At 41.1% G+C, this 72089-nt stretch overlaps 1 protein-coding gene across 2 annotated transcripts; it reads left to right on the forward strand.

The window, feature by feature from the left end:
* Nucleotides 1–10629: 10629 nt before the first annotated feature.
* LOC141564713 (uncharacterized) lies at nucleotides 10630–32168 on the forward strand. Of its 2 annotated transcripts, none has more exons than XM_074307563.1 (4): nucleotides 10630–11544; nucleotides 19691–19817; nucleotides 20649–20735; nucleotides 28118–32168. In XM_074307563.1, exons 1-4 carry the CDS (start codon nucleotides 11497–11499, stop codon nucleotides 29521–29523), a joined length of 1668 nt encoding a protein of 555 aa, XP_074163664.1. In that variant the 5' UTR covers nucleotides 10630–11496; the 3' UTR covers nucleotides 29524–32168. The 2 variants fall into 2 exon arrangements, with proteins under 2 accessions (XP_074163664.1, XP_074163665.1); XM_074307564.1 differs by having other exon boundaries at nucleotides 10633–11806; nucleotides 20652–20735.
* Nucleotides 32169–72089: the final 39921 nt, after the last annotated feature.

The following is a 72089-nucleotide window of genomic DNA, read 5'->3' on the forward strand; positions in this document are numbered from 1 at the left end:
GTCATTATATAAAGGTATTTGAAGGAGTTCGGAAGAGAGCTTGTAGCTGGGAATTTTGGAAAGCACCGCTGTGGAAAAAGGGGTCAAAAAAGGAACCCAGAATAGTTTGTTTTTTGAAATATATTTCTTCGAGGAACAGTAAAATCGAGCTTGATTCAAATGATCCATATTTCAAAAAAACAAACAAACTTCCCCCAGACACCAATTGCCCTACCTTGTTTGGAGATTTTTTCGAATTATTCAAATGGGATTCAGGCGCTGGAAAGTACCATTGTGAAAACCGTTTATTCATTCATTCATTCATTCATTCATTTATTTAATTTTTTCTGAGGCTGGGGTTAAGTGACTTGTACTATTGTGAAAACGTTTATTCATTCATTCATTCATTTCTTTCTTTATTTTTTCTGAGGCTGGGGTTAAGTGACTTGTACTATTGTGAAAACCGTTTATTCATTCATTCATTCATTTATTTCTTTATTTTTTCTGAGGCTGGGGATAAGTGACTTGCCCAGGGTCACACAGCTAGGAAGTGTTAAGTGTCTGAGAACAGATTTGAACTCGGGTCCTCCCGAATTCAAGGCTGGTACTCTATCCACTGCGCCACCTAGCTGCCCCGTGAAAACCGTTTTTACACATAATTAGATAAATCTATTTTCTTATCCCTTTAAAGGAATATATATATATTTTTTTCACTGAAAGAAAAAAGGAACATATGTATCGGTGTATTGAAATGCACTGAGAAATGGGGAAGCTGTGGATGGAAGGCAGGAACCGGTTCCCGGGGCCAGTGGGATGGAGAGCGCCAGAGAGGAGGAGGTGTGAAGCTGCTGGGGAACCTTGGGCCAATCAGCGCCGGGAATCTTCCCAGCCTACACAGCTCTTTTTCTCTATAAAATGGCTGGGCCGGGGCAGCGAGGAGCACTTCCCAGCAGAGGAGAAGCCCTGGTTTCTTCCCGCCCTCCTTTGTTCCCCTCACTCTCTCTCACTCCCTGGCGGGCTTTGCCCCGTGGCTCCCTGGTTTCTGCCCTCACTCTCACTTCTCCACTCCCTCGAGGGGCCTCAGTTTCTCTTCCCGCTGGAAGTCAAAGGACTTCACTGCGCCTTCCCTTCCCAGACCCCTGAAATTAGGGGGTCCAAGACATCGAGACCATCTCGCCCTCGTCGGGTCCACACCCGCAGCCGATCGTCCGCAAACATGCTCCTCTGGCTGGCGGAAGATCTCTCGGAGAAGCTCGACGGCTTGCTGGAAAACTTGCCTCGCCTGTGTAAGCAGCTGGCCCAGCTCAGAAGGGAGTTTGATTTCTTGGTACCCCGGGTCCTCAGCAGCGTGCCGCTGTGGGATGGCCTGCAGGAAATCGGCCACAGCCCCTGGGTCCTGCAGACTTTGATCGATCTCTGGATCCCCTTTATGGACCTGGACTTAGACCGGCTTCTTTCCCCCCTGATCAGCCTCCAAGGCTGCCTGACGCGCCCAGATGACGAGAAAGATTCCGTCTGGGCTCTCTGGGCAATGACTCAGGCTCAGCGCTGGCTGAACCAGACCAACGTTAGCCTGCTACTCAGCAGGTTCCGAGAAGTACAAGAGATGCTGCTCTGCATCCCTAACGACCCCGAAGAATGGCAGGTAATCCCGGGTGACAGCTCGACCTCCAAGCTGCCCGGCAAACTTACGGTCAGACACGTCCTAGCGCATCTCTCCAGCGTCGTCGACGTCATGCTGTCCTTGACCGAGCCCGACTTGCTTCAATCTTTGTGCGGCCTGGAAGAGATTTGGACCGTCCTCCAAAACCATCAGTGTTGGACCTTTATGGAGAATGAACTGTGCTAGGCCTGACCACGCCCCCACCTGCCCACGTCTCACTTGCCCCCTGCCCCCTGCAGCTGCCCGTCTTCCTGCCCTGCACCCTTCACTCACGGCCCAGCAGGAAGACAGAGACTCGGCCTTTCCCCGAAGCCACTCGCTCTCCCCTCCTGGAGCATCTTCAGGGGATCCTGGCACCAACAACAGCCTGGCAAAAGGCCGTGTCCTGGGGTTTGCTTTCCCAGGATCCACTCACTGACATAAGCGCATCACCCCCAGACACCCCCATCCCGTCTTCGGACTCCAGAAGGATTCCCACAATCGCTTCGTTGTTGTTTTGTTTAGGAAGAACTTCTCTCCAGCAGTTCAAAGCCGGAATATGGAGGGAGGGGAGGCAGAGAATTTGGAATTCAAAGTTTTAAAGAATGTTAAAATTTGGTTTTACTTGTAACTGACTGAAAATAAAATACGAAGTAATTTTTAAAAATGAAAATAAAGTATATACGTGTATGTGATTAGCTTCCAAATGTATCTCTCATAGAACTTCTGCATTTGAACACATTTTGGTAATAAGTTAGCCTGTGAAGGAAATCCAAAATGCGGGCAGACAAGAATAGAGGGATTGGGCATTCTGTGTAGTGGGTCATAGTCAACTCCCACAGTTCTTTGGCTGGGTGTAGCTGCTTCAGTTCATTACTAGCAGGCTATTTTTTTTTTTTTTTAATAAAGCTAAGAACATAGCATACCGTGAAAGAATTCTTTATTCAGCAAGAACTACTAGGGGCAATTGGATAGCACTTGAATGAGAAATTGTTTTGAGGTAGTTAATTACAGTATATATCATGAAACTTTTCAAATTTTAAGCAATCTAAATATAAAGTCTTAGTATAAAATTGTTAGAGAATGAATGATACAATATAACTTTCACAACTATAATAATCAACTGTAGCAGTATTTTTTATAAGAGACAAAATTGTTATAGGATTTTTTTTTTTAAAGCTTTGACACAAAATCATTGCAGCTAGAAAAAGAAAAGATGTGGATTGGGTTAAATCTTGGCATAAAAAATTCATTGATAAAATTAAGAATCTATAATCAGCAAGAGAGCTGTGCAAGTTAGTGTGAATCAAAAACATTCCCCAACAAGGCAATATCAAATGTTACAAACTTCTCAAAATAACAAAGGCAAACACTGGAAAACACTTGAAAAATGTTCAAAAATGACAAAACTTAAAATCTACTATCAAATTGATAAAGATGACAAAATTGGAAGAATTCCCCATTGAAATTCCCACATGTAAGAAAACAGGCTCGGGGAAATCACTGCTGGCGGAACTGTGAATTGTTTAATTACTCTGGAAAAATAATTGGAATTTTTTGTTATTAATTTTATCTAGAATTGCTCACTCTTGGGTTTACATCCCATAAAATCCAAGAAAGGACCCATATGTTAAATATATATATATACATATGCATTGTATAATCAGCAAAGTGTTCAAACATTAAGGAATGTTTTAATAAGTTGTGACCTCTACAACTTGGCTTTTTTTTTTTTTTAACTACACCTGTAATTCCATCAGAGAAATCCCACATAGAATCATGAAGAGTCAGATATGATAACAACAGTTCAGAACAACAAAAGCAGAGAAACTTCCCTAGATGATCAGCATCTTCTTTGTAATTTATAATCACCACTCAGAAGTGAAATGATGTGGCCAGGTTCATGTGCTGAAATGGAATCTGACACCTTTTCCTTGTCAGTTCATGGTACCTACACAAAATTTGATCACATATTAGGGCATAAAAACCTCACAATCAAATACAGAAAGGCAGAAATAGTAAATGCTTCTTTTTTAGACCACAATGCAATAAAAATTATATTCAATAAAAGGCCAGGGAAAGATAGACTACATCAATTGGAAATTAAACCATCTAATTCTAAAGAATGATTGGGTCAAACAACAAATCACAGAAACAATCCATAATTTCATTGAAGAGAATGACAATAATGAGACAATATACCAAAATCTATGGGATGCAACCAAAGCAGTTTTTAGGGGAAATTTTATATCTCTAAACAGCTACACGAATAAAATAGAGAAAAAGGAAATCAATGAATTAAGCATTGCAACTAAAAAAAAACTAAAAAAATAACAAATCAAACCCACCCCAGTTAAATACAAAATTAGAAATTCTGAAAATCAAAGGAGAGATTAATAAAATAGAAACTAAAAAAACTATTGAACTAACATATAAAGCTAATAGTTGGCTTTATGAAAAAAAAAAACAATAAAATAGATAAACCTTTGATCAATTTGATTAGAAAAAGGAAAGAAAAATAACCCAAATCACTAGCATCAAAAATGAAAAGGTTAAACTTACCACCAATGAAAAAGAAATTAAAGCAATAATTAGGAGCTATTTTGCCCAACTGTATGGCAGCAAGTCTGACAATCTAACTGAAATGGGTGAATATTTACAAAAATATAAACTGCCCAGTTTAACAGAAGAGGAATTAAATTCCTAAAATAGTCCCATTTTAGAAAAAGAAATTGAACAAATCATTAATGAACTTGAAATCCCAGAAAAATCCAGAGTTAAATGGATTCAAAGTGAAATCTACCAAACTTTTAAAGAACAATTCATTCCAATACTATGCAAACTATTTGGAGAAATGGGTAAAGAAGGAGTACTGCCAAATTCCTTTTATGACCCAGATATGGCACTGAGACTTAAACCAGACAAAGCCAAAACAGAGAAAGAAAATTACAGACCAGTCTCCCTAATGAATACTGATGGAAAAAATTTAAGTAAAGTATGAACAAAGAGATTACAGCAATTTGTCAGCAGTTCAATACACTATGACCAAGTGGGATATGACCCAAGTGGGAATGCAGAGTTGGTTCAATATCAGAAAAACTATTATCATAATTGACCATATCAATAACAAAACCAACAGAAATCATATGATAATCTCAATAGATGCAGAAAAAGTTTTTGATAAAATACAGCCCCCATTCCTATTAAAAACACTAGAGAGCATAATGATAAAGGAACTTTCCTTAAAATAATAAGCAGTATGCATCTAAAACCTAGAGCAAGCATTATTTATAATGGAGAGAAGTGAATACATTCCCAATAAGATCAGGAATGAAACAAGGATATCCATTATTATCACTATTATTCAATATTATACTAGAAATGCTGGCTTTTGTCTAGGGGAGGGAAGGGGAAAAGGGAGGGAAAGAAGTTAGAACACAGTATTTTATAGGGTGAATGTTGAAAATTGTCCATGTATGTGTTTTGAAAATAAAAAGCTTCAATTTAAAAAAGAAAAAAAAAAAACATCAAAAGGAAGGACGGAAGGAAGAAAGTAATGTTGGTTTTTGCAATAAGAAAAGAAAAAGAAATTAAAAGAATGAAATGGCATCTGAAGCCTGGCCTTTTTGCCTATGAAGTTAGCTTTCCACTATGCCATGCAACCTCTCCATGGAAAACACATTCATGCATTTTGTAGATCTGTGCAAATTGGTTCAGGAAACTCAATGTAAAAATTCCCTCCACCGAATTGAGATGGACAGCTCATATGTAAGACAGATTATTTATAATATTATTTTCTTTAAATTCTTTAATGGGAAGTTAAGTTGAATATTTGATCTTAAGGTCTCCTGACTTTCAGTACATTGGACCATGCTGTCTAGTCTCAGTTCGAAAGTAAGGAATAAACTGGAGTTAAAATCTTCCCCAAATTTATTGTATTCATAAGTTTTCTCTGCAATGTGCATTCTCTCATAGAAGTAAGCTATGTGATCTGGATAAAAGTCTTCCCACATTCATAATGTTTTTCTCTAGTGTGAATTTTTATTGAAAGTTGAGGATAACAAAGAAAACTAATGCAAACAAGATTAGAAGGGAAGTAACAAACTGGGAAAATATTTTTACAGTTAAAAGTTCTGATAAAGGCCTCGTTTCCAAAATATACAGAGAAGTGACTCTAATTTATTTATAAGAAATAAAGCCATTCTCCAATTGAGAAATTGTCAAAGGATACGAACAATTTTCAGATGATGAAATTGAAACTATTTCCACTCATATGAAAGAGTGTTCCAACTCACTATTGATCAGAGAAATGCAAATTAAGACAACTCTGAGATATCACTATAAACTTGCCAGATTGGCTAAGATGACAGGAACAAATAATGATGAATGTTGGAGGGGATGCAGGGAAACCTGGGACACTGATGCATTGTTGGTGGAGTTGTGCAAAAATCCAACCATTCTGGAAAGCAATCTGGAATTATGCCCAAAAAGTTATCGAACTGTGCATACCCTTTGATCCAGCAGTGCTACTACTGGGCTTATATCCCAAGGAAATACTAAAGAAGGGAAAGGGACCTGTATGTGCCAAAATGTTTGTGGCAGCCCTTTTTGTAATGGCTAGAAACTGGAAAATGAATGGATATCCATCAATTGGAGAATGGTTGGGTAAATTTTGGTATATGAATGTTATGGAATATTATTGTTCTGTAAGAAATGACCAGCAGGATGAATACAGAGAGGCTTGGAGAGACATGAACTGATGCTGAATGAAATGAGCAGAACCAGGAGATCATTATACACTTCCAGAATGATACTGTATGAGGATGTATTCTGATGGAAGTGGATTTCTTCAACAAAGAGAAGATTTAATTCAGTTCCAATTGACGGACAGAATCAGCTACACCCAGAGGAGGAACACTGGGATATGAGTGCGAGCTATTAGCATTTTTGTTTTTCTTCCCTGGTTATTTTTACCTTCTGAATCCAATTCTTCCCGTGCGACAAGAAATTCGGTTCTGCCCATACATATTGTATATCCTAGATACAATATGTATGGGACTGCCTTCCATCTATGGGAGGAGGTGGAGGGAAGGAGGGAAAATTTAGAATAGAAGTGAGTGCAAGGGATAATGTTGTAAAAAATTACCCAGGCATATGTACTGTCAAAAAAAAATTATAATTATAAAATTAATTTTTAAAAATGTAAAAAAAAAAAAAGAAAGAAAGAAAGAAAAGAAAGTTGAGGATATTTTAACATGTATGGGATTGCCTGCCATCTAGGGGAGGGGGTGGAGGGAAAGAGGGGAAAAGTTGGAATTGAAGTTTTTACAAGGGTCAGTGTTGAAATATTACCCATGCATATGTTTTGCCAATAAAAAGCTATAATAATAATAATTCTTTTTTAAAAGTAAGTTGAGGGAGGATTCTGGGAACAAGATGGAGCAGGTCGGGAAATTTCAAGCTCTCCAGATTTCCCCACAAATGGAGCAAAATTGCACCTCAAGGCAAATATAGATTGGAGAGAAATCAAGAAGCCTTGGGGCTTTATAGTACTACCCATAAAGATGCAAAGAAATCCCCCAAGTCTGGGATTAACCCAAGTGAAATGCAAAGAGCCCTGGGCTAGAAATGCAGAAACACCAAGTGGGGAGCCTGGGGCCAGCTGGGTTTGGCTGGAGTCTCCTAGGGGCCCACAGAAACTTTCCCCTCCGGAACAGAGTGAGGAGTCTGGGTGACTGAGGCAGACCGAGGGAACCTGGGCTGATTAGGAACGCCAGGCTCAGCCCTGCTGCAGAGACTTGGGCCCTGGGCTAGAGGGATCTAACACACCGGGAGTGCAGAGGCAGACATTAGGGATGCTGCTTTCTGTCTGTACTTGCTGGAGGGGGAGTCCTTGATTTGGAATTCCTAGTCACAGTGGAGAGCTGAAGGGATGCCAGAGGCACCATCCCTCCACCCCAGGATTAGAGGTGCAGATGCTAATATTTCTCATAAAAAAAAAAAAAAAAAAAAAAAAAAAAAAAGAACTGGTAAAGAAGAAAGAACCCAACTTAGAAACTTAGGAGAACAGGGAAGACTGGAGTTCACCCCAGAGGACACTGAAGTAAAAAAGTTTTCTTCTATCCCAAAGAGTAATGTTAAATGGCTCTTTGCCCAGAGAGAATTTATAGAACTCTGAATTCAAAAATCAAATAAGAGACATTGAGGAAAAACTAAAAAGTAAATAAAATAAAATAAAATCAAAACCACCCAAGAAAAGCAAGAGTATGAAAAAAAAAAAAAAAAGTTAACCAAATAGAAAAGGAGATACAGAATCTCAAAGATGAAAATAACTCTTTGAAAATCCGAATGGGAATGCAGCTAGATGACCCAGTGAATAAATAGAGTGCTGGCCCTAAAGTCATGAGGACCTGAGTTCAAATTTGACCTCAGATACTTAATACTTGCTAGCTCTGTAACCCTGGCAAATCTCTTAATTCGAATTACCTCAGGAAAAAAAAAAATTGAATTGGGCAAAGGGAATCCAGTGGAAGCTATGAGAGACCCAAGAAATAACAAAAAAGTTGTAAAGAATGAAAAAAATAAAACAGCATGTGAAACATTTTATGAGAGAAACAACAGATCTGGAAAACAGATCAAGAAGAGAAAATACAAGAATAATTGGACTAACTAAAACCTGTGACTAAAAAAAGAACCTTGCTACAATAATACAAGAAATAATAATAATAATAATAATAAATTGTCCTGGAGTGATAGAACATGAAAGGGAAGTACAAATACAAAAAAACCCTACCAATCACCCTCTCAAAGGGATTGTTTTATGGAAAACATAGAAGAATACTCATTTTTGTTCCTCTTTTTGAGGGGTAATTGGAGTTATGTGACTTACCCAGAGTCACACCTAGGAAGTGTTAAGTATCTGAGGTCACATTTGAACTCAGGTTCTGCTGCTCTATCTCTTGCACCATCTAGCTGCCCCATACATAATAAAATTATTGCCAAATATCAATTGATTCATTGAAAAGCTTCTGGAAATAAAAAATTAACAGACCTGGGATAAGAAGGAAAACAGTCAAATGGTAAATAATTTTTGCATAAAATTTATTTGATAAGGGTTGGTATGCAAGATATATACTGAATGCAGGAAAATTTTTATCCAAATTATACAGCTTACATTTAAAAAAAAAAAAAAAAGCTTTCAATGATGTTTTCTGTTTTGTACATCATCACATAGATTCCCACATTATCCCCATCACTCACACTCCCAGAGAGAATTTCCATATAACAAAAAGTATTTTATTTTCTTTTTGCATTTTACTTATTTCAAATAGTATTTTAAAAAATTAATTTTATAATTATAACTTTTTGACAGTACATATGCATGAGTAATTTTTTTTTTGCAATATTATCCCTTATATTCATTTTTCCAAATTTTCTACTCCCTCCCCTAGATGGCAGGTAATCCCATACATTTTACATGTGTTACAGTATAACCTAGATACAATACATGTGTGTAAATACCATTTTCTTGTTGCATGGTAAGTATTAGATTCCGAAGGTGTAAGTAACCTGGGCAGATAGACAGTAGTGCTAACAGTTTACGTTCACTTCCCAGTGTTCCTTCTCTGGGTGTAGTTATTTCTGTCCATCATTGATCAGCTGGAAGTGAGTTGGATCTTCTCTATGTTGAAGATTTCCACTTCCATCAGAATTCGTCCTCATACAATATTGTTGTTGAAGTGTATAATGCTCATTTCACTCAGCATCAGTTCATGGAAGTCTCTCCAAGTCTCTCTGTATTCCTCCTGCTGGTCATTTCTTACAGCGCAATAATATTCCATAACCTTCATATACCACAATTTACCCAACCATTCTCCAATGGATGGACATCCGTTCATTTTCCAGTTTCTACTCACTACAAAAAGAGCTGCCACAAACATCAAATAGTATTTTTTAAAGGAAAAAAAAAAAAAAGGAAAAGGAAAAATCAGCAAATCAATCACTACTGGAAAAGTTCAAAAACATGGGCAGTTGACTCCGACCTTTGAGAAGGAGGGAGTTGGAGAGATGTCCTGCCTCTTTCCGTGCTAAGTGCTTTCCAATTCTCCTTTGATCCTCACCACAGCCTGAGACCTCGGTGCTCTTATCTTCCTCCTTTGACAGCTTTTACTCTGGGACAGACAGAAGATTTGTCCGGGGTCTGAGGTTAGATTAGGACTCAGATCTTCCCGATTAGCCCCCAGTGCCCTATTCAACGTCACTTAGATACCTCGTTGTCATACAGCGCTGCTGTATTTTGATGTATATGGGACTTTGTTATCAGTGGCTTCCACGAGATTTAAGCTTAGAAATGAAGTCTCTGGATCCAAGGGTATGAACATTTTGGTCACTTTATCTGCATTATTCCTAATTGATTTCCAAAATAACTATGCCAACCCCCGCTCTACAAGCAATGTATTAGCGTCCCCAGCTTCTCCCAAGCCTCCAACGCTGACTGTTGTAATTTCTTGTCATCTCTGGGTATGTTTGATGTTTTTATGGAAGACGTTTTCATGTGGTCCTAAATAACCACAAATAGTGGTCACAATTTCTCTTTGGAGAGCTGTTGATCCCTTGTTCATTTGTCCATTGGTGACTGTTATACACACACACACATACATGGGCTTCTAAATGCTTCCTATTTCCTCTTTGGAAAACTGTTCGTTCCTGGCGTCCCTTGAGCCTTTCTCCTTTGGGGAACGACTATGAGAATACATCCGTGTGTGGACAGTGTCTACATCTCCCACAGCGCAACTTTTCCACAGAACTGTGTGTGACAAGAGGAGGGTTTGCCCCGGGAGTTCAAGGATGCTCCGCTGTCCATCTTTCTGAAGGTGATTATCAAGTGACAGCGGTGGGGGAGGGGCCCTCTCCTTCAGTTACTGAGGCGGGATTCTGGCCGAGTCCTCCTTCTCGGGCGGTACTTCGCGTGAAAGAAGATCGTGCGTCTGGGGCCGGTGGCTCAGAAAGGGCCGAGGAGCGATGCCCGAAGCAGAGCAGAGCTCGGTCCGGAACCTTCGGGTATCTAAGGAAGCTCCGTCTAAAGGGCTTGTGGGAAATTCCGGCAGAGCTCGGTTGCGGGCGCTCGGATAACAGACGGTGCTCTGGGGCTTCCCCCTCCCGGGGGAGGGAGCAGGACCCCGTGTTCTCGGCCACGTTGTGGACCTCTGGGTTACAGCAAATGGAGACGTTTTGAATAAAGAAGGAAAAGGAGGAGAAGAAAGAGAAAGCAAAGGTTTTTATTCATGGGCTCATTGGTCACTCAAAGCCTCACGGCCAATGGGGCTGGTTGGGAGGGGCCCTTTCCCCATCGCGGGTCCTCCCTTCCCCACGGCGCGCCCCGGAGCCTCTTCCTCTGGGAAGGAGCGAGCAAAGTTGGGAGAAAACAAGCTCAGAGAGGCAGCCAGCCTCCGGACTACGATTCCCACAATTCCTTGCGGCCGAGGTCGTTGCCTCTTCTTCGCATCCCGAGACGATCTCGGAAGTGAACTTTCGCCGCCGCCTCCTCCTGGCTGTCCAGCTCCTCCCCACGAATCTCCTTCTACTTCTCAAGACCACGTGGTGCCGCTCTCCAGCCAATCAACAGCGTCCCTCGGCGTCCCCTCCTCCCCGCACCCATCCGGCGGAGATCGCAACCCGCTGGGAGCCGGGAGTTCTCCGGCCCAGGCTGGCCATGCCCCGACTCTGGTGCCAGGCCCTTCGGCTTCCTCCAGGAGCGCCCTGAGCCTCCGCTCCGGCCCGGCCCGGCTCGGGATGTCCCGTCCCACCTCCGGGCCGGGCCGCCCGCGGGCTTCTTCTGTCCGCAGGCCTGCGCGCTAGGAGAGCCGGCGGGAGGGATGGAGCCGGGGAGGATCCCGGCGTGCGCGGCGGCGCGGGCCCCACAGGTGAGCGGCCTGGGAGGAGAGGGAGAAACGGGAGAGCGGGAGGGAGTGGCCTGCGGTGTAGACGCTCCTCTCCCTCCCCCCGCCCCTGGCTGCAGTGACCCTGGGCCGCACTCCCCTGCGGTCTCTGCCAACCTGGCACCGCCTCCCGAGGGGCGCCTGGGACCCTGGCACTGCACCCGGTCCTGACTTCCGGCCCTTTGCCCTCCCCCGCTGCCCAGCAGTGGACCCGCCCCTCCCTCCTGCGGAGCCCGGGACTCTGGAGGTAGGAGTGGAGCGGGAGCTTCGGGGGCGATGCAGGCGGAGAACTTTGCCAGCTTGTACCCGGGGCACCGGGGATGATGCAGGCGGAGAACTTTGCCAGCTTGTACCGGGGGCACCGGGGAGGATGCAGGCGGAGAACTTTGCCAGCTTGTACCCGGGGCACCGGGGAGGATGCAGGCGGAGAACTTTGCCAACCTTGTACCCGGGGGCATCGGGGAGGATGCAGGCGGAGAACTTTGCCAGCTTGTACCCGGGGGCATTGGGGAGGATGCAGGCGGAGAACTTTGCCACCATTGTAGGGGGCATCGGGGAGGATGCAGGCGGAGAACTTTGCCAGCTTGTACCCGGGGCACCGGGGAGGATGCAGGCGGAGAACTTTGCCAACCTTGTACCCGGGGGCACCGGGGGTGATGCAGGCGGAGAACTTTGCCAGCTTGTACCCGGGGCACCGGGGAGGATGCAGGCAGAGAACTTTGCCAGCTTGTACCGGGGGCACCGGGGAGGATGCAGGCGGAGAACTTTGCCAGCTTGTACCCGGGGCACCGGGGAGGATGCAGGCGGAGAACTTTGCCAGCTTGTACCCGGGGCACCGGGGAGGATGCAGGCGGAGAACTTTGCCAACCTTGTACCCGGGGGCATCGGGGAGGATGCAGGCGGAGAACTTTGCCAGCTTGTACCCGGGGCACCGGGGAGGATGCAGGCGGAGAACTTTGCCAGCTTGTACCGGGGGCACCGGGGAGGATGCAGGTGGAGAACTTTGCCAGCTTGTACCGGGGGCACCGGGGGTGATGCAGGCGGAGAACTTTGCCAGCTTGTACCGGGGGCACCGGGGGTGATGCAGGCGGAGAACTTTGCCAGCTTGTACCCGGGGCACCGGGGAGGATGCAGGCGGAGAACTTTGCCAACCTTGTACCCGGGGGCATCGGGGAGGATGCAGGCGGAGAACTTTGCCAGCTTGTACCGGGGGCACCGGGGAGGATGCAGGCGGAGAACTTTGCCAGCTTGTACCCGGGGCACCGGGGAGGATGCAGGCGGAGAACTTTGCCAACCTTGTACCCGGGGGCACCGGGGAGGATGCAGGCGGAGAACTTTGCCAGCTTGTACCCGGGGCACCGGGGAGGATGCAGGCGGAGAACTTTGCCAGCTTGTACCCGGGGCACCGGGGAGGATGCAGGCGGAGAACTTTGCCAACCTTGTACCCGGGGGCATCGGGGAGGATGCAGGCGGAGAACTTTGCCAGCTTGTACCCGGGGGCATTGGGGAGGATGCAGGCGGAGAACTTTGCCACCATTGTAGGGGGCATCGGGGAGGATGCAGGCGGAGAACTTTGCCAGCTTGTACCCGGGGCATCGGGGAGGATGCAGGCGGAGAACTTTGCCAGCTTGTACCCGGGGGCATCGGGGAGGATGCAGGCGGAGAACTTTGCCAGCTTGTACCCGGGGCACCGGGGAGGATGCAGGCGGAGAACTTTGCCAACCTTGTACCCGGGGGCACCGGGGGTGATGCAGGCGGAGAACTTTGCCAGCTTGTACCCGGGGCACCGGGGAGGATGCAGGCAGAGAACTTTGCCAGCTTGTACCCGGGGGCACCGGGGGTGATGCAGGTGGAGAACTTTGCCAACCTTGTACCCGGGGGCATCGGGGAGGATGCAGGCGGAGAACTTTGCCAGCTTGTACCGGGGGCACCGGGGGTGATGCAGGTGGAGAACTTTGCCAACCTTGTACCCGGGGGCATCGGGGAGGATGCAGGCGGAGAACTTTGCCAGCTTGTACCCGGGGCACCGGGGAGGATGCAGGCGGAGAACTTTGCCAACCTTGTACCCGGGGGCATCGGGGAGGATGCAGGCGGAGAACTTTGCCAGCTTGTACCCGGGGCACCGGGGAGGATGCAGGCGGAGAACTTTGCCAATCTTGTACCCGGGGGCACCGGGGAGGATGCAGGCGGAGAACTTTGCCAACCTTGTACCCGGGGGCACCGGGGGTGATGCAGGCGGAGAACTTTGCCAGCTTGTACCCGGGGCACCGGGGAGGATGCAGGCAGAGAACTTTGCCAGCTTGTACCCGGGGGCACCGGGGGTGATGCAGGTGGAGAACTTTGCCAGCTTGTACCCGGGGCACCGGGGGTGATGCAGGCGGAGAACTTTGCCAGCTTGTACCGGGGGCACCGGGGATGATGCAGGCGGAGAACTTTGCCAGCTTGTACCCGGGGCACCGGGGGTGATGCAGGCGGAGAACTTTGCCAACCTTGTACCCGGGGGCATTGGGGAGGATGCAGGCGGAGAACTTTGCCACCATTGTAGGGGGCACCGGGGGTGATGCAGGCGGAGAACTTTGCCAGCTTGTACCGGGGGCACCGGGGGTGATGCAGGCGGAGAACTTTGCCAGCTTGTACCCGGGGCACCGGGGGTGATGCAGGCGGAGAACTTTGCCAGCTTGTACCGGGGGCACCGGGGAGGATGCAGGCGGAGAACTTTGCCAGCTTGTACCGGGGGCACCGGGGGTGATGCAGGCGGAGAACTTTGCCAGCTTGTACCGGGGGCACCGGGGGTGATGCAGGCGGAGAACTTTGCCAGCTTGTACCCGGGGGCACCGGTGAGGATGCAGGCGGAGAACTTTGCCAGCTTGTACCCGGGGGCACCGGGGGTGATGCAGGTGGAGAACTTTGCCAGCTTGTACCCGGGGCACCGGGGATGATGCAGGCGGAGAACTTTGCCAGCATGTACCCGGGGCACCGGGGGTGATGCAGGCGGAGAACTTTGCCAGCTTGTACCCGGGGGCACCGGGGAGGATGCAGGCGGAGAACTTTGCCAACCTTGTACCCGGGGGCACCGGGGGTGATGCAGGCGGAGAACTTTGCCAGCTTGTACCCGGGGCACCGGGGAGGATGCAGGCAGAGAACTTTGCCAGCTTGTACCCGGGGGCACCGGGGGTGATGCAGGTGGAGAACTTTGCCAGCTTGTACCCGGGGCACCGGGGGTGATGCAGGCGGAGAACTTTGCCAGCTTGTACCGGGGGCACCGGGGATGATGCAGGCGGAGAACTTTGCCAGCTTGTACCCGGGGCACCGGGGGTGATGCAGGCGGAGAACTTTGCCAACCTTGTACCCGGGGGCATTGGGGAGGATGCAGGCGGAGAACTTTGCCACCATTGTAGGGGGCACCGGGGGTGATGCAGGCGGAGAACTTTGCCAGCTTGTACCGGGGGCACCGGGGGTGATGCAGGCGGAGAACTTTGCCAGCTTGTACCCGGGGCACCGGGGGTGATGCAGGCGGAGAACTTTGCCAGCTTGTACCGGGGGCACCGGGGAGGATGCAGGCGGAGAACTTTGCCAGCTTGTACCGGGGGCACCGGGGGTGATGCAGGCGGAGAACTTTGCCAGCTTGTACCGGGGGCACCGGGGGTGATGCAGGCGGAGAACTTTGCCAGCTTGTACCCGGGGGCACCGGTGAGGATGCAGGCGGAGAACTTTGCCAGCTTGTACCCGGGGGCACCGGGGGTGATGCAGGTGGAGAACTTTGCCAGCTTGTACCCGGGGCACCGGGGATGATGCAGGCGGAGAACTTTGCCAGCATGTACCCGGGGCACCGGGGGTGATGCAGGCGGAGAACTTTGCCAGCTTGTACCCGGGGGCACCGGGGAGGATGCAGGTGGAGAACTTTGCCAACCTTGTACCCGGGGGCATCGGGGAGGATGCAGGCGGAGAACTTTGCCAGCTTGTACCGGGGGCACCGGGGGTGATGCAGGCGGAGAACTTTGCCAGCTTGTACCGGGGGCACCGGGGAGGATGCAGGCGGAGAACTTTGCCAGCTTGTACCGGGGGCAGCGGGGAGGATGCAGGCGGAGAACTTTGCCAGCTTGTACCCGGGGCACCGGGGAGGATGCAGGCGGAGAACTTTGCCAGCTTGTACCAGGGGCACCGGGGATGATGCAGGCGGAGAACTTTGCCAGCTTGTACCCGGGGGCACCGGGGGTGATGCAGGCGGAGAACTTTGCCAGCTTGTACCGGGGGCACCGGGGAGGATGCAGGCGGAGAACTTTGCCAGCTTGTACCGGGGGCACCGGGGATGATGCAGGCGGAGAACTTTGCCAACCTTGTACCCGGGGGCATTGGGGAGGATGCAGGCGGAGAACTTTGCCACCATTGTAGGGGGCACCGGGGGTGATGCAGGCGGAGAACTTTGCCAATCTTGTAGGGGGCACCGGGGGTGATGCAGGCGGAGAACTTTGCCAGCTTGTACCGGGGGCACCGGGGAGGATGCAGGCGGAGAACTTTGCCAGCTTGTACCGGGGGCACCGGGGGTGATGCAGGCGGAGAACTTTGCCAGCTTGTACCGGGGGCACCGGGGGTGATGCAGGCGGAGAACTTTGCCAGCTTGTACCCGGGGGCACCGGTGAGGATGCAGGCGGAGAACTTTGCCAGCTTGTACCCGGGGGCACCGGGGGTGATGCAGGTGGAGAACTTTGCCAGCTTGTACCCGGGGCACCGGGGATGATGCAGGCGGAGAACTTTGCCAGCATGTACCCGGGGCACCGGGGGTGATGCAGGCGGAGAACTTTGCCAGCTTGTACCCGGGGGCACCGGGGAGGATGCAGGTGGAGAACTTTGCCAACCTTGTACCCGGGGGCATCGGGGAGGATGCAGGCGGAGAACTTTGCCAGCTTGTACCGGGGGCACCGGGGGTGATGCAGGCGGAGAACTTTGCCAGCTTGTACCGGGGGCACCGGGGAGGATGCAGGCGGAGAACTTTGCCAGCTTGTACCGGGGGCAGCGGGGAGGATGCAGGCGGAGAACTTTGCCAGCTTGTACCCGGGGCACCGGGGAGGATGCAGGCGGAGAACTTTGCCAGCTTGTACCAGGGGCACCGGGGATGATGCAGGCGGAGAACTTTGCCAGCTTGTACCCGGGGGCACCGGGGGTGATGCAGGCGGAGAACTTTGCCAGCTTGTACCGGGGGCACCGGGGAGGATGCAGGCGGAGAACTTTGCCAGCTTGTACCGGGGGCACCGGGGATGATGCAGGCGGAGAACTTTGCCAACCTTGTACCCGGGGGCATTGGGGAGGATGCAGGCGGAGAACTTTGCCACCATTGTAGGGGGCACCGGGGGTGATGCAGGCGGAGAACTTTGCCAATCTTGTAGGGGGCACCGGGGGTGATGCAGGCGGAGAACTTTGCCAGCTTGTACCGGGGGCACCGGGGGTGATGCAGGCGGAGAACTTTGCCAGCTTTGTACCAGCGCAGCATAGATGCCATTTATTAGGATTGAGTCCCATGTCCGGAGCCACAGACTTCCCTGCTTCTCCACCTCCCTTGCCTTTCCCTTCTGCCTTAAAGAACGGCACTAAGTTTTTGGGTGTGCACAAAATATTGCTTTCGTGCAGGAAGCCAAAGGCCGCTGATTTGCTCTGAAAGATCTTGCTGCTCTTGATGGAAGCCTTCTTCCCTTCCTCAGTTCAAGTGTCCATTTACCAGCATTCCTGTGCTGATTGTTCAGTCCTAAGTTAGGTGATAAGAAGGAGATGAGTAAGAGAAAGGTCTTTACTTGGAGGTTTAATGATTATTGTCCCGACACAACCTAGACTCCAGTTAGTATCAAGCACTTGTTTTGGTTTAAAAGAGACAAAATGAGGTAGAAGAGCATTAAATAATAATTCATGGGAAGAAAAAATTTTAGACTCGAAGATTTAGAGTCTAAAATCCAACTCCTTTTTATTTTTTGGAAGAAACAATTGCATCTTCATTTTCACTCCTTTTGAATGAAAATTTAGTATTTCTTCCTATTATATGAGTTCAAAGAAGAAGAAGGAAAAAAGTATTCTCAGAAGGGGTCCATAAACTTCACCAGGGTGCCAGAAGAGTCCATGATACAAAACAGACTAAGCGGCTCTTGCTTTAGAGGAAATGCTTACCCTTGGAAACATAAATCCCATAATGTCTCTCAGTTCTTTTTTTTTTAATTTTTATTTTTTTTTAATAGTTTTTATTTACCAGATAGATGCATGGGTAATTTTACAACAGTGACAGTTGCCAAACCTTTTGTTCTAATTTTTCCTCTATTTCCCCTCCCTCCTCCAGATGGCAGGTTGACCCATACATGTTCAATATGTTAAAGTTAAATACAATATATGTATACATGTCCAAATAGTCATTTTGCTGTACAAAAAGAGTCGGACTTTGAAATAGTGTACAATTAGCCAGGGAAGGAAATCCAAAATGCAGGAGGACAAAAGTAGAGGGATTGGGAATTCTATGGAGTGGTTCATAGTCATCTCCCAGAGTTCTTTCGCTGGGTGTAGCTGGTTCTGTCTCTTAGTCCTTAAGTGCCTATTACAATAAGGAAGGAGGCCATCTAGTCCAACACATATCCTTTCATTTTATTTTTTATTTCTTAACTTTTTTTCAATGCACAAAAATTTCCCAGTTCTCTCATGCCCCACCCCATTGAAAAAACAAAACCTTTGCTACAAGTATATATAGTCAAGCAAAACAAATTGCTGATTGTCCGTGCCCACATTGTCTACTCTGAGGCCGTGATCTCTCAGTCAGGAGCTCAGCAGCACATTTTATCATTGGTCATTGCATTGATCAGAATTCCCACGGCTTTCAAAAGTCTTTGTTTTTAAAGTGCTGCTGTTAATATAAAAATTGCTTTAGTTCCGCTCGTCACGCGTCAATTCATGGCTTCCCATTTTCTCTAAAACTACCCCTTCATCGCTTATGTCACTTACAGTACAATTGTATTCCGTCACATTCCCATGCCATAACTTGTTCAGGCTTTCCCTCAGTTTCCAATTTTCTACCACCATAAAAAGAGCAACAATCAATGTTTTGATCCCTTCCCCCTTTTTGTAATTTCTTTGGGGGTTTGGACCTAGTAGTGGTATCATGAGTTAAAGGGTATGCCCAGTTCCATAGCTTTGGGACATAGCTCCAAATTGAATAATTGGACCAATTTACAGTTTCACCAACATTCCCTTAATATGTCTGTTTTCCCGCAGCCCTTTCGGGATGCCATTTTACTTTTTTGTCAACTTTGCTAGTGTGTTGGGGAACAAAGGACTATGGAGGAAGGAGGAAATTGCTTGGGATAGTGTCTCTTGTCTGATAGGAATAATACTTTATTGTTATTATTGATGGGAGTTTATTGGTTATTAATGGGAACTTTTGTGATGGGAATTTTTGGAAGAATGTTTAATGATATTGTCAACTGTGAACTCCTGGGAAAACCTGGGCCCCTACTGGGCTCTGATCAGCAGTTTTTACATCCCCAAGAAGACCCCTGCTCACCCTAGCAGTTTCTAATTCCCCATGTTCCTGGGCAGAGCGAGTTCCGAGGACATTTCTGGGACCAGGTTCTTGTAATCCCTCAGCGTCTCCTGCCGGGGTTAGATTGTTTGGTGGATCCAAGCTCTTGGCCCTCCTGTTGTTTCCTACCACTGTGACCTAGAAGAAGCCCCTTCCCTCCTTCCTCCGTGGGCATCCCTGTCTGAAGAAGGCAGCGTGTGGTCCTGAATTGCAGTTTCTCAACCCGGACTGATGCTCCCTTTATTTCTCAGTCACCTCAATGATCGGAGGTTTGGAGTTCACAGCATTAGAGCCGGGTCATTACTGTAAGGGACAGGGGGGTTTATCTGTTGTCGGGAGCTTTAAGGTGAGGTGCTCCCTTGTTGGTGCTGTTGAAGAGAGAGGCCATCCAAGTGAGGAAGAGCCCCAGAGCAGTGTCGTTGTGTAGGGGAGTCCCGGGATATGGGGAGTCTGGAGGCCTGAGTTTAGCGCTCCCACTTGACCCTGTAACCATGCCCCAGCTTCCCAGCCCTTCATCTTCCCTGCAGCTCCGGGTGACAGGGAGGCTCTGAATCAGCAAGAGCACCTCGTTTTGTGTTTCAGGAGGCAGTGACCTTTAATGATGTGGCCGTGGACTTCACCCAGGATGAGTGGAAACATCTGGATCCTTCCCAGAAAGAGCTGTACAGAGATGTGATGCTGGAGAACTACCGGAACCTGCTCTCTCTGGGTAAGAGAGACCTCCTGCGGCTCACACTTTGTACCTTGGAACCCCCTGAGGGATGTGGGGATTTCTTACCAGGGCTTGGTGGCCAAGGACAGACCTGTGGGCCTGGGAACTTTACCCTTTTTAGGGAAGAAACTGGAACAAGCACCTACCCCATAGCAGACACTAAGTGCTTTCTGGTTATTATCTCATTTCACAGATGAGGAAACTGAGTCAGGCAGAGGCTTAGCTATTTGTGCAGGCTCACCGAGCTGGTAAAGCTCTATTTGAACTCACATCTTCCCGACTGTGTTATCCCCTGAGCAGAGCACAGAAAGAAGCGAGCTTTATAAAAGCCACTGGGGCTGGGTCTTCTGCACCTTTTGCTGCCTCAAGTCAAGGCTACCCTCCCCATGTGTGAATTAATGAGGAGCTTCCCGGGAGGCAGCTGGGTAGGGCAGTGGTCACAGCACTGGGCCTGGAGTCAGGAACACCTGAGGTCAAACACTGACTCCATCACTGGGATCCTGGGCAAGCCCCTGGACTTCTCTGGGCCTCTGTTTCCTCCTCTGCAAAATGAGAGGATGGACTAAGACTTCTCCCAGCTCTAAGTCTAGAATCCCGAGAGATGGACAAATGACCCGATTTGTTTTCCATCCCCTACCTTTGAACTTTGTATCCCCCTCAAAAGAAAAAAAAAAAAAAAAGCCCCTGTGTCCCAGGAACTCCACAGAAAACATGTTTCTTTGTATGGTCCTTTGGTTATTCTGGGATACTTACACGTCCCTGAAAATCGATAGGTGTTCTTGGATTTGAAGGGGGCTCTCTTTCTCAGAACTTGTTGTTTTCCCCAAGTAGGGCTTCCAATTTCCAAACCAGATGTGATCTCTCAGCTGGAGCAAGGAGAAGCGCTACGGGTCATGGAGGTCAAAGGTGTAGGAGGTAAGTGAGGGAAAATTCAGCAGTAAGTGTCTCCCAAGTCTCCCTTTGGTCAGATGGAGGCCTCAGAAAATCTGAATGGGAATTGTCCTCAGCTCTGCACTTAATTAAAAGCGTAGCGGCAGAGAGGCTTCCGGCAGAAACTCCCCAGTGTTCCCCACAAGGAGTAAGGTGATGGATCCAGGAAGGTTAATATGAAAACTGGGAGAATAAGGATTGGAATGAGGAGAAACCAGAGACAGTTAGGAGCCTGTTTATTGCAGATATTCCTCAGGGAGTTTAAATTTGGACCGTAGGCTCTAAATATTCTTTGATATTTCACTTGATTCTCATCCTATCTTAATTTAGTCACCAAGTGACCCTCCTCTCTCCTGGATGGTTCCTATTTACTTTGCTGATCTTTCTCCTTTTCATCTTTGGCTCGGGTGGACTCATAAATGCCCTCGTCAAATTAGCATCTGGCAGGAACCTTGAAAAGATAAGCGCACTTCTTATAAAATCAGGACATGAAAAGATTTAGATTTATACAAGCCAAAGTGATGATTCACATCTACTTAGGAGATATTTAATAACAGTAACTAGAAAGTCCTTTGTTCTTGGTGAATAAAAATCTCTCTAGATTTCTTCAATTTTTATTTGTTGTCCATCCATTTCCATCTTTAAATGGCTGCACTTGATTGACTCTCTTACTAAGCTTTCTTTAAATTAGTTTTAACTCACTGCTTCTGTCTCTTTTGTGAGATGATACTGGTCTTAATCTCTTACTATCTTTCTCTGTAATATTTTACAAATAAATTGATTTTTAGCATCACTGTTTGCTTTGTCTGTTGTCCATCTGCTTGGCAAAGAACTGTCAGTTAGCAAGTATTTTATTAGGTACCTATCTTACAAGGCAACTAATTGAAAGAAGAACATTTTCCTAAAGTATACAGAAACAAAGCTACTGCTCCTATTAACACTAAAGAAAATGTAGATTGGGAGGATAGCAATAACTTTTAGATTCGAGGCTAATTTTCCATCTTTATATAAAAAGTGTGTGGATAAGCTGCATATGCTTGGAAGGGTATTCTCAGTGGGAATATTAGTAGGAGAGTCTGCACTTTTTCAGGTGATTTTTCCACAATGAACAACATCTTTTAGACCTATATTTGACTGAAAAATATAGAGAATATTTTGTTTGCGTGTGTTGATTATTTTTAAAAGTATATAAGATAATATCAAAGAAAATTATCCACTGTTCCTCTGATCACTAATTTCAGGTGAAATGTTAAGATCACTGGAGCAGGACCATGGTCTGGGGGGTGCTGCCCCTCTCAGGCTCCTGAGCCTCTGTTGAAGTTGGTCAGCAGTGTTGCTGGTGGTGATGAGGAAGGTGGGCCCCCTGTTCCCAATGATTTTTCCCCTCAATGATGTGTATGGAGCTTGAGATGGAGGCGTCTGGTGGTGTAGGAGGCATTCTTGTGCTGGAGACTCTTGGGCTCAAGGTCCTTGGCTGTCTCCGAGTTTGGGGGGGATTTGAGGCAGTTGGGCTTAAGTGACTTGGCCAGGATTATACAGGAAGTGTCAGGTGTCTAAGGGCGAATTTGAACTCAGGTCCTCCTGACTCCAGGCCCAATGCTGTATCCACAGCCACCCCCAGCTGTCCCATCCATCAAGTTTATGGGGAGATGATGGCCAAGATGGTGGCGATGGTTTGGATTAGCTGCCCAAAACTGTTTTCTGTTTCTTCTTCACGATGCCCTGCTGCTTCAGTTAAACTGACTTGCCTACTCTACATAACACACACACACACACACACACACACACACACACACACACACACACACAGTGCAGTTTCAGGCATATTTCCCAATTGTTGGACATAATTTGTCCATGGATGTATCTTTTGATAATTGATTTATTCTACTCTTTGACCTATCTTTTGGTCAATTAATCTTATTCTTATAGATTTGAATCAATTTCTTGTAGAATTTTGAAGTCAGGTTTTTTCAGAAATATTTACCTGTTAAGAATTTTTATCTATTGTTTCTTTGGTTTTTAATCTGGATACATTGTTTTTGATTATGTAAAAGTTTTTTCTGTTTATAAAGACAAATTCATGCATTATGTTGCCTATTATTTAATAATTATTACTATTGATAAAGTTTACATAGCATCAAATATACAGAATGGGAGGATTCTGGGAAGATGGCAGATTAGGTCAGAAAACTTTAGCTCTCCACATTTCATCCACAAAAAAAGACAAAATGTCACCTCAGAGCAGTAGAAATAAACACAGGGTAAAGAAGATGTCCATCTAAGACACTGAGAAAACCCCAGGAAGGATCCTCCCCCCCAGCAGCAGAGGTTCTGTCTGGGAAGCACTTCCATCTCCAGTCTGGCTCTGCAGAACCCACAAACAAAGCCCTCCAGGCTGGGTGGAGAGGTAGCCTTAGCCTTAAAAACTGATTTTGCAGTTGGTGTGGGAGCCTGACCTCTGAGCAGGAGAAGACTGAAGCATCTTTCACTCCCCAGGAAAGCCTAGCACAGCTGTGCTGACCACACTTGGGGAGGGCAGGGGAAGCTAGGACCCCGGTAGCTGTGGACACTTGCAAGAGAGCCGAGTCCCTAGTTTCAGGTCCAGTATAGAGGACATCTGTAGTTTGCAGACACTGGAGGAACCAAAGGAGCAAGATTATTTGGGGGACAGTGTGGCTGGGGACCCTATCATGGCTTACGAATGGAGAGGAAAGCCCAAGGTGGGGACCCAAGACAAACCACAGAAAATAACAGTAAGGAGGACCGACTTGGGGCATCATTCCACATATCTCAAGACTACAACTTGATTACATTAAAAAAAAAATAGCAGGTAAAGGAGAAAGAACTCAAACATAGTTACTATGGGGATAAAGAAGATCTAATATTCAGAGGAAGATAATGAAGCTAAAAAAGCTACTCCCTTTTTCATTGAGAAATATCAAATGGTCCGAAGCACAAAAAGAGTTTTTAGAAGAACTTTAAAAGGATTTTTAAAATCAAATAAATATTGAGGAAAATTAAAAGAAGAAAAACATGAGAAATCCAAGAAAATTATGAAAGGAAAGTCAGTGAATTTGAAATAGAAAACCAAAAACTTTTAAAAAAAATAATAATGCCTTGAAAAGTAGAATTGGGCAAAGGGAAGCTAAGGATGTTCTAATATACCAAGCAATCATACAACAAAATCAAAAGAATGAAAAAGTAGAAGATAAAGTGAAATATCTCATCAGAAAAAAAATAACTTATCTAGAACAGATTGAGAAGAAATAATATGAGAATAAGTGGACTACCTGAAAATTTTTTAACAGTAGCTTTTTTATTTTCAAAATATGTGCAAAGAAAGTTTTCAATATTTACCCTTGCAAAACCTTGTGTTCCAAATTTTTCTACCTTCCTTACCCCTACTCAATTCCCCTAGTCAGCAAGTAATCCAATAAGTGTTAAACATGTGCAGTTCTTCTGTACATATTTCCACATTTATCATTCTGCACAAGAAAAATCAGACCAAAAAGGAAAAAAGGCAAGCAAACCACAAGAAAGGTAAAAATACTGTGTTGTGATCCACATTCAATCCCCATGACCCCCTTTCTGGATACAGATGCATCACAAGTCTGTTGGGATTGGCCTGAATCACCCACTGGTGAAAAAAAGCCACGTCTGTCAATCATCACATAATCTTGTTTCTGTGTACCATGTTTTCTCGGTTTGGCTCACTTCATTCAGCATCAGTTCATGTAAGTCTTTCCAGACCTCTCTGAAATCATCCTGTTGGTCATTTCTTATAGAAAAATAATATTCCATAACATTCACATACCATAATTTATTCAGCCATTCTCCAGTTGATGGGCATCCACTCAATTTCCAGTTTCTTGTCACCATGAAAAGGGCTGCCACAATTTTTTTTTTTGCACATGTGAGTCCCTTTCCCTCTTTTAAGATCTCTTTGAGATGTAATCCCAATAGAAACACGGCTGGGTCAAACAGTAGGTACAGTTTGATATCCCTTTGAGGATAGTTCCACATTGCTGTCCAAAATGGTTGGATCCACTCACAGTTCCACCAACAATGCAGTTTTCCCACATTCTCTCCAACATTCATTATTATCTTTTCCTGTCATTTTAGCCAATCTGAGACGTGTGAGGTAGTACCTCAGAGTTGTCTTAATTTCCATTTTTTAATCAATAGTGATTTAGTCCATTTTTTCATCTGACTAGAAAATGACTTTAATTTCATCTGAAAATTCTCCATTTATATCTTTTGTCCATTTATCAATTGGAGAATGACTTGTATTCTTATAAATTCAAGTCAATTATCTAAATATTTTAGAAATGAGGCCTTTATCGGAACCCTTGGATAGAATTGCCCCCCCCTCCAGTTTTCTGCTTCCCGTCTAATCTTAGCTACATTGGTTTTGTTTTTATAAAAACTTATTAATTTATAATAATCAAAATTATCCAGTAAATTATGATTAAAAAAGAATCTTGACACACTGTTGCAAAAAATTATCAGAGAAAATTGCCCTGAACTTCTAAGACAAAAAAGGAAACCAAAAATAGAAAAAAATGAACTGATCACCATTTGAGAGATCCCAGGAGAAAAACTTAGAGGAATATCATAGCCAAGTTTCAGAGTTCTCAGTTAAGGAGGATATTGGAAGCAACAAGAACAATTTAAATATCAGTAATGCAATAAGGATTATATAAGACTTAGCACCTACTACATGTCTTGTAATATTATAATCTGGGGATTATAAAGATTATAAAGGACTGGGATTTTTGCCAAGGGTGATTTGGAAGCAGCAAAGTTAAATTATGATCCTGAATTTAAAAAAGAAAAAAAATTAGGACATTTAACAAACTGAAAGATCTTTAGGTTTCTCTGACAAAACAACAGAATTTAAGAGAAAATTCTACATATAACATCCAAGAGAAATATAAGGTAAATTTAAGACCAATTATAAGGACTGAGATTAAATTGTTTACTTCATATAATGAAAGTATTAGCCATACTCTTATTGTCTATTGTCATTATTTAGATCGTTTGAAAGAAGGGCTTACACTGAGCTGAGTGTGATGGGGGGATTCCAAAAAATTAAAACTGTGTAAGGAGAAATTAGAGAGATTAGGAACATATAAATGATGTATAAAAGGAAATAAATATACAACCAAAGCTAGAAGGGTGAGTAGTTCTAGACTCTTATTTTATCAAAATTGGGATAAAGAGGACATTGTGTGTGTGTGTGTATGTATAAAAGTCTAATTCAGATAGAAATAAGAGAACAAAATAGGAGGGCAAGGTAATGAATAGATATAAATCAGAAGAGTGAAGAGAAATAGAATACAGTGAGAAGCATCATGAGGAAAAAATAGGAAGGAGAAAAGTACACAATTGTGTATCTTAGAATGTGAATGGAGTGAATTTACTCATTAAACAGAAAGGGATAGCAAATTAAAAATTTAAATTCAACAATATATTGCCTTAAGGAAACATAAAAATGAGAATTATAAAGATAAAACTTGTGTAAAAAAGGCAGGAATAGTAATCATGATCTTAGACAAAATTAAAGTTAAAACGTATTTAATCAAAATTGAAAAAGAGAAATTTCACTGTCAGCACTGTTATTCAATTTTCTTTTAGAATTTAAATACCTAATTTAAATTTTACCTAAGTATATACTTGCCAAAATAGACATGGGGAATAATATGAACATAAATGAAACAATCTGTATACAAATAAACTTAGATATAGTAATATTTATTGTTTATATATATCCAAAGCCAGTATAATTTTTAAATGGCAATTTTACCCAATTAATCATCTTTATTCAATGTCATCTCAGTTAAGTTACTAAAAAATTATTTTAGTGAGTCAGAAAAAATAAGTTTATTTGGAAAAACGAAAAGTTAGGAACTTCAAAGAAACCAGGAAAAAAGATGTAAAGTACATTCATCAGTTTAGACCTTACACTATAAAGGAGATCATTGTTAAAGTGATTATTTCAAATTGAAATTTACTTGTTTCAGACCTTTGTAGCTAAGAATGGGAGGAATGCAAAAAATTGAGAACAGAAAAAAAAAACCAAAACTTTGATAGACATTCTCTCAGTATGTAATTGGATTGAAACATTGGTGTAATTCAGGAAATGTTAAGCTGGTTGATTTAGAAAAGCATGGACCTATGAAAGAAGTTGATATCCACCTTCAGAGACACAGATGACCGGTAGCATAGTATGGTCTTGTGTATATGTTTATGATTGTATAAATATGCATGCATGTTTTTAGATATCTATGTATAAGTACATATATCCACACTTGTAGCCTTCTTTAGGGTGAGTATAGACGGGGAGAAAGGAAATAGGAAGGGCACAGCAGAGAACAAAAGAAAACCAATAAGGAAGCAAAGGAAAGCGGGGAAGCTTTGAAAATAATGTATAATACTGATTGCATAAGTTTTCCTGAAATGAAAATATATTCTTTTATATTGAATCCTCTCTTATGATCTGCCATGTTTCCTTTTCTCATTTTGTATTTAAGTTTCAAATTTCAAATTTCAAAATAAAATTCAAAATTTCAAAATAAATGTACTTCGTTTTGTAAAGTAACAGTATGACATAGTGATTAGAATCCTTTGATGTCCATTTTTTGTTTGTTCATAAAAACAAGGGATGGACGAGTGGATAAAGTGCTTTACTCTTATAGAGAAAAAATTGGTGAAAGTCTCTCCTCCATGCATTGGATAGACACTGGACTGATGGAATAACATGGAGCATCAAGCATAGTTGGGTAATAGCATTATTGGAGGGAAATCCAAATTGGTGAAATCACAGATCTATTTGAATATAGCAACAATAACAAGTAATACATTATCTTTCTTGATTCTCAAAGTAACTCCGTGAGGTATATGTATTAATATCTCCATTTTACAGATGAGAAAGTTGACACTTAAGGGAATCTTAATGATTGCCTATCACTACTAAGTTCCAGAGACTGGATTTGAACCTATTTGAACCTATGTCACTTCTAGTTCTATATCTACTACTACTTTTTCATGTTATTTCCAATTCAGTTAGATGTGGTATGATATCTTCCTTCTTGAATTTTTAGACATTTAATTTTTTCCTCTTTTCTGGCACCTCTTGTTCTCCATGATTTGCCATAAACATGCAAATTTACTTTATAAGCTGGAGTAATTCAATAAATATAAGGTAGAGTTTTTTGTTATTTATTTTCAAGGTTGAGTAGCTTTCTTGAAGGCTCTGGTGGAATTAACAGTAAAAGGGAAGATAGTACAAGAGTAAATACATTGCAGTTCTTTTTCTTCAAATGGAAAAAGGAGATAATAGTAATATGTTTATTTGCTTGTTACAGATTGGAAAAACAGGTCCAAAACAAAAGAATCAACTTCAGAAGTGGGCTTAACTATGGATAAATCATTACAGGAAAGAACTCCAAGTCACGGTCATCAGGATTCCATATTGAAGGAAGCTTGTAATTATGATATCGAGACATTTTCCCAAGATAATGAATGCAAGGAACTTTTTGGCTGTGATTCAAACTTTCAGCATCATGAAACACATTTTGAAGAGAGGGCATATGAATACAGTGAATGTGGGAAAGCATTCCTCCAAGAAAAACATCTTAATGAACATCAGAGAATTTCTACTATTGAGAAACTTCATAAATGTAATGAGTGTGGGAAAGCTTTTAGCTATAGCTCTTCCCTTTCTTTCCACCAGAGAATTCACACTGGAGAAAAACCTCATGAATGTAATGAATGTGGAGAGACCTTTAGATGGAGCTCGCAACTGACTTACCACCAGAGAATTCATACTGGAGAAAAACCTTATCAGTGTAATGAATGTGGGAAGACCTTTATCCAGAGAACCCAGCTTACTTCCCATCAGAGAATTCATACGGGAGGAAAGCCATATGAATGTAATGAATGTGGGAAAGCTTTTAGATATAGCTCATCCCTTACCTACCACCAGAGAATTCATACTGGAGAAAAACCTTTTGAATGTAATGAATGTGGACAGGCCTTCAGGTCAAATACACAACTTAATTCTCATCAGAGAATTCATACTGGAGAAAAACCTTATCAGTGTAATGAATGTGGGAAGACCTTCATCCAGAGCACACAGCTTACTTTCCATCAGAGAATTCACACTGGTGAGAAACCTTATGAATGTAATGAATGTGGCAAAGCCTTTATTCAGAGTACACATCTTACTTATCACCAGAGAATTCATACTGGGGAAAAACCTTATGAATGTAACGAATGTGGGAAAGCTTTTAGCTCAAGTTCATCCCTTACTTACCATCAGAGAATTCATACCGGAGAAAAGCCTTTTGAATGTCATGAATGTGGACAAGCCTTCAGGTCAAATTCACACCTTACTTCCCATCAGAGAATTCATACTGGAGAAAAACCTTATGAGTGTCATGAATGTGGGCAAGCCTTCAGGTCAAATACACAGCTCATTTCCCATCAGAGAATTCATACTGGAGAAAGACCTTATGAATGTAATGAATGTGGGAAAGCCTTTAATCAGAGCACACAGCTTACTTTCCACCAGCGAATTCACACTGGAGAGAAACCTTATGAATGTAATGAATGTGGGAAGGCCTTTATTCAGAGCACACAACTTACATACCACCAGAGAATTCATACTGGAGAAAAACCTTATCTGTGTAATGAATGTGGGAAAGTTTTCAGGCACAACTCATCCCTAATTTACCACAAAAGGAGTCATAGTGGAGAAAAACCTTATTAATATAATAATAACTGTGGTCAAGCCCTTAGATGAAACACACTTTTAGTGTCAGCAAAAAATTCTTACTGGAGAGAAACCTCTAGTTTTTTGAAAGGCTTTTTTAACTGAGGCACGAAACATCGAAAATTTCATATTGCAGCAAAAAATTATAATGGTGAAAAGGTCTTTAGACAGAAGCACGTTATTGAATATCATGCAATTCATATTAGAGAGAACTCCTTTATAGGAGTTGTCTTATTCTATAAAATGTCTCTTCCTAATTATTAGAATTCATATTGGAGAAACCAATATGGGAGGACCTTTAGCTAAAAGATACTCTTTCATAATTAAAGCATGTGGTATAGTAGAAACTATACCAAAGGATTAATATTGTGAACTTCACTGAACGCTGGTGAATTTATATTTGTCAGAAGCCCTATAAACAAAATCACATAATCTCAAAAGTTAGAAGGGACTCAAACATTTAATCCAACCCATATTGGATAAAGCATGCCTTAAGACAATACACACCACAAATTGTCATTCAGCTCCTACTAGATTTCCACTAAAGTAAAATCCCACTATTTTCCAAGGCAGCTCATTTGATAGTGGGAGAACTCTAATTATTAGGAAATTATCATGTTCCCCTGAATTTTCTTTTTGATAAACATCACCACTTCCTTCAATATCTTCATCACCCTTCTCTAGACACATTTTACCCATTTCCTTCCTAAAATTGAACATAATATTCCGGTTTTGTACAAGACTATCACCTCTGTTTCTGAAAGGCATCTCTCTCTCAAAGTAGCTGAAGCTCTTAATCCAATGTGGTGCCCATTGGCTGAACCATAATTCTTTTATCTTCATCTGAGGGAGCTAGTTTTCATTTCTTTTTCTTGGTCAAATAAAGCAGATGTTTTCTAACAAACATTCTCATTGACAAAATTCAGTCCCCCAAACACTTAAACAAATTCAACGAATACAAATTTTTACTGAGAGTACTTGCCACTTTCCTCTTTTGTAATACAGCATTTGTTAACATAAAAGTGTGTTTTTACTTTTATAATTTAGTATAAACATGCCTTTGAATACCATCTTCATTCAAATTGTAGTCAGTATGCATTTAGTATGCATTTTGTTATTAGGCTATGCCTTGTCTGCATCACTTCCTATAATTCTTCCCACATTCCTCTGAATTTATATTAATCACATTCCATTACATTCAGATACCAATCACTTCAGCCATATCCCAATCTTTGGGCATATTTCATTTTTGCCAAAATTTTTGCGGTTACAAGTAAAAACATTTTTTGTACATGTGTCTTTTCTTAATGTTATTTCCTGTGAAGCATCAATGCAGTAAAGAGATTGATGGCAGCCACAAGAGTTTGACAGAATGACAAGTCACCCTGGAGTCTACATAAGCGAGTTCAGATCTGGATTCAGATACTAGCTGCATAAGCCTTGGTAACTCAGTCCTGACCACCTCAAAGAAAAACAGTTTGCTAGATTAAAGAGTATGAAAAATAATTTGTGATTCCAAATTGTTTCCCAGAATAGTACGTATTCTACATAGTACATAGCTACACCACCAGTCTTGTCTACCCATACGCCCTCTGCTATTGAATTTTATTCATCATTTACCCTCTGCCAGACTGGTAGCTCAAAATTGCACAGGCCATTCTACTTGCCTGGAATGAATGCTTTCCTTCTCTCACTAAAAATCCTTCCCTTTCTTCAAGGATCAGCTCAGGTACTACCTCCTAGGAGAAGCCTTTCCTGAACCTCCTGGTTGTTAGTATTCTCTCCCTCCAATTGTAATTATTTGCTCTGTACATGTTGTCTAGGTAGAATGTAAGTTCTGTGAGGGTAGAGACTTTTACTTTAGTATTCCCAAAACATGGCACAGTGCCTTGCACCTCTAGGTGCTTAATAAATTCCTTTGATTTCTTGAGACTTTCTTCCACTTCTGTGGTTCTATATTGTCTTCTTAAATTGTCCACATGGTAATTTGATAAGGCATCAATCTACAAACTAATTAGTACCATTATTACCATTATTTTTATTACAAAGTACAGCCCCCTTTGAATTCTCAATAAATCCTAGACATTTCTGCATTTGTAGAAATATTCAATGGAATTCCTTTTTCTATCATTTCCTGCTTTTGTTAATACTGTATAGAAATGCTGATAATTTTTTTGATTTTACATGTTTCTATTACTCATGTCTAGTTATTTAAATAAACCATCATGCATGTAAACAGTGATTTTCATTCCTTTTTAACTAATTTCGCTTATTTCAACTAAAATTTTCAGCATATTAAAAAGAAACATCTACCCTTGCTTTACCATAGTTATCACTCAAAAATTTTTCCAGTATTTTTCCACTACAAACAATTCTAGTTCTTGGTTTTAATTAAACTTTCAATTACATGTAAGGATCCTTTCATGACTATCTTTTGAAAAAGTTTGAAATATAAATATGTAACTATACATATTACAAGGCTTTTATGAGTTCAACTTTTTTCTCTTTATTTGATAAATTGTTCCTCTATGTTGAAGCATCAGTGGTATGAATTTAATTTTGTGAGTCAAATATTTTCAAAGGTGTATTGTCATATTGTCTGATAATATTTTATTAAAATTTTACCATCTTTCATCACTAAGTGTTAATAGAACTTTACTGTTTTCATCTCTAAACTATGAATTGAAGCCAGAGATCTAGAGACAAGAGTTTAGATATCAAGTGAAAGTTTATTCATTTTCATAACAAATGCAACTTATGAACCAGCTCTTCTGATAAGACCACCTATTACAGTAAAGTTATTTCATACACAAAGTGGAAAAGGGAGGGGAGAGTTGGGTTACAAAGCAGTCATTTCTGGGGCTCCAGCAGCTTCCCACAAGTATATTTGCTTGTTTCAGATGTTGAGGGGTCACCCTCACCCCACCTTATCCCCACTTCTACAATAAAGTAAAACAAAACATTTTTCTACATTCAAATTCCATCATTTTGAAGGCATTTTTCCTCCCATATCCTTCAAACTGTCTCAGATCTCTCAGAATTATTGCTAAGGACGGCTATATTCACAGTTGATCATTGAACAATATTGCAGTTACTGTGTACAATGTTACAATATTCACTGTGCTCAGCATTTCTTACAGCACAATCGTGTTCCAACTTGTTCAAGCTGTTGACCTGTTGATGGATATCACCTCAATCCCCATTCTTTGACACCACCCACTGGTCCTTTTCCTTGCTGAGTCCAAGGGTTTTTCTTTAGGGCAGAGTTACAAAATTGCCCATCAGAATGGCTGAGTCCACTCACAGCTCCATCTGCGCTGCATCCACTTGTCACTTTCCTTTTAGGTCACATTAGTGAAACTGACAGCTGTGAGGTGATAGCTGGGAGCTCTTACATGACTGTAAATAGCTGTGGTTTCTTCACTTGAAAATCACCAATTCTTTGATCATTTACAAACTAGGAACTAACTTGAACAAAATGTTCATACACTGCCTCTTATTTGGTAAATTCTTCCCTGATATGATAAAGATTTCAAGGTCGCCTAATTTGTTTCTGGTGTAAATCACGTATCATTTTCACCAGGTCTCAATACATTCTGTTGGGTGTTGGTCCATACCTAGTTTCTGGCCAAGAACGCATTTAACAAAAATTGCTGGGGAAAAAAAAAAATCACAAAACAATTGAGTTCCTGTCTCCAAATCTAGATCTTGTGTTTATTGAACATAGGATTACTATGATCATTTACTAGCCTGTATTATTCCACTGATCTACTATTATTGGACAGTACCAGATTGTTTTTAGGTGAATTATCATTGCCTTTCATTTTTTCCATAATTCCCTTAATTTCATTTAGAACAAACTATCTTTATAAGATGTTTTAGTAGTTTGAATAGAATGGTACTAAATAAGTCTATTAAGTTATTATTTGTTCCATCTATAGAGCAACTATTTTTCCATGTCAAAAGCAATTTTAGAAGCTACTGCCCTGAAAAGATCAATCCTTTATCATTCTCTTATATAATTTATAATTCTCTTCCATTACTGCTTAAGACATATTTTTCTCTGAACTTAGTGAACTGTGTTACTAATTACAGATTTATCCTTGCCTCAAGAAATTACTAGTTTTGGAAAAAAGTTTGGATTTAATGTTTTTGCTCAACCAAGCTAGTGGAATACCATCTTGCACTTGAACTCAGAAGAAGGGGGTCATTAATATCTCCCATTGATAAACTTGTAGTTGCCTGTACTTCAAGTCTTAATCATGTTGGTTGGCTAATCCTATGACGTCATCTACACTTATTCTGTACTGCAAAAGAGGAATTGCATACACATGACAGGTCCAAATACATTAAATGTGTTCCAAATGTTTAAAGTGTATCAATATTTGACTTGCACAAGAAAATTCAGAAAAAAAGGGGAAGAAAACTAGGAACTTTTTGATCATCACATTGCTAAAACCAAAGACTTGCATTTGATCACCACAATCTTGCTATTACTGTGTATAATATTCTGTCTTTTCCAGGCTTTTCTGAAATCCTGCCAATCATTTTGCATAGAAAATTGCATACACAACTTTTATTTAGAGGTATAGTTTTAAGGAAAAGTTAAAAATAAATTAAAAATAAGAATGTGAAGGACCTGACCTCAGCCACTTAATACTTCCTGGCTGTGTGACCCTGGACAAATCAATTCACCCCAATTGCCTCAGGAGAAAAATATGATAAGCCACTTTTACTATGGATTATAAGCAAAAAATTTTCAATAAGTATTGTTGCACCATCCTAACATCTTTTATTATAACCGTCCTTAATATGAAAATCAAATTTACAGAAAGTGGTTTTGGGTGGGAGGAGGGGAGAGACCTTCCTTTCAAGGTTGACCAGAGGATGTGTTAAGATTCAAGGGACAGGCAAAACCTTAAGGAGCTTGATCCTCAGTCGGGCTCATTCTAACAGAGTACTTATGGTTCTTACATATCCAATAAGTGCTCCCAGTTAGAATGTGCAAGGCTGGGCTGTCCTGATAATTGCTGTGGTTACCTGAAATAGGGCCCTTCATCCCAAATGAGAGCACTTAAAAACCTAAGTAATGGGGGGCAGCTAGCCGACCCAGTGGGGTTTTCTAATATGTCTCAATGAAGAGCTTGCCCACACAATATTGTGACAAGAAATATTGATGCAACTGGTGGGAAGCTTAATCCTCAACCTGGCTCTTCCCAACAGAGACCCAGTAAATGCCCCGAGATAGGGTGACCAATGCTGGGTGGCCCTGTGGATTCAAATTCTTGTCCCAAGTGAGATTTAATGTCCCCAATGAGGAGTCGAATTAGGGAATATTGTGCTTGCCAGTGTCTACTCCAATGAACTTGAATTATATTCCAAAGAAAACTAGGATTCAGTTCAAAATCATACAAACCAACTTATTCCTCAGTTGGGCTCATCCTAACAGAGAACACTTATGCTTCTTATATATCCAATAAGTGCTTTGCATTAGGATGTGCAAGGCTGAGTTGTCCTGATAATTACTGTGCCAAAGACCACAATAAATGCTTAATTAGGCATTGAGTGAAGGTTTTTGAGTGGGAAAATGGCTGAAAATTTCCTGAGACACCAATGACATTCACTAAGAGGGGGTGTGTGGGAGGGGATGGACGGACTTGTTCCTCAGCCTGGTTCATACCATCTGAGTGCACTTACCTGTCTCAAAAAACGAATGCTCTCAGGAAGAGCAAACTAGCTTACTCTGATAACATATTGTCATCCAAAGTCCTTTTATACCTAAGACCCAAATAAAAAGGCTCCAAGTTAGGGAATTGGAGTTTCCTAGTACACCAAAATGTTCTTGGATGGTATACACATTGAGCTCAGTCCTCAACCTGGAGGTGGAGGGGAAGAAAGCTTGTTCCACACCTTTCTCACCCCAGAGAGCACTTATCTTGCCATATAGCCAATAAATGCCCTCACTTAGGGTGGGCCAGAAGTGACTTGTCCTCTGGAATTGCAAGAGGGGAGATACAAGAGGAAGAAAAAATGTCAAGTAGCTGGATCCTCAGACTCTCTCATCCCAACTTAGACCCACTTGTTTGTCACAAAAACTCAATAAATGCCCTTAAGTTTAATTCAAATTAGGATATACTGTGCTTTGTCAGTGTCATCTGATCACTAACACCTAAGTCACCACAATGAAAATTTCCAAAGAAAACCAGGATTCAGTTCAGAGTCATAAAGAAAAACCAATGTTGATCCTCAGTCAGGCTCTTCCCAACAGGCCACTTAGAATGTTCAATGCTCTGTGGTCCTTTACGACTTGCAGCATGGTCATCAATGAAGCAGGTGTCCTGCATTTTGGAAAGGAGGGTAGGGAGTGGGGTCCTTTCAAAGCTTTTCTCAAAGCTGACCAGCTTTGCACAACAAATACCCACTAAGTTATAATAGGATTAGACTGGGTTGTCCAAGACTTGATGGTCTGATTCTTCCTGATGACCCAAATAATGCAGTTAGATTTCCAATGTAAGCAAGTAAAACGTTATGCAATTATTCCAATGTAAGCAGGTAAAAGCAACTGCTGGGAAGCTTAGTTCTCCACTGGCTCATCCCAACAGAGAGCACTTATCTTCTGTAAAAATTCAATAAATGCTAGAGTTAGGATGTGCCCGAAGAGATTCTGAGTCTACCAGCTAAGTACCATGTCTTTAGCCATATAAAATACTGTCCAGTTCTGTCATTTACAAGGCAAGTATTGTAGTATGGTATTTGGGATATATCCAGGAAATTAGTTTTTGGGGGTGAATATTAAAGTTAGAGAACCAGGATTCAGTTCAAAGGAAAAATACTTCAACTTGGCTCATCCTAAGAGATATAATTTTTACTTATGCTCTAAGTGTTCTTAGAATGTTAGGATGGGTTGTGCTCTGAAAGAGGACGAGATAATGTCATACAGTATGGAATATTGGACTATTACGAGGTGGTTTTAATATGAAGTCATACAATGGCCAATTACAACTGGATTATAACCATGTTCTCTCCCAAGCTTGACTAGAACATTTTGGAACAAAAACAATTGTGGGAACTGTCCCCAAACTGCTTCAAACCAATTCAATTTTTTCTGATAGATTTCTTTCTCTAGTGTCTGCTTGAAAAGCAGATGGCAACTTGGACTGGGAAGCTATATTACAATGAGCAGGATTTCTTCTAAAGACAAAACAAAGCTTCCATAGTTTGGTGCTCGGCCTGGCTCCTCCCAACTGAGAGCACTTATCTACTTCAAATATCAAATAAGGGCTCTGAGTTAGGATGTGCAAGACTGGATTATTACTGCTTAAGTGTTTTCTAGTAGAATTTGCAAAGACCCAAATTTCTATGAAGTTTCCTAAGGGGGGGGGGGGAACATCACAAGAAATGTTTCCAACCTAGATCTCTGATGTGGGTAAAATCAAGCTGGGAAGGTAATTGAGAATGGAAGAGAAATCTAAATGATTAGATTCAAAAATTTGGGTATAATGAGCTCAAAGCAAACTGGTAAAGAAACCTGTTGTATGTCTTAATCTCTCTGCACTTCATCTAACCTGACAGTGCTATCCATATCCATAATATTCTGCTTGTGATTCTAGCCTACTTCTTAACCATTTGATTGGATCATTCCCCATGAACATTGTGTCATAGACTATTTCCTCTAAATTTTTTCCATCAAACTTTTTAAACAGCATTTTTTAAAATGCTATTTTAAGCTTTCCTGCATCTGTAAAAAGATTTTTTTAATGTCCAACTGATCCTATTTTGGCATTTTCTCCCAAATGCTGGACTGCTTTGCCATTTCTCTCCCTAACTGATGTTTCCCCATGGTCACAAAGCTTGTAAATCTAAGACTGAATATAAACTCTTCTTGATTCCAAACCAGTGTGTTCTAATGCCACCTAGTGGCCTCCTGGACCAGACTTGCTTTTGATTATTCCCTCTGGCCCTAACTTTCAACCTTCTATCTAGTTCCCTACTGATGATGAAGAGATGCCAGCTCATCCATCTTATTTTCAGAATTAAAATTGTAGGAAAAACCATCTTGATTTCTCCTTGAAAAATCCCGATAACTCACTTTAAGATGGTGATATATTGATCATAAAATTATATTGATCAAATCTGATGGCAACTTTTTAGCTCCCAGGTATTGGAAGTCTTGTATGTACAATATAATTCATATTTTTTACTTTTTACTTTTTACACAACCAATCTAATCAATCTTGATTAAAACCTGTAACCAGGCTAGTATGAATGCCTTTAAAGCTCTTTTAACTTGAGTACTATAAGGCAGAACAAATCTACCCACTCACACTTAAGAGATATCATCATGCGTTGGAACTCGGAACATGAGGCTTAGAGGGGAATTCTTTAGTATTCTTACAAGGTACTAAGACAGTGGAATTGATAGAGACCATTATTGTCTATTTAATAGAAAATAATTATCTATTTAACATGCTTCAGCCCACTTGGAGACAAAGACAGACTCATTTTTTGTTAGCTGGAGACATTTGGAAGAGAGGTTGAAGCTGACAGAGACAAGAACTCTTTGAAACCAAGGAGAGAGATAGTCCTGAGGAAGCTAATCAGGTACAAGAAAATAAAGAATTTGGAATTAATTTCTGGCTGCATTTGAGGCGATTATTACTCTGAACTGAAACTAAGGCTACTCCTAGAAGCCCCAAGAAAACTGCTCCCATTCCAGGAATCCAGGCCAACTTCAGTCCTGAGGTAGACTGCATAAGGACAGGGGTGTCCAGGAAAAGGGGTGGGGGGAAGGACCTTCCTTTCAGGATTGACCAGACAGTATAGGCAAGTGTAGCTTGATCCTCAGTCGGGCGCCTCCTAATAGAGATCAAAGCTGGGTGGTCCTGATAATTACTGCATCCCTGCCATCTGAAATGGCAATCCTCTGCGTTTGGAAAGATCTCTGCATGTTGGAAGCAAGGAACCCGGGCTTTTTGTCAGACTTTATATCCCAACTGAGAACAGTTATTACCAAGACATAATACAAGCTCTAAGTTAGACATTGAGAGTCAAGGTTTTGGTAGCAGAACAGCCAAGAGTTCCTGAAAAGAAAGGGGGAGAGGGAAGGAGCCTGTTGTTTCGGCTGCTTCATCACAACTGAGAGCACTTATCTGTCTCAAAGTGAAAATGAGAAGCTATTGAAAAACATGTTGAAAGACATGAGAACTTATGATCCTCAGACTCCCAACTAACACTTTTCCAAATTAGGCTCCAAATTAGGGAACTGGGGTTTTAGAATACATCTAAATGAACTTTTCCAGATGGCACACAGGCACGGTATTGTGAGGTCAGTTCTCAATCTGTCTCACCCCAACAGAGAGCACTTATCTTTTCAAATATCCAATAAATGTCCTCAGTTAGGGTGTCAGAAGAGACCATATTCGGCTTCAAAGACTACAAAACTAGGGTTGTCCTCTGGAAATTACTGCTTGTCAGTATGAACAAATCAGTGAATGGAGGTCGTGAAAAGAGGATTTGACTCATTCTCAAGAGCCAAACTAAATGCTCATTCCAACTGAATATTTACTTTAAGATTCACTTCAAACTAAACTTCAAACAAGTACAGCTTGATCCTCAGTCGGGCTCATCCGAACAGAGAGCACTTATTCTTACATGGCCAATAAGTGCTCCCCGTCGGGATGTGCAAGGCTGGGTTGTCCTTATAACTGTGCCGATGTCACCTGAAATGGCAGCCACATTCCTGCCTCGGGAACCTGAGAAACGTCCCTCCAAGCAAGCATCAATCAGGAGGCCTTAGGGGGCACAGCACTGGGTGGCCCAGACTTTGTCCCACTATGCCATGCATGGGCAAACCTTAGACAAAGACATAGGCTATCTGCATTGGAGAAGGAGCTCCCCATTCTGAGAAGTCAGCTTCCTTTGACAGGAGAGGAAACAAAGCCCAACCTTCCCTGCCTAGACCATCCCAAGGCTGTGTGAAGAAAATGAAATGAGGAAATGTTAGGTTTACGAGGTGCTGAGTCACTTGAATGGCTAGAGACAATTATTTAATTCAGCATGATTAATGTGATCCTACAAGGAGATGCTATGGATCAGAAATTGAAACAAGGTACTGAGGCGGGGGGCAGCTACATGGAGCAGTGGATAGAGCACCAGCCTTGACAGGAGAGTCAAGATTCATTCCCACTTCTACCTTTGTGCTAGCTGGAGACAATCAGACAAGAGCTCTCAGGAGAGAGGAAGGCCTCCAGAAAACTAGCCCCAAGTCAGGCAAAGGAGAACCTGAAGAGCAAAGTAGGAGGTGGAAAGGAGCAAGGATAGAGCTGACCCCCAGGAACCTTCCCACTACCCTTCACTCTTGCCCAGGTTCTTGGCATCCAGTGGGCCTCCCATTTACACCTGTGCCCATCCTGTTCCTCCTTTCCAGCTCGCTTTTTAAAAAGTTTTAAATTTAAAAAAAATTTTTTAAATTTAAAAAGGTTCCTAGATAGGGAATTGAGGCTTTCTAATACATCTAAATGAACTTTCCCAGAGAGCCCAGTCCTCAACCTGTCTCACCCAACATCCAACAATCCAATAAATGTCCTCACTTAGGGTGTGTCAGAAGAGACTTGTTCTATGGAATAGTAAGAGGGGAGATACAAGGAAAAGTATATCAGGTAGATTGATTCGCAAGACTCCCTCTTCAAGGCAGAGCTCTTATGTATCACAAAAAAACAAATAAGTGCCCTGAAGTTAAGATGGCCAAGGCTGGGTGGTCCTGTGGATTCAAATTTAGATATACAAGTTAGATATACACATCTACACACAAATTAGATATACAAATTAGATATACACAAAAATGCCCAAGTATTTCAATACATGCGGATTCTTGACTGTCATATCCCAACTGAGAGCACTTATTCCCAAGACCAAAAGTAAATGCTCCAAGTTAGGAATTGAGAGTCAAGATTTTCTTATACCAAAATGAGAACACTCAGACCATCCAACTCCAACGTCAATTGGCTCCTTCTGAGTAGTCTTGTACATTCACAAAAGGCACAAGTGTCTTCAGGAGCTTGATCCTCAGTCAGACTCATCCTAACAGAGAGCACTTATGAGTCTTAGATATCCAATAAGTGCTCTGCATTAGGATGTGCAAGGCTGGGTGGTGCTGATCAATTAGACAATTGCCATTATCATCTGAAAGAGATCCCTTGCATTGTGTAATTTTACCAAGACCAAAATACAATTTTTTTTACCAAATACACCTCTCGACAATACATTTTTACAAAATACAATTTTTTACCAGGACCAAAATACAAAAAGTTAGGCATTGAGGTTCTTAGAGAAATTCCTGAAAATTTCCTGAAATACCAAGAATTTGTTCTCCATCTTGGAACCAAGAAGCAAGACTGATTCTTAGTCCTTTTCCCACTCCCCCAAACAGCAATCTGATCATGATGTGTAAAAATGTAATAAAAAAATGTAAAAAAATACATTACTGTTAATGTTGGACTTGGAAACAATGACCTTCAGTGTCAGATGCTGTGCTGAGCTCTAGGAGCTTGATCCTCAGCCGGGCTCATCCTAACAGAGAGCACTTATGACTCTGACATATCCCATAAGTGCGCTAAGTTAGGATGTGCAAGGCTGGGTTGTCATGTGCCATTGTCATCTGAAGCAGAGGTCCCCTGCATTTTGCAAAGGTGCTCTGCATCTTGGAACCAACGCTGATTCTTAGACTTATCCCGACTGAGAGAACCCAAGTAAGGCACTGAGTCAAGGTCTTGTTAAAACAGCCCAAAGTTCCTGAAAAGAAAGAAAGGTTCTTGAGCACCTGGCATGCATTGTCTGAGGGATGGGAAGCTTGTTCCTCAGCCTGGCTCATCCCAGAGCCCTTAGCTTTCTCAACTAGCTTATGCTTTTGACAGTAACTTGTCATTGTCATCTTTTGCTTATTGTTGCTTATTACTACAAAGAACCAAAATAAGACTGCAAGAAGCTCAGTCCTCAACCTGGCTCACCCGAACAGAGAGCACTTATCTTCCCAAATATCCAATAAATGCCCTCAATTAGGGTGTGTCAGAAGAGACAAGGAGACATGACAGTTCTCAGGTAGTTTGATCCTCAAGATCCCTCATCCCAGCTCTGAGCCTTTCCTTAATAAATACCCTGAAGATAGGATGACCAAGTCTGGGTCGTCCTGTGGATTCAAATTCAAAAATGCTCCCATTTAGGAATCCATTCAAATTGGGAAATATTGTGCTTGTCAGTGTCATCTGCTAAGAAACACCTAAAAATAGAGATCACAATGAACTTATGACTGCCTCAGCTGAGAGCAGTTTGTCATAAAAACCCAATATATGCCCTGAGTTAGCATGATCAAGGCTGGGTGGTCCTGTGGATTCAAAAACAGGGAAAGACCTTAAGCATATTGGCAGCTAATTCTGAAGAACTGCAAGAGGGGATAAGGAAGAGAAACTCAAAATTAAATAAAACCTTAAAAACCTTAAAAGGTTCAGAGGCATGTCAGGTAGCTTGATCCTCAATCCTATTTCCCAACTGAAAGCATTTATTTATCACAAAAACTCAATAAATGCTGAGTTAGGATGATCAGGCTGGGAGGGACAAATTCTTGTCCCAACTGAGTTAGGATGATCAAGGCTGGGCAGTCCTGTGGATTCTTCTTCCAACTATTAAGACAAATGCTCCAATTTAGGAATGCAGTCAATTAGGGAATATTGTACTTGTCAGGGCCATCAACACAAATCCCACAAACTACAATTGAAGATGACCACAACGACCTTGAATTATATTCAAAAGAAAACCAGGAAACTAAATTATCACTCTTTGCTGGTGATATGATAGTATAAAAAACCAGAGATTCTACCAAAAAGCTATTAGAAATAATCCACATCTTTAGTAAAGTTGTAGGATACAAAATAAACTCATAAGTCATCAGCATTCTTATATATCACTAACAAAATGCAACAAGAATTCCATCTAAATTAACTACCAATAGTATACGTTTAGGAATCTAAACCAAGGGAAAATCAGAAACTAAGCAAAACTACAAACACTTTGCACACAAATGAAGTCTGATCTAACCAATGCTCTTGGATAAAATGAGCAAATAAAAATGAAAATTCTACCTAAATTTTAGTGATACCAATCAGACTCCCAGAACTAGGGGCCGCTAGGTGGTGCAGTGGATAAAGCACCAGCCCTGAATTCAGGAGGACTGAGTTCAAATCTGGTCTCAGACACTTAACACTTCCTGGCTGTGTGACCCTGGGCAAGTCACTTAACCTCAATTACCTCAGCAAAAAATAGTTTACCTTCAGACCTGTGGAAGAGGAATGAATTTATGACCAAAGAACTAGATTATTAGTCACAACAAAAGGAAACCAGGATTCAAAGTCATACAGGCAAACCAATGTCTTGATCCTCAGTCAGGCTCATCCTAACAGAGAGCACTTATGATTCTTACATATCCAATAAGTGCTCAGAGTTAGAATGTGCAAGGCTGGGTGGTCCTTTACTGCTTGCATGGTCAATGAAGCTGGTGTCCAGCATTTTGGAAATGGGGGGTGCGGGGAGATCTTTTAAGCTTGACCAACTTTGCACAAATAGCCAGATAGTTATGATGCGGCCAGACTGGGTTGGAAACATTTGATGGGCTGATTCTTCCTGATGATCCAAAATAAAACTGCTTCCAGTTAGATTTCCTATGTAAGAAATTGCTAAGCAAATATACAGATTATGCAACAAAATATAGAAGCAACTGCTGGGAAGCTTAGTTCTCCACTGGCTCATCCCAACAGAGAGCACTTATCTTCTGAAGAGAATAAATGCTCGGAGTTAGGATGTGCCTGAAGAGATTCTGAGTCTACCAGCTAAGTATCATCTATCAATAAAATGTCTTTGCTCATACAAAATATTAGAAGATATGTATGCAGTTCTTTAATTCTGCAAGGCTAGTTCGTATTTGGGTTTCTAACCAAAATCAGGGCAATTTTAAACCAAGATTTAGTTAAAAAGCAGAAAGAAACCAAATGTCTCTGGGATACTGATCCTCAGCTTGGCCCATCCTAACAGAGAGCACGTATGGTTCTTATAAATCCTATAAGTGCTCCGAGTTAGGATGTGCAATGCTGGGCTGTGCTCTGAAAATTACTGCTTACTAATCAGTATCACCCAAGTAAGCCTTCACAGGCTGATTCTTCCTCAGACTATTCTATCCCAATGGAGAGCACTTATGTTCCTCAAAGCAACAAATGCTACCAATTAGGATGAGCTAGAAGAGGGCAGCTAGGGGGCGCAGTGGATAAAGCACCAGCCTTGAATTCAGGAGTTCGAATCTGGTCTCAGACACTTAACACTTCCGAACTGTGTGACCCTGGGCAAGTCACTTAACCCCAGCCTCAGGGGGGAAAAAAGGATGAGCTAGAAGAGGTTTGTTCTAACATGAGGTCATTGGTCACACAAAGGCCAATTATAACTAGGTTCTTTCTGAAGCTTGTCCAGCACATTTTGGAACAAATGCAACTGTGGTGGGAACAGTCCTCAGACTGCTTCATCCCAATTCAGAACACTTATCTGTTCTATAAATGTGGGGTTAGGATGAACAAGGCCGAGTGGTGCTCAAAAAACCAATACCAGAGCTCAGAGGCCACATTCACTGAAAAATCCTAGCAATTTTCTTTCAGATGAATTTTTCCTTCAAAAACCAAATGCCAACCTGGCCTTGCCACGTAATCGTCTCTAGGCATCAAAATCCACTAACTCAAGAATGAGATTAAATATTATGAATAAATTATCATAAAATTATTATAAATTATATAAAATTTATAAAATTAAAATCTTGAAAGTTATCCAAATTTTGGATAGGTTGGTCCTCAGCCTGGCTCATCCTAACTGAAGAGCTCTTATCTTCCTCAAATATCCAATAAGAGCTCTGAGTTAGGATATGCAAGGTTGGGTTGTCCACAAGTTGATCCAAAGACTGGTTTACTAAAATCCCTTATATATCCTGAGAAATCATGGTTCAAAATTAGATTATGCTGTGAAAATTTCTCAGTATCAACATAGGATTATCAATAGTAACCTAAATTCTAAGCATTAACATAACAAATTGCCACCTGACTCCTCATAGCCTGAGAGCACTTATTCAAGACTCAAATATGCTCCAACTCCTATGGAAAATATTACATATTACATCTTCCTGCCTTCCCCTTCAAAGCTGTTTTTTGTGTATAGCTTCATGTTCCAAAACACGTACGGCTCCAGTCCCAAATTATTTGTCTTTGCTAAAAATTGCATCCCTGACCTTGCACCAGATGATGAAAATTAACTAATATTTCATATCAATTAGCTAATATTTACTCCCCTATTCAGGGAACAAGGTGACTCCTTCCCACGAACTCAGTAACCCTGGGAGCTCCGTTGCCATAGATATAAGCAGAGGAATTGGAGGCAAAATCTGTCCACTAAAGTACCAAATATTGGTTCAGAAAGAGCTAAACTCATGTCATCTTACATGTTTATCAAAGCAGATACTAAAGACTAAAGGCTTTATAGGACTCAGGATTTTATCGAGGCCATTTTGCTCTTTTTCCAAATCTTATATGGAAGAGTTACTGGTTACGGAGTCCAGAAAAAACCGGCAAATCATTTCTTTCTCCTCCATTCCAGGAACATTGGAGCAGAGTTGGGGAAGCCACCAATATTCAAGCTGAAGTCTGACCTGAGAAAGTCCCTTGAAAAAGGAAAAAAGAGAAAGTGGAGAGGCTCTCAGGGATGGAAAGCTTTTAGAAGGGCAATTGTGGAGGATTAGGGAAAGTGAGGAGGTCTACGATTTACCTGGGTCCCTTCTGGGGTAGCTCCCATTCTCTTTCGAAGCTGCAGAGGGAGTGTACTCTGTTCCCATTGCAGAGGCCTGCTAGGAGAGATCTGAATGCGGAAACCAGGAATCCATTTTATAACCCTTCCTTCCATTCTCCTTAGCCCAGCCCTCCCCAGCCCCCACCCATCTCCCACCCCACCCAAAGAGTTTCAACTGCTAGGACCCAGTCTTCAGTCACTGTTCCCCTCCCCCATGTTTCGGAGCCTCTTTAGATATAAGCTATAAGATTTACAAAGCATTTTAAATATATAACCTCATTTGTGAGGGAGGTGCTATTGGTATTCCTATTTTAGAGATGAGAAGATTCGGGATCCAAAAAATTGATAAATTTAAAAGACAAGATCTTAGAATCCCAAGTCTGTTCCTAAACATGGATCTACTCAAGGGCTTCTATTCAATCTGCAATGAAGCCTAGACCTTTTGGGTATTCCTGAACACAGAATGCTCAGGGGGTTCCATGTAAAGCCTGGAAAGTATCCATCCTGGCCCTCACCCTCAGACTGCTGGGAATCTCAAAACTAAGCCAAATTCAACAATCACCATTTTATTCCCCAAATATTGGGGAGTAGGGTGAGGGAAATAATGGGGAATAGAGCCTCTAGGAAGGAAGGAGATGGGGAAGAAGGAAGTAGAGCTCTTTAAAGCTTACTAAAAGCTTTACAAAGAGTTTTTTATTTGACTCTTACAACCACCGAGGGAGATTGATGATATTAGTAACCCTATTTTATTTTATTATTATTATTTGCTGAAGCAATTAGGGTTAAGTGACTTGCCCAGGGTCACACAGCTAGAGTATTGTGTCTGAGGTCAAATTTGAACTCAGGTCCTCCTGACTTCAGGGCTAGTGCTCTATCCACTGTGCCACCTAGCTGCCCCTAGTAACCTAATTTTATAATTGAGTAAACTGAGGCACACAGAAATGGAATGACTTGTTCAGAGTCACTCAGCTAGGAAGTGTCAGGGGCAGGATTTGAACTCTGGCCATTCCTACTCCTTCCACTGAGTCTGAACATGCTGGTTTGGGTCCTAAAAACCTCTAACCTCAACCACAAACTGCCTGCTAGAGACTACAGACTCTTTTGAAAATTTATAAATTTATGAGTGAGAAAAAGAATGGGCATAAAATGGAAAACGAAAGAGAAAACCAGAGGGAGAATTGGCAAAAAAAAAAAAAAAAAAAAAAAAGAGGGAAAAAGCTCTCAGACACTTGGACATGAGTTTTCTCTTTCCCTCCTCCCCCCTCCTGCCTCCCCAACAATTCCAAACCATCTTTGGCACCTACTTTGTCCTAACCCAGGCTCTTCCAGGAGACTAAGTGAACTGATCCTGACCCTAGATCAGTTTTTTCCCTTTTGTTTTTATATCTCTAGAGCCTGGCTGCCATCAGAGCCAACTCCCTAGTTTTCTGGATGAGGAAAGTAGGCAGCCTGTGATTAACTTGTCCACCTGAGCATGGTGGGGAAATAAAAAATCTCTTCTGTTTTCGATTGGCTAACTGGTGGATAACTTAAATTCTGGAGTTCTGAGTCCAGTAAGGCTAAAACCACACCATGTCTGACAAGAGAAAGAAATGGCGAGTCACTCCAGTATCTTTCCCAAGAAATCCCCAAATGGGAATGAAAGGGCTGAAGAGAAACACAAAAGCTTCCCTGCCCATTAGTATTTCCCTCAAGCCTGTAACTTGTCATTGTACTTCTCGCCTGGAGTAGATGGGGAAACTCAATTTCACAATTAATAATAAATGATATGCCGAGCCATACAACGGTCTATATTGCACTACTTTACCTCTCCAAGGACTAGGGGCACATAAATTAGTCATTCAAGTATTTATTACGTTTCCTTGGTTTCCTTCAAGTCCCAATTAAATCCTATCTTCTATAGGAAAACTTTGCCAGAGAGTCCTCATTTTAGTGCCTTCCCTCTATTATTTCCTATTTATTCTGCATATAACTTGTGTGTATTCACCCTCCCCTCATTTGTATGTGTGTGTATATATATATATTTGTTGTCTTCCATTAGATTGTGAAAGTGTGTATATGTGTATGTATATGTATTATTATTAAAGAAACATAAGCATAAAGTATGTGAAGACTGGAAAGTGTGTGGGGGAGATTATGAAGAGCTTAGAGGAATTATGAAGGCATGACAAAGAATTTTACATTTGATTCTGGAGGTGCTGGGGAGCCACTGGAGTTTACTGAGTAGAGGGGAGGACATGATCAACCCTTTGCTTTAAGAAAATCACTTCGGCACTCAATGGAGGATGGACTGAAGTGAGGGATTTGTGGCTGGTAGAACAACTAGTGGGCCATTCAGTGGTCAAAGATCGAGGAGCTGTATAAGGTTGGTGGCAGTATCGGGGGAGGGTATCAAGCCTTGGAAATCGATCAACTATTATTAGTGAAGACCTGAGGGGTAACACCTGGTGAGTCCCCTAAGGAAATAAGGGAAGAAAGATAGTGAATTCCATTTTGGAAGTTGAATTAATTTAAAATGGATTTCTGCTTCTAGAAGTTGAAAGGGAAGTTGGAAATGCAAAGAGTGGGCATTAGCAGAGAGGTTCAATAGGATAAACAGATTTGTGAGTCATTAGCATAGAGATAATAGTTAAATCACAAGGAGCTGATGAAAATCGCTTAATGAAGCACTTTGAAAGGAGGAGAAAAGAAGCCCCAGGACAAAAAGTTACTAGATGACCTGGGTGAAGATCAAGTTAATGAGATTAAGGAGCAGTCAGATTGGGAGAAAGTGAACCTGGAGAAAGTGATGATCCAAAAACCTAAAGAAAAGAAAGTTAATAAGGAGAAGAGATCTACAGAACGAGTTTAGAAGGCCTCCAAACTCGGGGGCCTCAAGCACAATGTTAATTGAGTCAAGGTTCAGTCATCTGCATATGAGTTTGCTTTGGAGAAAGCTACAGAGCTGGCACAAAGAATCAGTTTAATTCTGTCCCAGCCTGCCCGTAGATTTTCAAGAATTTACTGACCCAGATCCCCAGTCTCAGACTTTCCAACACCTCCAACATTCTGCACAAAAATGTTGCATCAATAGCACCTTCATGATCCCAGAATCCTGGAAGTCGGGGTCCTCAATCAGCTTGTATATCCCTCGCTTATAGCTAATAAATCACCACCTCCTTCTCTAATAAGGAAGATTTTATGTTACAATCTTCTGTTTCTTCCCATATTGTCACACAGTCATCTTGGATCTCCCAACTCTTCATCCAAATCCTGCCATTTACTTAGTTACTTCAGGGCTCAGTCCCAGGCCCTTTTTATTCATATGGTCACTAAACAAGTCTTTATTAAGCATAGTGTACAGACACTATACTAGGTTGCCAGACAAAAATAAGACATTCCCTGCTTTAAGGAATTTAGATTTTTATTGGTAGAAAACAAGTATTTGGGGGAAAAACTGTAGATGTGAATGTGTGTGAGCACACACACAAAGTGATTTCCATGTCCAGGATGGAATTGGTCTGGCTGGTAATAGCTCCTGTTCCTTGTAAGGGCAGAGAAGAGGAATGCCCTCAGCTCCACCACCTCCAAGCACTATCCAAGTTTTATCTGCAGTGCCCAGGAATTGTGATCAGTCAGTGCAAGGCTCCATTAGGCTGCAAAGTCCCTGAGATCAGGGACTGTCCAGCCCTTTCTCACTCTTTGCCCCAGTTAGCCATTCTGTTAGATGCTGGAAACAGAAAAAAAGAGCAAAAGACTCAAGGAGCTCCCAATCCATGGGGGTAACCACAAGAAAGCTAAAGGGCACAAGAGCCACAGAGGGAAAGCCACTGGGGATGAGAAGATCCGGGAGATAGAGTTTTGATTGGGACCCCAGTTTGGCTGTACAGAGTTAGAAATACCCTGGGGGTCACCCAGTAGGGCTTATCTTTTATGCATTTCTTGGTGCTTTCACTCTATTCATTCCCTCCCACACATTCAAGAATCCTATCTATGCAAATGAATCACAAATCTCTCTATCCAGCCCTTGCACCATAGCTGCCCAGCTCAACCTCCCACAGGGGATGTTTCCAAATTGTCTTAAATAAACTTATCTAAAATGTGGAATAAATTCTTCCCCCAGTTCTCTCCTCTGAACTTTTCTCTTTTAATCCATCAGCATTGATTGCCCTAGCACAGTGCTAAATTCTGAGGATAAGCAAGACAGTCCCTGACCTTAAAAGGCTTGTGATTAAATGGGAGAATTTTTTTTTTTTTTGAGGCTGGGGTTAAGTGACTTGCCCAGCGTCACACAGCTAGGAAGTGTCAAGTGTCTGAGACCAGATTTGAACTGGGGTCCTCCTGAGTTCAGGGCTGGTGCTCTATGCACTGCACCACCCAGCTACCCCCTTAAATGGGAGAATTAATAAGCAAACAAGCATATTTGATATAGATGTATAGGAGAAATAGAAAAGTTATCATAGGGAAAGTCCTAGAAATAAGAGAGTTTACCCCACCATTCTCCTAATCACATAGACTTTCCTGTTCCCCACACATAACTCCATCTCCAAACCTCATCCTAGCTGGTCCCATGTTCCACGAATGCACTCCTTCCTCTCCTCTGGGTCTCTAGTTTTTGTTCAAGGCTAGCTGCAATGTGACTTTCCATATGAAGCCTTTCCTGTTTCCTCCAGATGCTACCGCATTCCAATTCCACTCCCCAACAAAATCTCTTCTTCATTTTCTATCTGCATGTGTTTGTTTTGTTCCCTTCATTAAAAGGTAATCTCTGTGAGCTAAAGTTTTCACTTTGTATCCCCATAGAATTTTGTTCATGGTGTTTTCCTGATAAAGATATTGAAATGGGTTTCTCCTTTTTTTTTTCTCTCCAGCAGGTCGCCATTTTATAGATGAGGAATTGTGGTAAATAGGGTTAACTGACTTATCTGGAGTAGTACAGCTAGTAAGAATCTGAGGCAGAATTGGAACTCAGATCTTTTGATCTGAGTACTAGAGCACAGCTATTCACAGTCCAGATGAACAGATAGGAGGTCCCACTGATTGATATTTCATCCTTTGGCCTTACTTCCCAAATACAATTAGTTTTTTGTTTTGTTTTGTTTTTGTGGAGGCAATTCAGGTTAAGTGACTTGCCCAGGGTCACACAGCTAGGCAGTGTTAAGTGTCTGAGTCATATTTGAATTCAGGACCTCCTGACTTCAGGGCTGGTGCTCTATCCACTGCATCACCTAGCTGCCTCCCAAATCCAATTAGTTGCCAAATCCTGACCACCACATCAGAACAAAGGCCTTAGAAGGGCTTCTGTTGTGCATTGATTTCTTTTTTAAAAAGGGAACCAAAAATGGAAAGGGAGGGGATGAGAAGCATGAAGGGTGGGGAAGTTAAGAATAGGGAGGGAAAGGATGCTTAGGAAAAGTCATCCCACTAAACTTTGTATGGGAGGGAGGGTCAGGTGACATTTGAGCCCCCTTTCATCTGAAATGGTCAAAGTGGGGGATAATATCCATATACACTCATGCACACAGAGCTAGTTACCGAAATATATTTCACTCAACTGGGAAATAGGAGGAAAAGGGGAAAGGGGGTAATTAGAGAAAAGGTATATTAAGGGAGGGATTAATTCTAAACAAAATTAAGAATGTACAAAAAATTTTGAAATCTTTCTGTAGTGCCAAAGAATGGGAAATTCTCTGAGTGAACATATTATGGTATATAAATGTGATGGAATACTGTTTTGTCTTAAGAAATGATGAAAGGAGATTTTGAGACAAACTTGTGAGAGTTGTAAAAATGGATGTAAAGGGAAGTGACTAGAACATTTTATGCAATAACAATAATATTGTAAAGATCAACAACTTTGTAAGACTTAGCAATTCTGATCAATGTGATGACTAACATAATTACAGAGGATTCCTGGTGAAACCTGCTACCGACTTCCTGATAAGAGAAGCAATAAGACTCAGAATGCAGGATGAGACTTTTTTGGGGGGACTTTGCCAATGCAGGAATTTATTTTGCTTGTACATCTGTGTAATAGGAATTGAATTCTTTCTTTTTCAATGGACTAGGAGGGAGAAAGATAGATTTCTTCCTGAATAAAAGATAAAATCTGCCTTTTACATTTGTACACGAATGTGATAATTATTGCACAGTAAGAAATTGTGACAGGTAGGAAGTCCTAGTACATAGAAGGCCAGTCTTCAAATCTGCAAAGTAAACATTCAGGTCCTACCCTGACATATTCAAGCTGTGTGACCATAGGAACGTCACTTATCCTTTTAGTGGTAAGACCTGAAATTGTGGATAAGTTGTTGATCTACACAGGGACAAAAGGTTCACACATCTAGAAGTGCTAGCTCAAGTATAGGTCTGAATCAAAAAAAAGGAATTGTGAATGTCAGGTATTCAAAAAAGGATCAGAAAATGTCTGTGAACTCATTGAGTTTAAGTGAACATAATTAGGAGAACAGCACAAAAAAAGGAAAATAACAGTGGAAATGAAAAGACCAAAAAATGGTGGTATTGTAATTGTAATGATTTATCTTTGAAATTAGTTCAGGAGAATTGGGGAATGAAGCTTGCATTTCCTTCCAAGGGAATCTGAGGAGTTGTGGGAACAGCGTGTTGCAGACATTTTCAAATGTAATCACTATATTATTTCTCTGATTTTGACTTTTTTATAACAGTAGATTAATGTTTGACATAAGAACAAAATGTATCAATAAAAGACCTTAAAAACAAAAAGATCTTTTATTAATTCTTTGATGAGGGAAGGATTAATGTTTGACATAAGAACAAAATGTATCAATAAAAAGTCTTTTAAAAGATCTCTTATTATTTCTTTGATTTTGATTTCCTTTTTTATAAGTAATGGATTAATATTTTACGTAAGAACAAAATGTGTCAATAAAAAATCTTAAAAACAAAACAGATCTCTCCTGTCTGTAGGTTTCTCTCCATTGCAACTAACCTTAGTTTTGACCTCTCAACAGAGACAGCTGGAGGAGAGAGCACTAGAGCTAGAGTGGATTTGCTATAATGGGCAGATAAATTTGGCTGTGGATCCTTACTAGCTGTGGGAGCCTAGGCAAGTGGGTAGTCTGTTTCATCACGAATCCTCTGGAATCATGTCTGGCCATCTCATTGATCAAAGTTTCTAAGTCTTTTAAAGTTGCTGATCTTTGTAATGTTGTTGTTATTGCATAAAATATTCTGGATCTAATCACTTGTATATATCAATTCATAAAAGTTCTCACAAGTTTGTCTGAAACCCTCCCTTTCATCATATATAAAATAGGGATGATGTAATAGTAATACCTACATCTTAGGACTGTAGTGAAGGTCAAATGAGTTAATACTTGTTGAATGCTTTGGAAGTCTAATGCTGCATTGATATCTGAATATTTTAAGGAGCTATATGACTGTTAGGTCTTATCAATATATTTCACTTAAATAATTTCCAACAATTTCCAAGTTAATAATAATTGTTATTGTCTATTGTTCAATCTTAAACTTCATGATCCTATTTCAAGTTATCTTGACAAAGACATAGAGTGGCTGCTATTTTCTCCTTCAGCTCATTGTATAGATAAGAAAACTAAGGCAAACAGAATTAAATGACCTGCCCAGGATCACATAGCTAATAAGTATCTGAGGCCAGATTAGAATTCTGGAAGAATCTTCCTGACTCCAGGCTATGACTCTATCCACTTTGCCACTTAGCTACCATAATAATTATTTTGCTTTGTTTTCAGGAAAAAGTTACCAATTTGGTTCTGCCAAATAGGAGCATCAGAGGTCTAGATGAATTTAACCAGCAGAGACATGTCCATGTGGCTGGGCTTTGTCAAGATCACAGCCCTCCTTAAGAGGAAGGGACCTTGGAACTAGTCTGCAATGAGTGACCCAGGCATCTTATCTTCCTTCCAACCACTCCCAAAGGCATTCTTCCCCAAGAGCCTCTCTTAACTCCCCATGGCTTCCTTCTTCCTTTCTGGACTGTGGCTCCCCACTGTTCAGCCCCCATATCCAGCCTCAATCAGGGTTGCTTACAAGCAAAAGTCCAATTCAAGCCCTTAAGCCTCTCAACCTCCTTCACTCCCAAGATATTCTCAGCCATGGTCCTCAACAGTGTCAAGAATAAAGAAGACTCTCTTAGGGGACAGAGGAAAAGGGAGCGAGGTTTGCATTGTAGTGACTGATTTTTGTCCAAGAAAACAGATAATCCCAAATGCCTCTTCTCTGAAAATGGTAGGGGAAGAAACTCAAACATTTGTCTTGAAATGCATTAAGAACCTTAAATAAATAACCTTATAGAAATAAACAATTTTATGCTGTTCTCTGAGTGAGCAGGAATAATACAAGGATTCAGAATCGGTTGGATGTTAGGACTCAAAGATTCGTGAATGGTTCAACATCAGAAATTAACCAGAAATGTAGATTGGTCCTGTGCTTTTCCATGTCGTCATCAATGATTCTGATAAATGCTTAGATGGCTAATCCACCCAATTTGTTAATTGTCACCAAGCTGGAGGTTTAATACAGTATCCAAAAGAATCTCAAGAGTCTAGAGCATTGGGTTGAATATAATATGGAAAAATGTAAGATTTAATAGTTGAGCACTTAGAAGTCATGGTAGGAAGACTGTTACTTTTGTGATAGGCCATGTCTTAAGTAAAATTTCTAAGAGACACAATTTCTGGGTATTCAAATGATTGACTAGTCTAGCCAATAATCAGTAAGTTTTTGTCCACTAGTTTTTCATTAACCAAAAACACCAAGGAACAATCCTGTATAAATCCAGATCTGTCATCTTAGCAAATTACTGAGAACTCCCCTAATAAGCTAAACCATTGGTGAACACTTTAGACATGGAGTACTTCATGGTCAAGGACTGGGAGTCAGCCAAGTAATAAAGCTTGGCCATGAGGTTTGGGTTCTCTCTAGTTTTATTTTTCCTTCATGAGCTAGACTGCCCCAAACTCTAATGAAAAGAGCAAGGACACAGGTTCATACCCCTACAAGTAAACCCCAATTGAATGGGCTTTTGCCCAACCTGCCAAGCAGTTGCCTTGAGAAGACAACTCATGACATTTTAGCTAAAATGAGTAGGGGAAGGGGTTTCTCTTGAAGCTACTGTTGAGATGGTCTTTTGACTGAGAAAATGATGTAACTAATATTAATCCCTTGGAGTAATCATGACTTCTGCTGGGGTTTTTTTTTGTATATTGAACCAGCCCTGCTTTCTTGCTATAAATCCCATTTAGTTATAGTGTATTATTCTTGTATTAAGTTGCTGTAATCTCTTTGCTAATATTTTATTTAAATTTTCGCATCATTTTCTTTCTATTTTGGTTCTTATTGGTTTAGGTATGAGCATTAAGTCTGCGTATGTATCTCTCAGTTTCAAATGTGTTTCTTGTAAACATATGATTCTGCTATCCACTTCCACTCTAAAGGAGTTCATCCCATTCATATGACACCTAAGTTTACTCTGTTCCCTGCCATCTTTCCCCTGTTCATACTTTTCTCTCTCCTTTTTTACTCTTTTCCTTCTCACCAGTGTTTTGTTTCTGACCCTCCCCACTTCCCTCAATTTGTCCTCCCTTTTTATTAGTATCCCCTCTTTTCTTACTCTCTCCAATTGTGCTCTCCCTTTTATGCCCTCTTTCCCTTTCCCCTCCTGATCCTCTATAAGGTGAAACACATTTCTATACCAATCTAAGTCTGTAATTTCTTTTGGCAACCAAATGATGAGATTAAGGTTCAAACAATGCTCCTCTCCCTTCCTTCTTTCCCTCTACTGTAATAGATCTAATCATGTGATGTAATTTGTTCCATTTTTACTTCCTCTTTTCTCTTCTTTCAGTGCAATTCTTTATCATCACATTAAAACCAACAACCACAACCTTTGTCTATGTATACTGCTTTTTAAAGAATTTTTAAAAATTTTATTATAGTTTTTATTTACCAGATATGTGCATTTTACAGCATTTACAATTGCCAAACCTTTTGTTCCAATCCCCCCCTCCATAGCAGGTTGACCAATACATGTTAAATGTTAAAGTATAAATTAAATACAATGTTATGTATACTGCTTGTAACTGCCCTGACAAGGATGCAGTTACAAGTATCATCTTCCCATAGAGACAGTCTTTAAAAACATTTTTCTTTCCTGTTTACCTTTTAATGCTTCTCTTGGGTCTTATATTTGAAAATAAGAATTTTCTGTTTATTCTGATCTTTTCATCATGGATCACAACATAGCATTTTCACTTGTTGTGGTTTGCTTGCATTTTGTCTTCTTTCTCATTTTTTTACTGCATAAATATGTACACATATTGGAATTAACATATTTTAAAGCATGTTTAACATGCCATCTAGGAGAAAGGGGAGAAAAATTTGGAAAACAAAGTTTTGCCAGGGTCAATCCAGTACACACACACACAAACACACAAAAATCTTGCCACAAAAGATGAAACTAAAAAAAAAAAACCTGAGAAAAATGTGAACAGAAAGAGAATGTTATATTGTGGTCCACACTCACTTTATCACTGAACAATTGGAACTGGTTTGAATCATCTCATTGTATGTAAGATGTATGGAGAGTAATTTTACAGGAAGACATCAGAAGTGGAAGGACTAGAACAGGACTTCTGTAGAAAGTAGGACTTGAGTTGACTCAAATTTGAGAGCCTTTCCAGCAAGGAAGGCATTGAAAAAGTGCTGTTTACACGTAGATACGCATGTATGGACATATACATATTTACTTCTGCTTAAGTACACATACACAGAATATAGTATTGAACTGGTTCAACAAGAGGTAGAAATAGTAGTCTATGTATGTATGTAGTAGTGTATGGATGACAGCCTTTAAAAAAAGTGAGGGATGGAGGATTAAAGGTTAGAATGAGGAAGAACAAGGTTGAGGTCACAAGACAAAACCTGGATTTAAAGGATATTCAAAGTTCATAAAAGTGGAAATAGAAACTTGTTGAGTAAGATTAAGCATATGTGTAGTTGATAGAGTGAAGGAGGTAATGAACTATCAATATATGTCTTTATATTCCCTTATATGAAATCAGTGGAGATAGAAAGGCCACATTGCCAGATGTAGTTCAGTATTTGGGAGGCTCCAAAGGAAAGTGTAGGAAAAGCACATATTAGACTGACTACCAAACTGAAGATCTACAAGAGCTGTCCTGCTGAGTTGATTGTTGTATGCCCTTGAAACTTGTACCGCCCTTATGCCTGGAGCCGAATTGCTTCCATTTGAATAGGAAGATTTCACTTGGCAGGGTAAAATACCAGATACTGAGATCCTTTCTCCAACTAAACAGCCCAGCATGCCAGTTAAACTGCAGACAACAAAAAAACTCTTTTAGCTAGCCACATTGTTCTAATGCCAAATGTATGACTGCCTCCCACCAAAAAACCCCAGAACTGACAGGGCAAGTGCTTACAAGGTGATCAGAAAAGGAAATTTTTAAAGGTATTTTTAAAATTCCTTGAAAAAAAGAGAAAAGGACAACCAACCAATAAGCTAAAAACTGAATTTAGAGAAGGATGGTACCCTGTTCATTGATTCACTTCACTTATTCCAAACTTCAATAGCCCTTTAAGCTTCTCATTGTTCTCTATACCTTTAGGTGAGAAACTTTTGGATTAAGATAAGGATTAGAGGTCTATTATTTTAATGTTATATTTGAGGGCAAAAGAGCAAGGATTACAACCTACTCAGCAAAACTGGGTATAATTCTTCAGGAAGAAAATTATTCAAAATATTTAGCAAAATATAGGGCTTTCAAGCATTCAAAAATTAACAGAACTGAATAGTAAACTCAAATTACCTCATATAAAGAGGTAAGAAGCTTCTACAGTGGAGAGATAAATGAGGGAGAAGGGGAAGCAAGTAAATCTTACTCTTCAATGTGTAGAGATCTAACTTTATAGAAGGGTATGGGTTGAGTGGGGCATTAGGAATTGATGGTAGATATTGGTTCTATTGAATTAAAATCTGCAAGTTCATAGGCCCATTTTGATACTCTTGATACAATACAATGGATAATTTCTCTGGATACATTTTTGGTTGCAGAACTAGTTCTTAGGTAAGATTCTAGAAACTTATTGCATTTGCCAATAAGTTCTGTACAATTCTAGCTCCAACTTCTTGCAAAATTTTATCACAATGCTATTAAATATCAAGCTGGATTTAAACTCATGAATCTACTGTGTCACCTAGCTGCCCCTGGACTAGACTACTTTGTGATTATTCCCTAGTTTAACTCAGTTGAATTGAACCTCAGTTCTTTCTCTGCTAATTACTGTGGTTCAAAAGGCGTCTTTCTCCACCAAGTGCTATGATTTTAATTGATTTCTTAATTTAAGACTACCAATGACCTATTTTATTTAAATACATTGGGAATGCTATCTTAACATTCATCCCACTCCCCAAAACGGGAAACTGATCATGGTATAAAGAAAGGAACAAGCAAACAAAAGGACTGATGTGTAAATATGTTTTTAAAAAAGTACCATTAATGTTAATTCTGCAGTGGCAAGGAATTGGAAACAATGACCATCAACGTCAGATGCTGTGCTGAGCTCTAGAAGATTGATCCTCAGTCGGGCTCATCCTAACAGAGAGCACTTATGACTCTGACATATCCCATAAGTGCGCTGTTAGGATGTGCAAGGCTGAGTTGTCATGTGCCATTGTCATCTGAAGTAGAGGTCCCCTGCATTTTGCAAAGGTGCTCTGCATCTTGAAACCAAGGCTGATTCTTAGACTTTCATATCCCAACTGAGAGCACTTATTAGCCAAGACCAAAATAAATGCTCTTAAGTTAGGCATTGAGAGTCAAGTCTTGTTAGAAGATCCGGAAATTCCTGAAAAGAAACAATCAAGAATGGGGAGGGAGGTTGTTCTTGACCACCTGACATGCAGTGTCTGAGATGGGGAGGGAGGTTGTTCAGCTGACTCAACTGAAAACCCTTAGCTGTCTCAAAAAAACCAAATTCTGATAGTAACATATCAGTGTCATTTGAAGTAGAAGTTCAACAGAGAACACTTATGTTCCCAAAGATCCAATAAATGCCCTCAGTTAGGATGTGTCAGAAGAGACTTGTCCTCTGGAATTCTAAGAGGGGAAATACAAGGAAGAGAAAATTTTGTCTACCTGACATACACTGAGGAAGATGGGGAAATTGTTCAACAGGCTAGCTCATCCCAGCTGTCTCAACTAGCCTATACTTTTGACAGTAACATGTGTCATATGACAGTTAGGTGGTGCAGTGGATAGAGGACCAGCCTTGAATTCAGGAGTTCAAATCTGGTCTCAGAGACTCCCTAGCTGTGTGGCCCTGGGCAAGTCACTTAACCCCAGCCTCAAAAAAAAAAAAAAAGCCAAGAAAAAAATCTGTTACTCCCAAGACCCAAAATAATTCTGCAAGTTAGGCAATTGGGGGTTTTCTAATACAGTATTGTGAGAAGCTCAGTCTTCAACCTGTCTCACCCTAACAGAGAGCACTTATCTTTCAAATATCCAATAAATGCCCTCAGTTAGGATGTGTCAGAAGAGACTTGTCCTCTGGAATTCTAAGAGGGGAAATACAAGGAAGAGAAAATTTTGTCTACCTGACATACACTGAGGAAGATGGGGAAATTGTTCAACAGGCTAGCTCATCCCAGCTGTCTCAACCAGCCTATGCTTCTGACAGTAACATGTGTCATATGACAGTTAGGTGGTGCAGTGGATAGAGGACCAGCCTTGAATTCAGGAGTTCAAATCTGGTCTCGGAGACTCCCTAGCTGTGTGACCCTGGGCAAGTCACTTAACCCCAGCCTCAAAAAAAAAAAGCCAAGAAAAAAATCTGTTACTCCCAAGACCCAAAATAATTCTGCAAGTTAGGCAATTGGGGGTTTTCTAATACAGTATTGTGAGAAGCTCAGTCTTCAACCTGTCTCACCCCAACAGAGAGCACTTATCTTTCAAATATCCAATAAATGCCCTCAGTTAAGGTGTGTCAGAAGAGACAAGAAAAACTCAAATCGTTAAGATTCAATCTCAACTAAATTAAAGATTTAATTAATAATTAATAACTAAATAATTTAAGATTAAATTAAGATTTAAACAGTTCAGAGGCATGTCAGGTAGCTTGATCCTCAGACTCCTTCATCCCAACTTATTATTTGTCACAAAACCCCAATAAATGCCCTGAAGTGAAGATGACCAAGGCTGGGTGGATTCAAATTCCTTGTGAAGACATGGCTTTACAGGGAGCCTATTAGTTGATGTCTTCCAGGTTTCCCAAATAATCCACATAAAACTTCAACAGCTCATTTCTAATCTCATGTTGTAATTTGGCTTCTGCTCCCACTGGGGAATCTGATGTGGAAGGAGTTATTCTTCTATTTGAAGTAGACAAATCCTCAGAACTTTCCTTTCTGTCCTCAGGACTGTCCTTCCTGGCAGGTACATGTGGTAGTTAAATGAGCTCACCAAAGCAAAGTGGTAAAGAAAGAACCTTTAATGCCCGAAATCCCTAACCATACTTTGCTTTGGATCCCAATATAATCCACAACCATCTTGGACTTCTGGACCCCCGGACATGACTCAGACCTACTTCTTACCATTTGATTACTGTTTCTACTGACATGACCTGTTCCTGTCTCCTTGTTCATAGAAACTGGCCAGCCCAGGCTTGTAATTGGATTACTTCAAGCCAGCTTCACCTTTCCTATTTCCTTTTACCAATTATCTTCTTGAGGGTGAAGCAAGACTCGCCCAAACTCTTGCAAATAAATTTCTCACTTCCCAAAACAGCAATCTGATCATAGTAGGAAAAAAAAATCAAGGACTGAAACAGAGAAACTGTCAAAGTGTAATAACTGTAGTGTCAAGGAAATGGAAAATGCATGGCACTGTGCTGAGCTCTAGAAAATGTACTGTAGCAAGAATGTGAGCTTGCTCCTCAGTCAGGCTTATATCCTAACAGAGCACCCAGACCAAAAATAAATGCCTGCCTAACATCTTAATTTGACTTGCAATGTATATGGATGGGCCAAACTAAGTTTCTCACTGCATTTGGAAACACTTGATTGTTCCCCAGACTGAGATTACCATTGTCTTCTGAAGTAGAGAGGTCACCTATATTTTGCCTAAGTTTTTACCAAGACCAAAATAAAGGCTGTTAAGCCCTGAGTGAAGGTTATTAGAACAGCTAAAAATTTCTGAAAACTTCCTGAAACACCAAAAATGTGACTGGCTTCTTCACCAGCTGGCACTTACTGTCTGGGTGGATTGGGAGCTTGTTTCTCCTGTCTGGCTAATCCCAATTTAGACACCTTATCTGTCAACTAGCTTATTGAAAGGAGCCCTTATCTGTCTCAACTAGCTTATTGAAACTTGAGAGCCCTTATCTGTCTCAAAAAGGAAATTAATTCTAGGAATTTGGGTTTTCTAATACATGAGCAACTTGTACAGACATTGTACGCATTAAAATTGTGAGCTCAGTCCTCAACCCCAACAGATAGCACTTACCTTTCCAAATATCCAATAAATGTACTCAGTTAGGATGTGTCAGACGAGATTTATCCTGTCTCTGGTCTGGAGATAAAGGATAAAATGATGAGAATTCAACGTTTGCCATGACAAATGTCCAGGTAGCTTGATCCTCAGACTTCCCTAGAGAACTAGTTCTTTTTTTGGGGGGGGGACATTCCAAAGTTTGAGAACCAGGATTCAGCTTAAAGCTCTTGGTCCTCAGGTTGGCTCATCCTAACAGAGCCCATATGGTTCAAGACATGCAAGGATGGACTGTGCTGCTTAGTAATCAGTATTATCTGTAATAAGAATCCCTCATGGGCTGATTCTTCCTCATATTATATATATATATATATATATATATATACTAAAATGAGCCTGGCAAACTGCTTTTGTGAGAATGTTAGAATTGCATTGAGAAAGCTCTAGGCCATTGTATGGCCAATGACCTCTTCTAACTCATCCTGAGGGCATCCAATGATACTTGAAGATGATAAATGTTCAATATAAGGAACACTGGCCATTGCAAATACTGAGTGAATCAAAAGTTATCAATACAAATGATTATAAAACAAGCCTAGAAGGACTTAAATGAACTTATTCTGATTCTTAAAACAGCATGACCTTATCAGATTGCTTGCTGTCTTGGGAACACGGGAGGTAAAGAGAAAATTACATGGTTTCTAGTGGGTTTTCAGTTTAAGACAACTCTGAGGCTTTAAGCAGGTCCTCCTGACTCAAAGCTAAGCATAACTAAGGGAGCAAAATGAAAAGATGCCAATGGTTTAACTAGAATACTGTTTTACATAAAAAATAAGTCAAATTCCAGAAAAAGGAAATTTGTGGCTAGGAGGATGTCAAGCAGGAGAAATGCAAACTGCCTGAGGGAAGCTTGGTCCTTAGTTTTGCTCATCCCACCTGACAGCACAAGTAATGTGCAAATCAATAAATCTTTAATATTTAAATTTAAATACAGAGTCAGGATGTACCAAATTAGATAGTCCTCAGCTTGGAGGACTCAAAAAGGGTTCTACCCCAACGGAGAGCAATTATTTCAAATCATCCCAATTCATTTGTATCAAAAACCCACATCCCCCCACCCTCCCAAAAAATGCGGATTTAGGAGGAGCAAAGCCTCTGAAATTTGCATTTTGGGAGCTGGAAAAAAATCATCCAAATTCCTCTAAATTCCTCCATTGAGCATTTCCCAATAAACAAGCAATAAATAAGAAAGCTCTGTTGAAAAATGAACCATGTTTAGCTTCAAAGGCTATACAAAGACTTAGCCAGTATTTTATTGAATTGTGCGTTTCTGTGAAAATCAGGATTCAGTTCAAAGTCAAAGACAAACCAAATGATCCTCCCAATTATCCTCAGTCAGGCTCATCCTAAAAAGAATGTGACTGGGTTCTTGACCAGTTGTCATGGGAACTGTCTGGGAACTGGGTGTGGGGGGAAGGGGGAGTAGCTTGTTCCTCAATCTGGCTCATCCCAGATGATCCCAGGTAAGAGCTCTTAGCTCAGCCTAATGCTTCAATAAGGATGAGCCAAAATTAAAAGGAGTCGAAGATAGGGAATTGGGGTTTTCTAATACATCTAAAAGAGGGGCTTGCCAGAAGGTATACACATTCACAGTATTGTGAGCTGCTCAGTCCTAAATCTGATTCACTCCAACAGAGCACTTATCTTTCTAAATATCCAATAAATGCTCTCTTAGGGTGTGTCAGAAAAGACTTAAATTAAAAAAAAACAATTTATAATTCAAAAGCATGTCAGGTAGCTTGATCCTCAGTCTCCTCCTTCCCAACTCAAGAGCACTTATTTGTCACAAAACCCCAATAAATGCCCCGGAGTTAGGATGATCAAGGCTGGGTAGTCCTGTGGATTCAAATTCTCGTTCCAACAGAACCTATTATTTAAGACAAAAATGCTCCAATTTAGGAATCCAGTCAATTAGGGAATCTTGTGCTTCTCAGTGTCATCTCATCACAAAACCTAAAAAACAATGACTTTAAATTACATTCAAAAGAAAACCAGAATTCAATAAAAACTCAGAGGGCAAACCACTGTCTTGATGCTCAGTCAGGCTCATCCTAACAGAGGGCACTTAGGCTTCTTATATATCCAATAAGTGCTCAGAGTTAGAATGTGCAAGGCTGAGTGGTCCAAGTGTAGTCATCTATGAAGCAACTGTCCTGAATTTTGGAAAGCTTGACCACCTTTGCACAACAATACCCACAAATATTATGATGGAGCCAGACTTAGTTGTCCTCTGAACATCTGCAAAACTTGATGGGCTGATTCCTCCTGGTGACCCAAAATAGATTTCCTATGTAAGAAATTACCAAGCAGATATACACATTATGCAATAAAATATAGAAGCAACTGCTGGGAAGCTTAGTCCTCCACTGGCTCATCCCAACAGAGAGCACTTATCTTCTAAAAATATTTAATAAATGCTAGGAGTTAGGATGTGCCTGAAGAGATTCTGAGTCTACCAACTAAGTATCATAAACCATCAACAAGATATCTTTGGCCATACAAAATATTGGAAGGTATTTGTGCAGTTCTATCATTCTGCAAGGCTAGTATTTGGGATGTTTAACCACAATCAAGACAAGAACTAATTTTTGGGGGAGGAATTCAAGTTTTGAACCAGGACTCAGGAGGCAGAATTTCTCTTGGAGACTGATCCTTAGCTTGGCTCATCCTAACAGAGAGCACGTATGGTTCTTATAAATCCTATAAGTGCTCCGAGTTAGGATGTGCAAAGCTGGGCTGTGTTCTGAAATTTACTGCTTACTAATCAGTATCAAAGTAATATAAAAATAAAAAATAATAAAAAATAAAAAGTAATATAAAAATAAAAATAAAAAAAATAAGTATCATTTGTAAGTAGAATTCCTCATGGGCTGATTCTTCCTCAGATGATTCCTACCCAATTGAGGACTTTTCCTCCAACAACCCAATTAACTAGAAGAGGTTGTTCTAACATTAATTCATTGGCCATTCAACGGACATTTAGTTCATGACTAGATTCTTCCTCAAATTTAACCAGCAAAAGCATTTGTGCCAACTCAGATCACAATAAATGCCATATTCACTGAAAAATCCTTTTGAATTAAATTTAATTTAATTTTAACTAATTTTTAAATTTATTAATTTCCATTAATACCCTTGGTGCTCAGCCTTGTTTACCCTCACTGAGAGCACTTATCGTCCTCAAATATCTAATAAGGGCTGAGTAAGGATGTGCAAAGCTGGGTTATCCTCAAGTTGGTCCAAAGAGTGCCTTCCTAAAAACCACTTACACATCCCAAGAAATGGTTATTCTGTGAAAATTTCTCAGTATCAACACAATAGTATAAAGTTAGTACTGATTTAGTATTTATAAATACCCTGCCAGCTGACGATTCCATTCAAGTTTGCTTATGGGACTGCTTATATAACCCTTCTTATATAACCAGGCCTTGTAGCCAAGTACTGGTAAGCTCCCCTTTATTCAGGGAAAGTATGGGACATCTTCCTTCAAAGGCAGTCATTTTAGGAGCTTGTGGCCAGGCGTATAATCCATACCTCTAGTAGCCTTTGTTCCCCCGTCCCAAAAAGCAAACACTCCATTTATAACTCAGAAAAGTGGACATAATAAATCCTTCCCAAGCCAATGACCCTTCATTGGTATAGATATAAGCCGAGGGATTGTGGAGGAAAGTCTTTGATTAGCTTGGAACTTCCTCCATTAAGTACTAACTATTAATTCAGAGTTAAACTCAAGTAATTTTACATAGTTTATCAGAACAGACTTGGGACTAAGGAAAAGACTTCTCAGGGCTCAGGATTCCATCAAGGACAGTTCTGCCATATGCTATTACTATTTTGTTGTCTTCTAAACCTAGCCTTTAAGGGGGCAGCTAGATGGTGCAGTGGGACAGAGCACCAGCCCTGAATTCAGGAGGACCCAAGTTCAAGTCTGGTCTCAGACACTTCCTAGCTGTGTGACCCTGGGCAAGTCACTTAACCCCAGCCTCAAAAAATAAAAAATAAACATCGCCTTTTATATGGAACAGTTAAAAAATTACTAGAAATGGAGTTCAGGAAAAACTCAGTCCTGCAAAAAATTTTATGATAAGGAAAAGTCAGGAAGTCTAAGATTTACCTGTGTCTCTTCTGGGGTAGCTCCCACTCTCTTCTGAAGCTGCAGGTGAAGTCTTTTCAGTTACAATTCCAAAGGCCAGCTAGGGGAGATAAGAATACAGAAAGCAGGAATCCATTTTATAACCCTTCCTTCCATTCTACTTAGCCCAGCCCTCCTCAGCCCCCACCCATCTCCCACCCCACCCAAAGAGTTTCAACTGCTAGGACCCAGTCTTCAATCACTTAATGGAAAGTATAACTTATTAAAAGCTTTACAAGTAATTTTTTATTTGATTCTTACAATAACCCAGGGAGACTTTTAGTAACCCAATTTTATAGTTGAGTAACTGAGCTACACAGAAATGGAATGACTTGCTCAGAGTCACTCACCTAGAAGTATCCGGGGTAGGATTTGAACTCTGGTCTTTCTCACTCCTTCCAATGAGTCTGAACATGCTGGTTTGGGTCTTAAAAATCTCAGTGACCTCAACCACAAAATGCTTGCTGAGAGACTACAGAGTCTTTTGAAAACTTATAGATTGATGAGTGAGAAAAAGAATGGGCATAGAAAATGGAAAGTGAAAGAGAACACCAGAGGGAGAATTGGCAAAAAAAAAAAAAAAAAGGGAAAAAGCTCTCAGACACTTGGACATGAGTTTTCTCTCTCCCTCCTCCCCCCTCCTGCCTCCCCAACAATTCCAAGCCATCTTTGACACCTACTTTGCCCTAACCCAGGCTCTTCCAGGAGACTAAGTGAATTGATCCTGATCCTAGATCAGTTTTTTCCCTTTTGTTTTTATATCTCTAGAGCCTGGCTGCCATCAGAGCCAACTCCCTAGTTTTCTGGATGAGGAAACTGAGGCAGACTGTGATTAACTTATCCACCTGAGCATGGTGGGCAAAAAAAAAATAAAAAAATTCTCTTCTGTTTTTGAGTGGCTGGCTGGTGGATAACTTAAATTCTGGAGTTCTGAGTCCAGTAAGGCTAAAACCATACCATGTCTGAGAAGAGAAAGAAATGGCGAGTCACTCCAGTATCTTTGCCAAGAAATCCCCAAATGGGGTCAGACAAAGTCACACAGGAATGAAAGGGCTGAAGAGAAACACAAAACCTCTGCCCATTAGTATTTCCCTCAAGCCTGTATCTTGCTATTGTACTTCTCACCTGGAGTAGATGGGGAAACTCAATTTCACAACTAATAATAAAAGGCATACCCAATCTTATAGCTGATAAATCTCTGAGGGCCTTTTGCCCAATTCCCTGTCTATACTGCACGACCTTGCCTCTCAAAATGACTGGGGGTTCATTCATTCATTCAGTAAGTATTTATTCAGCTTCCTTCCTTTCCTTCAAGTCTCATTTCAGACTGAAGAGAAGAGGGATTTGTGGCTGGCAGAACTAGTAGGCCATTCAGTGGTCAAAGATGGAGCAGCTGCGTTAGGGTACTAGCAGTATCTGGGGAGGGTGGCAAGCCTTGGCAATCGATCAACTAAGAATCATAACAGTGAAGACCTGAGGAGTAACACCTGATGTGTCCCCTACAGAAATAGGGGAAGAAAGATAGTGAAATTTCATTTTGGACATGTTGAATTTAAGATGGATTTCCTGTTCAAGTAGTTAGAAGGAGAGTTGGAAAGTCAGAGTGGACATTAGCAGAGAGATTCAATGGGATAAATAGATTAAGTAGGATAAATAAATAAATAATAAAAAAGATAAATAGATCTATTAGCATAGAGATAATAGTTAACTCTCTGGGAGCTGATAAAATCAACCTAGGAAAGCCTTTTAGAAGAAGAAAAGAAGCCCCAGGACAAACCCCTAAAGTTACTAGTTGACCTAGATGCAGATCAAGTAAATGAGATTAAGGAGCAGTCAGATTGGGAGAAAGAGAACTTGGAGAAAGTGGTGATCCAAAAACCTAAAGAGAAGAAAGTTATTAGGAGAAGAGATCTACAGAATCTAAATTTTGGAGAGATCTAGACGGTCCCCAAACACTGGGGCCTCAAGACAAGACATAATGCCATTTGAGTCGTTTCAGTCGTCCGCATGCGACTTTGCTTTGGAGGAAGCTACAGAGCTGGCACAAAGAATCAGTTTAATTCTGTCCTAGCTGGACCATTGATTCTCAGGAATTTACTGACCCAGATCCCCAGTCTCAGATTTTGCAACACCTCCAACATTCTGCACAAAAATATTGCATCCCAGAATCTGGAAGATGGGGACATCAATCAGCTAGTGTATCCCTAGATTTACAGCTAGTAAATCACCACCTCTTTCTCTAATAGGGAAGATTCTACGTTACAATCGCCAACTTCTTCCCCTATTATCACACAGTCATCTAGATCAATAATTCTATGTTCAGTCCCATTTAACTGTTGCTCCATTGTATCCCCTGAAACTCAGCATTCAAACTTTTCTACTTCTGACATTGTCTCTAATATGTCCTATAGAATAATCAGGTAATCTCACAGTGGAGCAATCCAGCAAAACCTGAAGTACCTCATCTCAATTTGTCCCCTAATGCTGGAAGACTATCCTTTTACAACTCTTCATCGATTATCTTACTCTTCTCAGCACCACTTCCAAACTTTTTCTCTTCAAATGCCCATAGCAGGGGCAGGGGACAGGCTCCCCCAAAATATTAAGGTTATCTGTCATAGACTTCATCTCCCCTATTCAGCATTACAAAACCCTCTCCATCCTCACCCACCTGCCTCTCTTCAACCATGAGGAAGAGGGTCTTGCCAGGTCATACTTGTATTCTCAATATCATCCACTCCTGCCTCCTATGGCCAATTTTTCCATTCATACTTCTTTCATCTTCAATCTCTTTCTGTTAATTGCTATATCCCTACTTACATATATTCTCAAAGTTTAAACACTCTCACTTAATCTTGTTATCCCTGAAAAATAGTGTTCTCCTCATGCTCCGTCACTCATTGCCTCTCATTTCACTTTCCACTAATAAACCCCTGACTTCTGACCCAGTCACTAGAGTGAAATTTCTCTCTCCTAAATGAATTCTCATAACTGCTAAATCCAATTTTTCTAGTCCTTATCTCCTTTAACTTTCTGGAGCTTTTGATGTTGTAGATTACTCCTTCCTCTCAGAAACTTTCTCTTCTGATTCTCTTATTCTCTATCCGGTTGCTCCATCCAGGGTTCTCTCTGACCCCCCCAAATCCTGCTTTGTACTTATTTACTTCAGTGCTCAAGCTCAGGCCCTTTTTATTCATATGGTCACTAAACAAGCCTTTATTAAGCATAGTGTACAGACACTCTACTAGTTTGCAAGACAAAAATAAGACATTCCCTGCTTTCAAGGAATTTAGATTTTATTGTTGAAAACAACAAATATTCGGGGGAAAATGGTAGATGTGAGTGTGTGGGAGCACACATGGTCATACAAAGTGATTTTCATGTACAGGATGGGTCAATAATTTCTAATAATTTCCAACAATTTTCAAGTTAATAACAATTGTTGTCTGTTATTCAATTTTATACTTCCTGATCCTATTTCAAGTTATCTTGACAACAACGTAGAGTGGTAGCTATTTTCTCCTTCAGCTCATTGTATAGATAAGAAAACTAAGGCAAACAGAATTAAATGACCTGCCCAGGATCACATAGCTAATAAGTATCTGAGGCCAGATTAGAATTCTGGAAGAATCTTCCTGACTCCAGGCTATGACTCTATGCACTTTGCCACTTAGCTACCATAATAATTATTTTGCTGTTACCAAATAGTTACCAACTTGGTTCAACCATAGCATCTCCTAGGTCTAGATGAATTTAACCAGCAGAGACATGTCCATGTGGCTGGGCTTTGTCAAGATCACAGCCCTCCTTAAGAGGAAGGGACCTTGGAACTAGTCTGCAATGAGTGACCCAGGCATCTTATCTTCCTTCCAACCACTCCCAAAGGCATTCTTCCCCAAGAGCCTCTCTTAACTCCCCATGGCTCCCTTCTTCCTTTCTGGACTGTGGCTCCCCACCGTTCAGCCCCCATATCCAGCCTCAATCAGGGTTGCTTACAAGCAAAAGTCCAACTCAAGCCTCTCAACCTCCTTCACTCCCAAGATATTCTCAGCCATGGTCCTCAACAGTGTCAAGAATAAAGAAGACTCTCTTAGGGGACAGAGGAAAAGGGAGCGAGGTTTGCATTGTAGTGACTGATTTTTGTCCAAGAAAACAGATAATCCCAAATGCCTCTTCTCTGAAAATGGTAGGTGAAGAAACTCAAACATTTGTCTTCAAATGCATTAAGAACCTAACCTTAAATAACCTGTATACTTTAAGCTGTCCCCTGAGTGAGCAGGAATAATGCAAGAAGGATTCAGAATTAATTGGATGATAAGGCTCAAAGATTCGTGAATGGTTCTATGTCAGAAATTAACCAGAAATGTAGACTGGTCCTGTGCTTTTCCATGTCCTCATCAATGATTCTGGTAAATGCTTAGATGGCTAATCTACCCTATTTGTTGATTGTCACCAAGCTGGAGGTTTAATACAGTATCCAAAAGAATCTCAATAGTCTAGAGCATTGGACTGAATATAATAGGATGAAAGTTAATATGGAAAAAATGTAAGATTTTATAGTTGAGAACAAAAATTCAACTTCACAAGTAGAAAATTAAGGGGGTTTGTTTGGATGGCAATTGTTCTCAAAAAGAATCTGACCGTTTTAGTCGATTCTCAGCTTTATAAAAGGAGGCAGTGTGATAATGATGGAAATCTTGATTTCTTGACCTCTCTGCAGTCTTGGACACTGTTAATGAAGGTCTCCTGCTTCATTATCTTTCCTCTCAGAAATTAATCTCTTCTGCTTTTCATTTTACCTATCTGACTACTTCTCAACCTCTCTGGCTAGACAGGAAGCCAGATCTAATCATTAGTGCTCCTCAGGATTCTGTCTGGGGTCCTTTTTTCTTCTGTACTATTTCATTTGGTGATCTCCACAACTCCAGAGCAAATTTAATTAATTTAGAGATGAATTTATCTCTATGCAGATGATTCTCAAGTTTACCTTTCCTGCCCCAATCTCTTTACAATTTCACATGTCCATCTTTCAGACATTTTCAACAGCAAGTCCAATAGACATATTAAGCTCAAGAAGTCCAAAACAGAACTCAAGCAAGATTATATGATGATTAATTCTGATGGGCATGGCTCTTTTCAACAATGACAAGATTGTGACCATTCCAATGGTCTAGTGATGGAGACAGCCTTTGGCACCCAGAGAGAGGATTGTGGGAAAGGAGTGGATTAGCATTTTCATTCTTTTTGTTATTTGCTTTCATACATATATTGGATTTAACATATTTTTAACTTGCCAGCTAGGGGAGATTGTGAGGAGGAGAGGGAATTTGGAACAGAAGATTTTGCAAGGGTCAAAGTTGAAAAATTATCACTGTATACGTTTTGAAAATAAAAAAGCTTTTAAAAAAAAAAAAAAAAAGAAAGAAAGACAACTCATTATCTTTTCCCCTAAACTCTTCCCCCCTCCCACTTTTCTTATTACAATAGACAACATCCTCCCATTTCCTTAGGCTCACAAATTGGATTCCTCACCACCACTTACCCCCGGCTTCTTTCATTCTAATTCTAAAGTTGCTAATTATGGAAATGGTTAGGCACTAGAAGTCTGGAGCACCCCACCCTAGGGATTTAAAAGAAGTAAGATGCAAATATAAATCAGATATGAAACGGGTAGTTTATTCTCACCCAGAAAAAAGTATGCTGAGCCAAAAAGAAGCATAAAATGATTAGAATAGAATCTATTCTAGTTCACCCAATGTGGAAGTTAACATTCAAATCTTATTAGAATAATAGTACCCACAGAACTATAAACTGCTTCTGTGGAGATAACACTAATTATCTACATTCTTTAAGCTAGAAAAATGTATGTATTCAAGGTCAGGTTGAATTGTTCTGAGACCAACCTTTCCCTAGCCCTTCTTGAAAGTCAGCTGTGTAAAAACTGACCTTTATTGGGATGGATTTCATTATTCTTACTAGCTACTAAAGAATGCTACTTAAAAGAGATGTATAATTTTTAAGTTTCTAATCTATACTCCCAGTGGTAGGCTTACCCTACCAGCTTAATAAAGATTTTTTTTTTTTTTTTTTTTAATCAGAGGAGCTAGGTGGAGTATGTTATCTCTGTAGCATATCCTGGGAGTTCCTGCCTATTAACTAATTAAAAGATATTTTATCTTCTAAGTAGGGAGACTTGAGTCACCCAGGCCTAGAGGAATCAGTCACAAGACATCCACAAGGTTCTGAAGGGAAATGGGGGAGGAGAGGAGGGTGTCAAGATATCCCTGTACTTGACTTCAATTTGTCTCATTCTAAAGGGGAAAGGACACTAAAGATGTTATAGATGAATACTCCCCTTTTGTGTCCCCTTGTTGTTCAGTCCTGTAAGAATTTTCCTGATCTTATTTGGGGTTTTCTTAGCAAATACACTGGAGTAATTTGTCTCTTCCTTCTCCAGTTCTTTTTACAAATGAGGAAACCTGAGATTAAAATGATCCCACCTACAATAATAAAAACTGAGGCAGAGGTTTGAGCCAATGGCACTTTATTAAAGGGTCCATGGTTTCTTCTTAGGAAGTATACTGCAGCTCTTCCTCCTGATATGAGATACCATGTTCCCTTAGGGCTATACTTTTATAGAGTTACAGTTATGCAAAATATATAAAACAGCAATTTCGTTGGTGAGCATACAATACATAGGCAAAAATACCAGTAGGTTTATAAGTTGTATGAAGCTATCACACAATCCATGACCTAAGTGGTCATAAGATGGTCATGGTTATAAGATAGTCACTGGTTTCTATTGAATGAGTGAATGGTCTGGAGGCAAAAAAAAAAAAAAAAAAAAATGGGGGAATTTTCCATGCTGTTGTGATCTCCGCCTCCATGGGCTTGGCCACTATGATATCAAAAAAGCCCCCAACAACCAAAAAAAACTAACTAACAAACCCAAGGACGGAGGGCCTTTTGGTAGCTTTCTATATAATTTTATTTAGCTTAAG

The sequence above is a fragment of the Sminthopsis crassicaudata genome, chromosome 3 (genome assembly GCF_048593235.1).
Source record: "Sminthopsis crassicaudata isolate SCR6 chromosome 3, ASM4859323v1, whole genome shotgun sequence".
NCBI classification, from domain to species: domain Eukaryota; kingdom Metazoa; phylum Chordata; class Mammalia; order Dasyuromorphia; family Dasyuridae; genus Sminthopsis; species Sminthopsis crassicaudata.

Bases quoted from the DNA above. Each gene is read 5' to 3' on its own strand.
- LOC141564713 (XM_074307563.1), top strand. From the start codon at position 11,497: ATGGAGCCGGGGAGGATCCCGGCGTGCGCGGCGGCGCGGGCCCCACAG. The intron at 11,545-19,690 runs GTGAGCGGCCTG...TTTGTGTTTCAG, and splicing joins CGGCGGCGCGGGCCCCACAG to GAGGCAGTGACCTTTAATGA. The intron at 19,818-20,648 runs GTAAGAGAGACC...GTTTTCCCCAAG, and splicing joins CCGGAACCTGCTCTCTCTGG to TAGGGCTTCCAATTTCCAAA.